The sequence below is a fragment of the Phytophthora infestans genome, genomic scaffold (assembly GCF_000142945.1).
Source record: "Phytophthora infestans T30-4 supercont1.38 genomic scaffold, whole genome shotgun sequence".
Lineage (NCBI taxonomy): Eukaryota > Oomycota > Peronosporomycetes > Peronosporales > Peronosporaceae > Phytophthora > Phytophthora infestans.
In genome coordinates this window covers 1,075,494-1,146,670 of record NW_003303721.1, presented here as the reverse complement: position 1 = coordinate 1,146,670, position 71,177 = coordinate 1,075,494, and the positions used below count along the sequence as shown (strand labels likewise).

The window sequence follows — 71,177 nt, the reverse complement described above, 5'->3', positions numbered from 1 at the left end:
CCAACTTTGGAAAGGCTCATGCTTCCTTGAATGAAGAAGAAAAAAAATGTTTGAGTCTCAGAGTAGGTAGGTCTCCTTCCTCTCGGATAGAGACGATTCTGGTAACAAAATTGTATATAGTGGACGACAGCTTACAGCGCAGCCACGTACCGTTGTGAGCCAAAAAAGCAAAGCACTGCTTGTCACCATCGCTGTCGTTATCAATGGATCAAAGTCAGGGAATGGTCTTGGAGTTGCCCTAGGGCAGTTTACTATTATAATCGAAGAAAATACACAAACTTAAGTACCTGTAAATTTTATGTGTATTTCTCCGATTAGTTTACTGTATAGCATATGTACCGTACACTTATACAAATGAAGAATCTTAGGCTGAAAGAAAATACGTGTCTTACAAAATGCAAATCAAACTCAGCGTGGCCACGAATGTTATTGATTAATTTTATTAGGGGTCAGCCTCCACGCAGTGATCTGATTGGCTAATCGAGTAGTTAAAAAGGGCATGTGGGAAGAGCTGCCCAAACGATCTTCCATTTTACTACCCCGACGCTCGAACTAGCCCTTACAAAAAAACAGGTCGAAATTATTGTAATCACCACCCTCTTTTGTCCTATTCAGGCGCTAATTCGAGCATAGAAATCCCTCCTCTTACCCCTTTTTAGACCGAGCACATCGATCGCTGTATCTCTGTCAACGTCCACCATTGAGTGTATTTAGCTCCGACTACGCGCATATTACGATCGTAGAAGGCGTTGGTTGGTCGATCAGTCTAGAGCTGGTAGATTAATAACTAATGCGACCAGAGTGCCTTGGGATTTAAATGAAGATCGACCGCCATTTAACAATGACAAATCGCGTGAGAGTGAGTAAATCTGCAAGGACAAAGTGGCTGGGGTTCCCGATAAGGCTTGTATGGGTATTACATCAGTCTCTTTTTCATCTTGATGGTTTTAGCTGGCCTTTTGTTTGGTTTCAGGGATAGTTTTGTGCGCTAAGCTACGTCAGTGGGGTTTGCTGTACACTTATATTGTGATGGCGTGCCCTGTTATGACGGGGTTACAGTACTCAACACCGGAAGTCGGCTCCCGAGCGTTTACAAACTTTAAGTGAACTCCCTGAACTCCCTTGTCAAAGGGAGCGAAGTAACCAGTTAAAGATAAGTTGCAAACTGAATGCATTTATGGGTAGGCTAAACTAAAGGTCAGTTAACAGACTATAAGTCATATATAATGAAGCTATGTCATCAACCAATAATTGGCCTCAGGTATCCCGAAGAGTGACACGTCCCACTTTTATGTAATCTGTACACTTGGTCCGTACCTCGTTACACCCTCCCCTACTCAGGTTCGGTTTTCCGACCAATCAGAATGAGGAGGGGTATGACACAAGCTCTCATTCTCAAAGTCGAAAGACATCGACTTGACTGCGAGAACGCGGCTGTGGCTCACTTCACAGTTAGCGTTTCGAGCAGCACGCAAGCGCTCTTCTTATCGGTTCTCACTTCGACCTTTTATCATGCCCCGTATCACTGCTCAGAGCGGTGCGAAAGCACACACCAAGGCTGCTGCCGAAAAGGTGCAAGCCAAGAGCACTAAGCCTCGCAGGTCTGCGCTTCTGGAGGCTACTTAGGTGGCTCGGAAGCGGTCGATCGACCGGTCACACAGCTGCGAGCAAGCGCGCAAGAAAACGACGCGGTCCGTCACCTTCGGTCGTTGTAGACAACCGTCCGAAATCGCGCTTCACATACCGTGAGATCAGACTGGGGAGTGAGGACGAGGCCGAGGCCGGGAGCCTCCACGGTGAGCCTGTGGGATCTGATAAAGGGCACGCTCCGATGACCAGTGAGCACGACGGCGACAGCATACACTTACTCACTAGTGATCACAGCGATCACGATCATAAGACGCCTGAGCGCCCTAAGATCCCTATCATCGAGGCTAAGTGCTCTCTCAAAGCTGACGATGAAGAGGTAGTGAAACCTCTTAAGCATCTCTCGCTTGCCGAGGGCCTTGCACGTGCTCAGGCTGCTAAAGCAGCGGCCAAAGAGGCCACGCGCATGGCTTCGAGGTCCCCACTCCACGAGGAGAAGGAGACTGCTCAACCCAATTAGAATGGCTTCCATTCTTCGGATGAAGAGGAGGAGGAGGAAAGTGCCATTGATGAGCCCCAGGATATCACGAATGACCTCGGCCGGCAGCAGGAGGACTTCCAAGCTGTCTAGCGTATGCGTGGGGGCTCAGTGGCGACACCTATCAGCCAGGGAACTGTCATCTACCAGAAAGGCTTATGAGCCTCTCGAGGAGAGCTCCGGGGCTGACCTCGTTTTGGAGAAACTCGCTTCTCCTCGTGGGTTTTATTGGTTACCACCATTCGAAGGCCGTTTACGAACGTGCCCTGCTCCAGAAGGAGAAGTTGTTAGCTGACAACGTGTAGGCGCGGTGCGGTGCCTCTCGCACCGCACCGAATCCCTCTCAAGGCATTCATGACTTGTCGTAAGACGCCTGAGAGCCGAGGTGGTATCTACACTGTATGGGGCTGCCCTGGAGCCCTTCCCAGGAGCTGTCCGAGCTGGAGCTCATTCGAAGACATGTTCTGTGTGGATTGGATCTCTCAAGTACTCATTCTCTGAGTTACAGGAACTGGATAAGGATTAGCTGCTGTCCCGCATCTTGGACCAGCGCGATTCTCGTGTCCGGTCTACCCACTTGAAAAGCAACCACATGCTGTCAAGGGACATTCTGGAGCGCGGGAACGGAGTGTCGTCAACGTCCGTACCTCGTTCGGGCAAGAAGCCCTCCGGACTAGCTACGAAGCTGCTGCCTCTTCTGTTCCCAGATCACGCCAGCCTTCGGGCAGTCGGCCTGGAGCCGTTCAATCAGCTCCCACGATCTCTCGGAGTGTGCATAACACCGCCACTTCAAAATGATCTGGCGCTTTCAGAGAAGGCGCCGCTCCTGGAGAGCCCGCTTCACGTGGTAGTTAAAGTATCCATTCCGGTCAAGCAGGGGCGGAGGTGCCCCCGTACGAATTCGAGTACCAGGCTACTCTGGGACACTTTTCTCGCTCGAGTCCTCGATCTGCAGCTCCGACGCAGGGCCTTGAGGTTGACCACCTCCGTCAACGCGTCCTCGTGCTTGAAATTGCACTTGGTCTTAGGACTGGCGGCGAGGACCGGGACCGCGAGCGATCCCATGTAGCGGTGCTTCAGCTGGTTACTGCCGACAGAGCTGACAGTGTCTAGCGGTATGTTTCAAGTGTCGAGTACTCACTTTGAGCTCATTTACGTTTTCTCTTCCAGGCTCATCAGAGTACTCCTTCTGTTTGTTCTGGGCCGCTTCCATTGCATCGCGAACCCTGCTGATCACCCTCAGCTTAGTGTTCACAAAGGACTTTATTTGTTTCCGTAGCAAAACCGGTCTCACATCTGAGACCTGGGAGGTAAAGGCGTTCCGATCCTCTCCCCCACTTAAAATAGAGAACGCGGTGTCTCCTCGAAAGTGAGGGGCACTCTAGGGCTGCGGAGGGGAGCTGTGTCGACCACATACGTGGGGCTCCCGCGCAAACACTGAGCAGAGTGTCCTCGAGCACTCCATTGGCGCGCTTCGCATGGCCGTCCGTCATCTGTAGGCAAGTTCCCAGCAAACAGAGCAGCGTCTTCTAAAACGCAGCGGTGAACGGTGGATCTCGGTAAGAGGCGATAGTCTCGAGAAGGCCGAGCGGGACACGCCATCGACAATCTGCTGTGCGGTCTGTTCGCCTGTGAGTACAGCGGTCACCGGAGCAAGATGGTGCACCCTGCTCAGCCGACACACGAAAACCAGAATCCCGGTCTTGCCTTGTCCATCGGCGGGAAGTCCAAAGATGAAATCAAGCCTCGTCAAATTCCAATAGGCCTTCGGAACGGGCAGGCTCTGTAACGGAGCCGAAGCGTGCCGTGGAGGCTTACCCGCTGACATGCTTCGCATGTCTTTACGTACCTCGCGACCCACTTGTACATGTGGGTCCACCAGAAGGCCTGAGAAACCAAAGAAAGGTCTTCTCACGGCCAAATGACCACTTGAGGTCGCATCGTGCGCCTCCGCGAGGATGTCGAAATTCAGATTCTTGTCGTTGGGTACGACCGCCCATGGAGGGCTCCATCCCGAAATAGAGGAGGCCATCCTTCAACTTCAATCGATGGAGCCGGAAAGCTGCCACGGTAAAAGCCAGTCGGCCTCAGAGCTCGTTCCTGCTGACAGGAACCTGCCGATACGCGCGATAGCCTCATCGGCTCGATACGCCATGCGTATCCGATTATAGAAATCCGTTGAAATTCGTGTGATGTGGGCCAACTTGTGATCCCGACGCTGAGATAGGGCGTCATTAACCACGTTGAGATTGCCTGACTTGTATTCGACGCGGAATCTGTACTCCACGAAGAAGGGCAGCCACCTCGCCATCCGTTGGGAAGAGGTGAGGCGCGTTGGTCGCCGTCCACAAAGACGCGTGGTCGGTGTAGATCACAAAGGGCCTTGAGCCGAGTAGATGTACCCGGAACCTCACGAGGGCATACTGCATTGCCAGGGGCTCGTTGTCGAGGACAAGATAGCTTGATCAGCGGCCTTGAGCTGCACGGTTTGATACGAGATGACTCGCTCGTGTCCAACTGCATCGGCTTGCAACGATGTATAACCGATTGCACAGTCGGAGTCGTCGCAGAAGACGTTGAACGGCTTCGTCTCGTCCAGCAGGTCCTGGACAGGAGCCTCTTGGAAACTGGCCTTGATGATGTCAAAGGCATCCTGGTGCTCTGGCTTCCAGCGCCAGTCGGCGTCCGTCTGAAGGAGGCCCGACAAGGGCTTAGCGAGGTCCGCGTACCCTACCTGTGGAGGTAGTTGTTTAAACCCGATCACTTCCGAAGATCCTTCTGAGATCGAGGCGTCGGCCATGCTGCAATGACATTGACTTTGCCTGGGTCAGCCCGAGCGCCGACGTTACTGACGAAGCAACCAAGAACCTTGATATCCAGTGACGCGAAGACGCACTTGTCGATGTTGGCGTAAATCGTGTTCGCTCTCATGACGTTTAACACTCGACGGAGGTGCCCCAAATGACCTCCCTGGCCGTCTGACTTCCCTCGGTATGTAACGGCTATGGACGAAGACGGCGTCGAAGTCTGTACGAGGCACGTAGCGACCTGAACAGCTGCGTAACCAAGCGGTTGAATGTCGCTGGGATGTTAGACGGGCCCTACGGCATGACGATCCACTCCCAAAGCATACCGCTTGAAATGCCACCGCGGTGAGCGGGATGTCGCTCTCTCGCATCAGGATCTGGTAGTATCCGTCTACCAAATCCAGCGCACTGTACAGTACGCTTCCGGCCATGTTGTTCAACAACCCATCCTTTCGTGGGATTGGTGTCTGGGCCGGCACCGTCGCGTTGTTCAGCTTGTTATAAGCATTAACTAGACGCCACTCTCCGCTCGTCTTCCGAACGCAGAAAGTTGGCGTCAAGTGCGGGGACCTTGACTCCATCGGACGAGCTCCCATGGAGCTTGGGTCCGCCGAGCAGTACGACATTTGCTTTTTTGGATGCGGGAAGATAGGCCACTTCAAACGAGACTACCCGGCTGAGATAAGCCGCAGATGGGTTATTCTCAATCCCGTCCTCAGGGGTCGCTGACAGAAGCCAAGAGCCCGAGACCGAGCGCCGAAGACCAGTAGAGGCGAGGCGCTCAACTGGAGAAGGTTTAAGTCCTCTAGAGCGGTACGCGGGCGGCGAGGACCACGGGGACTTAGCCCATGAGAGTCTTCGTACTTTCGAATTCGCGAAGGGCAACGGTGGGCTACTTGTTGTACACGGACGTGAGCGGGGATACGATCGCCCCTTTCTAGTCTTGATCGATTCCGGGGCGTCGAAGAATTTTGCACGCCGCCAGACGGTTGCTCGAAACAGCAAAAAGTTGCTCGGTGCTTTGAGAGTAACAAAAAGAAAATGGGATAGTGTCAGGACGACTAGCCGGTGGGAAGGTTGCCACTGCCCCCAACATCCAGATGTATCTGGCTGTCAAGTTTGAAGACTTCGACAGCCCAGAACAGTTTACGCTTCTCGACATGGATCCCTACGACTTAATCCTAGGCATGCCCTGACTTGAGAAGCACGGTCTTTAGATCGACTGGCGAGGCAAAGAAATTGGTGCCAGCTGCCCTACGATGTCCGCCAGTGCGTTGGTGAGTCATGTTTCCACCTCTGCTAGGACCCGAAGCGCCAGCAAGGCTCGCCAGGCTATCGATGCATCCGGTGGACGCTGGGGAGTCACCGACGTATATGAAGACCTCAAAGAGGATTCGATAATGGCGGTGCTAGGAGTCAAGTGGGTAACTTGGACCCACGAGCGAGTAACATAGCTCCACAGACAGCTGCAGCTGTCATGAATGCTGGTAGTGGCGTGTCCAAGGTGGGGAACACATTTCCACACACGGTCACCCAGATCTTAACTGAAGCGGACGCCGGATATGTTTCCTATGTGGGCAACACAGTTCCACACGAGGTCGCCCAGACCATAACTGAAGAGAAAAACGCGGGATGCGCCTCCTGTGTGGGTAATAGAGTTCCACACGCGGCCTCGAGTGCCTCGCATGTCGACATCATGACAACCCCAGACGTGGGTAACGAAATTCCACGTCGCAGTCGCCGTCGACGACGCGGTCGATGGAAGCGTGTTATTTCTTCTTTAATGGCGAGACGATTTAACTGGTCAAGGCATCTGGTGCACACTTGGATCCGCTGCCAGATATTGCAGAGACACTGAGCCTCGCGGAAATGGCGGCCAGGTCTTTCCTGACCAACCTCAAGGCTATGGGGGGGGTCGAGACCAGAGGCCACGCAAGAAGAGAAATGAGCTCCTGCTATGTTTTGGACGAAGGCATTCTAGAAGGGTTGAACAAGAAGCACCAAGCGCGCTTGGGTTATGCGAGTTTAAAGAACCCCGAATCCGGTGTATCCTTTGGTGACGGAGTATGCGGACATGGTTAACAAGCACCCACCAACCCAACTTCCCCCAAATCGAGGTGCACGGTATAATATTGATTTCGTGTCTGGCACAAAGTACTGTGTCACGAGACAGTGGCTTCTCCCACGCGAACAGTGCGAGGTTATTGATGCCTTCTCCACCGCGAAGGAGAAGACAGGCATGGGTTCGCCAGGCCGGAATTCGACACAAAACTCCCTGGTCACGCTGAGGCCGGCGTACGCGCCTGAAGATGGCTGTTCTCACATGAAGAGCCACATGAATCGCCTCTTCGAGGGTGCTTGGTTTTACCCACTAGAGATGTTGTAGTCTCCCACATCTCTTGAATGTACTCGTGCAGCCTACGCCCTCATTGTTTGCATAAAGGAAGTGCGAGCGCTGGCGATACTCGTAGATCGCCGGGAGGAAGGCGACTCGAAGCGGTTTACACAGCTGAGCTTAGGATGTGAAACATCCAAAAAAGGCCGCCTTCCACGTGTACGCCCAACCCTTGGCACGACCGCTTAGGTTGGCGAGCGCGAAAGCAGTGCGGAGCTGCTCGGTCGAGATTAGAGCCGCGTCCATCGCAACCGCTATCGCTTGGACCCAGAAGTGACTTCCTTTTCTTTGTACGGCTTGGTGTGACATACCGTTGTTGCAATAGTCGCTCCTGTCTGCTGTTACTGTCCACTTGTATTTTCTGGTAATACATCAGCAAATCGAACATGCTTCTTCTATGCTTTGTTTTGCCGCCGTGCATTACCGAGACCCCAGCCTGCTCTAGTCGCACAAAATCCACAAAGGTTCGACGTTTTGCATCTCTTTAGCATCTAGAGCTCCAGCAAAATTGTCGGAGCCTGGCATTATCTCCTCAGAACACGCTCCGGGAGTCTCGTTTAGCATCTCGGGTGTCCTGTTCAGACTAGAAAGCTACCCTTCCCTTTTTGTGCTAAGTACCACCTTTGACACTTTTCCTTCCAGTGCTTCGCTTTCTAGTGAATCAGCAGCGGTATTGCATTTTTTTCCACATGAAGGTGCTTCGTAGATCGAAGTCTCGATGTGAGTTCCTTGTGACGATTCAGCAAAGCCAACAACAACTCCTTCCTGAAAGCGATCACCCCTAGGTATTGCGGGATCGCGAGTCTCGAGTCACCGACAATTATCAGATCTCCAACGCCATACTCTAGATCTGCTGGTACCCATTATTCGCTCCGGTGTATTTGACAAGCTTCACTGTGGTGTCCCGAGATAAGCACTCGCATCGATCAGTATTTTCCGCTCAGGAAGTTGTCATACGATCCACGAGCAGTTACCGTAGCCTCCAAGCGTCCTCGCTTTTTTTCTTTAGTGAATATATCGAAAGATATGACGAATACTTAGTAGTCCTTTGGCAGTCGAGTATATAGCAAGTTCGGATCCAGGCGTATTGTTGGCGATAACGCTTTGGTCGGTGGAGCTATCGGGACTAGCAAGTCCTCGAGGTCAACAAATTTGAAATCGTCGACTGTAGCAGCTGAACAAAAGCACAGGCCTTCCCTTTAACTGGCTTCACTTCAAATGACACGGCGATAAAAGCACAGAGAGCGATACAGCTCGGCTGAAAAGCCATTTAAAACGATATATACATTCAAGCGTCGAAAACCGAGTGTATCCGTGTAATGTCTCGCCAGGCAGCTGTGTGTAGCACACCTACAGCAGAAAAAGTAGCGCAAGCACTTCTTTTTCACCAGAAGGATAGCTAACCTCTGCTTTTTTCAGTTCTCGACCACAAAATCGAACCGAATATAGTCTACCTTCGTGCTCCTGTATGAGTGTGGTTCCGAGTGCCCACTCGTTCGCAAACAGCATAATGTGTAGGTTTTTGCCTGTCGAAGTGTCGCAAAGGGAGCACATCTGCCATCTCTTACTTCAGCGCAGTAAAACTTTGCCGAGCCACCGTAAGATCACCTCTGGGACGAAAATCTTCGTATTGCAACTGATAGAGCGCCGCCCCGTACGCAGCAAAGTATTTAATAAATCTGCTGTAGTAGTTGATCGCATCTAAAAAGTATTGGATTCCCTTTTTGGTAGTCGGAAACGGAAGCTCGGTAAACGCGACCGTCTTCTAAGGAACTGCTCTGATTCCAACCGGGGACACTTCATGTGACAGAAAGTCTACCCACGACTGGACGAATATGCTCTTCGTGAAACCGACCATGCTTCGACACTTTTCAATGCGACTTACCAGTCAGCAAATCATATGCAAGTGGCATGGCGTATTCTAGTATCGCCGTGATTGTATTTACCATCTTGTAGTCAATGCACAGCCGGATATATGGCCGTTCTTTTCCATCACGGCTCTCGTGACTCCGCGTAGGTATTCACTAGCCATTCGACATACTTCTTGATGTTCAGTCTGACGTATCCTGTTTCACCCGGTAAGTCGCCAAAGGGTACCCACTGTACCAAAGACCAGTGAGACGGGTGCCACACGTGTTTGTCGGTGACATTAGTCATCCGAATATAGTCGGGCCGACCATGGCGAGTCTTCGTAACCCCCGCTGGTACCCAGGCTTCGTCGAGTCCAACTCACAATACGTAAGTCTCAGGGGACGGTTGTCGTTTTTGAAGACGGAATTCAGCCCACTCACACGCTGGAATGTATCAAAGCTCAGTAAGTGTGCCATTACGTGAGCGCCGTATTTTCATCATCTTTCATGTTCTTGTTTTGATGAGCGAAATCTTGACCTTGTCCGGAAGCTGTGCCGTCGCATTGAACAAATCCTGCCTGATACCAGCCGGTATCATCAAATTAGTTCCCAGCACTACTCCAATACCCGCGCTATGGTCCATCACCCACACGTCAAATTCGTAAATACGCTCTCATCTAAGCGTAATTTTCACCAGAGCTCGACGGAAGTACCTTGTTCCCCTGGCGTAGATCCTTGCATCTCCACGCATCTGCAATAGTCCAGCACATCGCGAATCCGTGGTTTCTTGACGACCTTTGTTGATATTCCGCTCACATTCGCACCAGTGTCCAATAGTATCGACAGCATAATAAAGCTGCGCGGATTGGTTGGCGATCTACGCGATGGACAAGAAAGCGAGCAAGGAATTTTCAATGGAGGCAGGACAAGAGCACCCGCTGCTGCTATGAGTACAAGCAGTGATCGCAGGGGGCTTGACACGCTGGCACGATGATAGGAGCGCATAACAATGAAAGACAGACGAAATCAAGACTCAGATTAAATGCAGCAGCTGAGGAGGAAAGGAAAGCGACGTAGTAAAGATGATGCGTAAGAAGGAAATGGTAGATGTAAAGACTTTGTAGGATAAAGCGATGCGAAGAATGGTTATTATAGTTCGGTTTCTTCCAGAAAGCAGTAGCACAATTATCCTTAACAATGTAAAAAAAGAAATCATCGTTCCTGCAAAGCGTACTGTGTTTTGTGGGTAAGAATACCTTGTATTTGATTAAATGGGCGTCGCTCTGGGACGATTTCATCCTTACTAAACAACTGCATTCTCTCAATTTTCCGTAGAAAGGAAGCACGCTAAATTGAGTTCTCACGAGTTTTTTTTTTCAAAGTTTCCAGAACAACCGCCACTATACTGCTCGCGGTTATGGCTTTCTCGATACTAGTTAGCGCTGGTACGACAAAAGATGATACGTTTGCGACGAGACCCCAGTCTGGGGTTCTCCAATACAGTATTATACGGAATCGGCGGTGGGTCAGCGCAATAATTAAAATGGAAATTCCTTAATTACCAATAAAAAAACTGCAGTAAGTATTGCAATATTGCCTACAGCTCTGTGTCACTTTCAGCTGAAGCTAACGTCGTCACATCCCATAAATCCCTGTTTGCACGCAAAAACATAATCAGCTCAAAATTGGCAGGCAACATGCATGTCCGCTGAGGTGTAAACACCAGCTTGCACTGCGAGAATAATCGCTTGCATGCATTTGATGTTGGGGGTAGCTGCTTCAACAACTCGCTGTAGGTAATATCAACACTGTCTCAACCATGCTTAGCGCGCTTGCTTGGACCAGCACGAAGAATCAGAACAAGCAGCTTGCGGTGCGCAGAACCCGTCGGTATAAAGTCTTCTACCGCGTCCACAGTCTTGATCTGAGGGCGGATGTGATTGTAGCGCTCCAACATTTTGAAACTTGAACTCCATCTCGTAATATTCCGTGTGATAGGATGTAGACTGGTGGATTTTGCGAGTTCCACAAAATTATTGATTTGAGATAACTGTGACATCAATGTGCTAACTTGCGCTAGTAACGGCTCGTAAAAAATCAGTAAGCTATCGGCTAACCGCAAGGTTAAATCGATGAATGGTGCATCCAGCCAAAGGGACACCGAGTTTAGTAGCAGTAGCCTGGTTTGTGTTGCAGTTGGCACCGATGGTAAATGTCACCATCCGAGTGTCTTGTCGTATACATCCAGAACACCGTCAAACAGCTGGATGTGCGAGTCTGCGTCTTGGGACCCTCTGTCGAGTGGTGACACAGCGAGAAGTTGTAGACGTAGAGTGCCGATCAGATAATATACAGCATATACGTCAGCGTAGTGCATAGAATTATGAGACCATCCGTCAAACATTATTGCGACACGTCTGTTTCAAAAGTCTTGCCGACCTTTTTGGCCACATCGTGCATGCTGTTGAGAAGCGCACGTGACGACACGGATTTCCACTGTGACATTGAGCGTGTCAGCCCGTTGTCGACCTCAGAGAGCGGCATGTTCCAATCCACAACCCAACGCATCCACTGCAAACGATGGGACGCCTCCTCGGATACGAAGCTGTAGTACTGGAGACGTCCCGCGTTGTCGGACAGAGACGCGCCATCTGAGGCCTTGAAGCCTTCGTGCTTGAGCGTCAGGTGGGCCATGAGGTTTGAGTAGCCAGAGTTGAGGAGCTGTTTGCGCTCACTACCGTACTGCTTGCAGCGGAAGTGGCCCTCGCCGAGGGGCTCGTAGAAGTAAGCGCAGGTGTCTTTGGTGGAGGGAATCGTTCTTGAGGGAGGGTGCTTTCGGAAGTCGGAGTAATAGAGTGAGCAGTCCATTGCAAGTTGCTTGTTTGTGGACTCTGAGATAATGATTGGCTATCAGATTCATAATTAAGAGCTAGTATGGCAATACAGACATCAAGATAAGGTGCTGAGGCGGCCAATTGTTTCGTAAGGCATCTAAAGTTTCTATGAGCCTACTTTTGTGAATTGTACTGGAAATATTGGAACAATATCATATTTATACTCTTAAGAAAGTTACAGTAATCCTTTTTACATTTTAAAAAACTGATTTTAGTGATACTGAAATTTTATTCAGACCCCTGACCCCAGAGCACCGAGGAGAGGAGGGTAAATTACGACACGCTCTCTGGGCTTCGGAATATCATAGTGTCTATTAGCTCCATTGCGAAGAAATCAGAGGATGAGCTCTTGTTCGCACACGGCACACCCGCCCACGAGGTAATAAATAGGTGAATTTTATCTCAAACGATAGCAATATGCTGGCAAATCTAAAGTCCCTGGCTTGGCTTCAATACGTCGACGATTTTAATCAAAAGAACTCAAGCGAAGCAGCTTTTGCAACTTCTGTGGTAACAGCATTTTGTGGGAACGAGAAGCTCGGTAATACCCTACTTACAAAATCGATTGTTGTCGCCATGAAGGATGAAAAGATAAAAGAACTTGTGAGCTCACTACAGCGCCAGCGTCTGAGAGATTGGGAGCGGAAGAAAAGTCATCCCTTGGACGGCTTCGACCTACGCCTGCTAAATTAATGAAGATGTTCTCAATAGTCCGGTAGTAACCTCCTGGTTTAAGTAAGTTGAAATATTTAACGCGCGCAACCCAGGTAATAAGCTGGCGATAACCAACCCGTGGTCCGTTGACTTCACCAACAAAGAACGCGCAAAGGTTCTTATGGCCGGGATCTCTGGCTACACTGCGAGACAGTAAAGAAGTCCATTACTGTATCTTGGGCCTCATACGCTACGTCTTTGATATAACTAGCACACCACAGGACGATCTTGAATCTTGAAGAGTAGTAGGGAGAATAACCACGCGCCTTCCGCATCAGATACAGGTACACCGCTCACTCTAATTAGTCATGCTATGACTAATTATGGTGTTAAGGTTGGAGCACAGCATTTTGGAAATTTAACCCGTTAAATAAAAACTACAAGCTCATATTTCAAACCAAGCACACTAAAATAAAGTAATTGCCGAGATCTTGCCAAAGCCATTGCTTTTGTTTAATTTTTATGACTCTTCTAAAATATCCTAGCTTTGTGACGTCACTAAAGCGCAAATGCACGATTAATTTTGAAGCACGACTAATTAGAGTGAACGGTGTAGCACCCTTCGGACGAAGGTATATATTCACACAAAGTAGATTTGCTTGCTGCAGGCAAGCAGGGTAGATGCAAGGTCGCGTGTGCAATCCTTACATCCTCTCACGGCGGACTTGACGCTGGGACTCACGAAAGCTGCGTAGCAGTGCGATCCAGTGCATGGCATGTTTTATTTCGCGTTAGCGCTCCCAAATGTTTTCGTCTTCGTCCGGATCCTTCCACTTGACCAGTAACCCTGATTGGTGGTTCCGAATACGTCGTTTTAGTAGGACTTCAGCAATGTGGAACCCTTCGTCGCCATTTCCAGCCGCAAAATGCACGGGCGACACATTGGGAAGCGGACAATCCGCAAATCGGTCCGGAGACGGCACGTAGTGTCGGAGAACGCCAACGTTGAATGAGTCGTGTAGACGACGCATTCCAGGCGAGCGACATTCTAGTTGATCATTATATTTATGCGAAAAGGACTTTGGAGTGAGCTTGTCTTTGTCGAGTCTGGTCCCAGTAGTGGCATGAGCCCGTGAGAAAAACAATCATTGTAGCCAAATAGACCAAATTACCCTCAGCAAACTCCACCGTGCTACGTTTCCGTTCGTACTGCTGTTGTTGTCGTTCTTGGGTGTCACGGAGGTTCTGTTGTGCCAGGGCCACAATGCGCTTGCGTTCATCGGCAAAATTCTGCACGTAGTTGATTCGACTACTAGCCGTACCGATCGGAGATCGTGCTACACGACGAGTATCGAGTTCAAATGGTAGCCTTTTTGTAGACGCGCTGACCGACGTCGCACGCGCGTACTCCACCATTCCAAGAAAACTAATCAAATTAGTACCTTGTAGTGACATCATGCAACGAAGAGCATCTTTGAGCACGCGATTTTGTCTCTCAACTTGCCTATCCGCCTGGGCCCTGTACGGAGTCGTCATCCGGAGCTTGACGTCAAAACCCTTCATTAGCTCCATCCACAACGAACTCGTGAGCTTGGAGTCTCGCTCACTCACAATAACGGCAGGTAGCCCATGATTGCGAACCATCAAATCGCAAAACAGCTGAGCTGTGTCCGCTGCGGTGGCCGTCGTATAAGTGGGTACATATCGAGCTCGTTTGCTAAGCAAGTCAACAACCACCATAATGGCATCATAACCCTTGGAAACAGTCAAACCGGTCACAAAATCCATTCCGACCACCTCCCAACATTCTGACGGCACAGGGAGTGGCATGATGCGTCCATTCTTGCAAAGACTACTGGACTTGAAGCTCGCGCACGTGGGGCAACTCTGTACGTAGGCTTTTAAATCTTGCTCCAATGATGGCCAAAAATACCATTTCGATAATTTCTGCTGCGTTCGACGAATTCCTGCATGCGCTGTCACTGGTCCGCCGTGCGCTTCTGCGATGAGTGTCGTGCGAAGAGTTTGGTCAGCTGGCACACAGAGACGCGATACGCGTTTCTCAGACGACACTACGAACAGCGATCCGTCCAGTTTGCGCACTGTTCCAATGTTGGAAACGACGTGCAGCGCTGGATCTGACGACCGGATGATGTCCTTATAGAGGGGTCCCGATGATAATCTCTAAGAAACGTTCCCTTGGGAGTAATGTCGACCTGCACTGTGGCCATTGCTAGCTGCGACGTCTCTATCGTGGTCACAGCTTGTGGATCACCGACTCCATGTGCAGCAGCCACTCCTCCCCCCAAATAATCTGCTGTCCCACAAAGCCGACCGAGGTTACGTACTGATAGGTTTCCCAGCGCCATTGCCGGGATCGTGTGAGGTGTGCGCGACGTTATGCACATGTGTACTACCAGACGTGAAGCTAATTCGCTCGGTGTAACGGGCCCAGAGCGTTCAGGCTCGGTCTCAAGCCACGATAGTGCATCCGCCACCACGTTGCTTGGACCTTTGACATGGTGAAGCACAAACGAAAATTGACCGAAGAAGTCCAGCCAACGCACCAACTTTCTAGATACTTTGGGATGAGTGAGAAACCACTTGCACGCTGAATTTTCCGTAAACACATCGAATTCCGTCCCGTAGAGATAGTGACGTCGTTTCACAAGTGCTAATTTGATCGCAAACAGCTCTTTCTCGTGCGTAGGCCATTTTACTTTGTGTCTTGACAACTCTTTTTTTACAAAAAGGCAACTGGGTGGCCAATGTCAGCACAAAAAATCCGAAGGCATCCGTGGTAACCATAAATCGTAGCAAGTAGTTAGGGAGAGCAAGCACTGGTACCTGCAGCAGGGATGCCTTCCAGTGTAGGAAGGCATGCTGCTGAGAGTCTATTCAGGCCCACGCCACCTCGTTCTTCAGTAAGTCGCTGAGAGGAAGAACAATTCGCAAATCGACCAATGAAGCATCGATAATAACCACATAAGCCCAGAAAACGCTTCAGCTCCTCTGCAGACGTAGGAACCGGCCACTGCTCGATAGCGCGCGTCTTGCGTTCGTCAGCCTGCAGACCTGCTGCAGACACCGTGTGTCCTAAGAAGTTCATCATAGTGCAGCCGAACCGGCACTTGGAGAGGCGAGCATACAGCTTCTGCGAGCGCAAGACCTCGAACACGGCTGCTAAATGAGCGATATTCTTCAGCTCCGTCCTCGAGAATATACACAGGTCGTCCAGGTAAACTACCACAAAATCGAAACCCCCAAAGTGCAACCGCAGCAGTCTTGACAATAGGCCTGGCATTCCACTCAATCCCATGGGGCGACGCACTTCTGGTAAGTCTCTGTCTCGATCCTGAACGCCGTATATTTGTGACTCGCAGGCTTCACCCCCATTTTGATGATTGGCCTGAGCTAGATCCAGCGGAGAAAAAATTGACAGCCCTCGATCCGATCAAATAGCCCTTCGACTCTGGGCACTGGGGTTTTGTGATTTTCGGTCTGGGAGTTCACATACCGGTATCCACAACCCAATACACCAGTAGCGGAGCATTTTTCGAACGAAGTTATTCCGAACGCGATGGGGCTTTGCCTGTCGTTGGGCCTTTCTTTGGCACAGCGAAAATTCAGGACACCCACGGCGAGTCTGAGGCCTCGATCCACTGCTTGCGTTGCAGCTCGTCCACTAAGATATTCAGCGCGTCTTGCTCGATTTTGGACAGGAGAAATGGTGCGCGTGAGCTTGGGCGTGCGTCAGATGCCATTGTCAGAGAAAACGCATCCGTACGCGATACGGGCAGCTCATTGGGCAGCTCGTCTGGAAAGCAGTCATTATAGTCTTGCAGCAGCTGACTGATAGCAGATGATGGAGGATTGACAGCCTGACGCACTGTTTTATCTATTAGACTTGACATCACCGCATCGTTGCCACTGTAGTCGTAGTCCCGCTCTGCTACCCTGCGCATATCATCCGCGTTGCATTCCGTGTGGCCGGCGGCTTGACCTTCCTCCATGACTGCAAATAAAAGCTCGTCTTGCTCAATCAGTCATGAGGATTTAATAGGCCAAAATCAAGCGTTACCTTGTGCGTGCACCAGTTGATGACCGGGTTAAATCGCGAGAGCCACGGCTTGTCTAAAATAACATCGTGGGTCGCAGGTAAGTACCACTCCGAAAACAGCATATTGGTCAGAGCGTAACCCTCCAATTACATGTCCATCTTAATAACTTCATTGATTCATTGCAACGTCGTAGTTGTACCATCAAAGCGTTCTGCCACCGCCTTCTTGCGCCGAGCTACTTCCGTTGCAAAGCCTTGGCGAATGGCATTGTGGTCAGCGCCTCTGTCCAACGACACCTTTATAGCCTGACCGTTCACCTTGTCCTGCTTAACCAGCAGCTGGTAAAGCCGACTCTCAGTATCTCCACCAAAGTCTGTCGCCTTGATGGTCAGGTGCTCGAACAACTCAGTCTCAATGTCTGGATCCTTCTTTTCGTAGGCATTTACGCGATGATTGGAGGCCGCAGTTGTTTCTCTGCTGCTCCAGGTCAAACGCCGATGCTGGTAGCTCTGCTGTTGTCGCTGAGGCTGACGAGCAGGTACAAGCTGGCCGATGCGCTTCTGACACTATGCCATGCGATGACCTGTCTCCTTACAGAAGAAGCACATGTTGCGTCTTCGGCACTCATCCCTTGAGATCATTCGACGCAACCCTATATCCATGGGTCGGGCTGTGACTCACGAGTCGAAAACGGATTTGGGTTTCGAGCAAATCCACCAAGTCCACGGTTATTAGTGTCCCGGGTTCGTTGAACAGCCGATCGGTAAAACCCGAGGGGCTCATGCAACTGGATAGGGTGTGTACGCTCGTACTACTTAATAGCTTGGTGCCCAGTGCTGCACCGACGATACACAACATCGACTCGTGTCAGCGACACGAGACCGCGCGTGAAGAGCGTAATCTTGTCAAGTCTTTGACACGACTGATTAGCTGTCAGTACTTAGTGACATATTCGGCAGGGTCACGACACTCACGCTGTTTTAGCTGGTACAGAGAGTCGCGCAGATGCTCTTGCAGATTAGGCGGGATGAACTCGCGGCGCAGATACGCAGCGAGCGCTGTGATGTCCGCGAATTCGCGCTGCAGTGTGACATACCGCGCAGCCGCTTGTCCAGCTAGGTTAGAGACCATGATAGCGAGTACACGCTTGCGGTTATCCTCATGCGTGTAGTCTATGTTCTTAGCTTCACAGAATAACCTGGCTTGATCCAGAAAAGTTCAAGGCTTCCACCGAGCAATCCACTATAGTGCGGCATACTGATGCCTTCCACCCTGTGCTCAGCGGGTGGCTTACTCTCGATCTTTTCCATCCGCTCCTGCTGCTTGTGCAGGACGGAGGACACTTCTGCCAAAAATTGGGCAGCTACATTTGTTTTCATCTTGATTTCAGACGCTCATGGGGCTTCCGGTACAGCTCTGTAGGCGGGCACGGTGGCACAACGCTACTTCCTTCTCCAGGGGCTAGCTTCACAAAGCACTGCGAGCACGGACGCACAGCGCGTCCCTTACTGCAACTTATAATTTCAGTTTGAATCACACCAAGTTCGGTACGAAGTGGTGTTGAAGTAAGCATCTCCGATGTGATGATGACTATCTAGTGGAATATAACTGTGCTATTTCACATAGATAAATCGTATAGAACTGGACTGGTTGGTGGAGAGTAACTCCCCTCCAGAACACCAGACTCTATAATCCATCACTTCTCCCTTTACCTAGTCCAACACAAGTGTCTTCTCCTTTTACCGAGTCCAACACAAGCGTCTTCTCCTTCTACCAAGTCCACCACAAGCGTCTGCTCCTTCTACACTCAAGCCTTCCTCTTCACTATGGCCGCGTAGACCACTCTACTTTTGTCTTCACTTCGTACTGTACTGCCCTAACAACTCTGCGCAAATCATCCCTCCAACAGGTTATGAGCCCAACGCTTCCTACCATTAAGGGCGGCTCAAACGCAAAGCGTTACCTGCCCCCAACAGGCTAAGAACCCAACGATTCGCCAGGGGACAGATGACGGATAGGAGGCGAGCTGGACGCGGCAAGACGATACACCTTCAAGCTGCATGAATGGCCAGGAGCACGCCGAGGTGAATGAGACCTGAGAGAGAAATCGCTCGACGGACACCAACTCGCGTTAGGCCACGCTGCCAGCTTCGCGCCAGCTACTGAGCTGTAGCGCTGCATGCGCAATTAATCGCCATACTGGGAGGCCATGTGCCCTCTACGCCAGCAAACGAGCTACGCGCGGTGAGCAGAACGTCTGCCACGCGGTATTGAGCTAGAGGAGAATCTCCCTGGACTTCGCACCATACGCACTGCGTATTGAACCCGAAAAAGCGGCGCATTTGGGTTGTAATTGCGCCCACTATAATACGCACTGCGTAACGAGCCTGCTATCAGCAGACCATGCGGGCTGTAATATCGCCCACGAAAATGTTGGAATTACCATATTACTATCTCGACTACTACTTCAAACAATAATGGCAGTATACTACCATTGTAGTGTAATGAAAAAGGCAAGCCACCGTGCCTCTGCATATTCAGGCTAAGTGCCATTTATCGTAGTAATTGTATGATCCAACAACCAAACGTTTTGATTCAAAAACTGAAGAAGAGAATCCAAAGATGGCAAGGCAAGCCTTCGAGCCACTGCCATCGACGTTGCTGCATATTGTTCACAAAGAAACATAGAGAAGAGAAATTAAAGTCCAGGCAAGCCACTGAGCCGCTGACATTACCGACAATCCTAAAGAAAAAGGAATAAAGAGTGAAATACACTACACACACGAAAACGTCAAATTGACAATGCAAACACCAATGATGCCTACTGCTCAATGCAACCAAGTAAAAAACCGGGTTGAACTCTGATAGTTAAACAACCTCAAGAAACTGGAAGGCCTTAATCTGAAAAGATAAGCCAAATAAAAAGAGGAGCTGGAAAATAACTTAGTCAAGGTGGAAATGAAAGGCAAGCACAAAACTGTAAAAGCCTCTGTCGTAAAACGTCTCGACAGATAATGAATGGCATACTACCAAGCTTTTGTCAGACATTCAGCTTCCTGATCAGTAAAGATATGTTAACAATGCCTCTATCTACGCTTACCGAGCAATAACACTTTTTTGCCTGAGCAATGTCTCTGTCATTTGACTAAATAGTGTGCATGCTTCTCACTAAAGAGCTGCGGAATATAATAAAATCCGGAATACAATCCGAAAAGCCACTAGGGAGAAAAATGCCCCAAAGATGTGAGCTAGGTAAAATGTGAGTGAAATGTGTTTTATACTGATAATATTGCTTTGGTGCAAGCATTGTTACCTAGCTGCTCAAAACATATTTATGCCACATTCACAAAACAATTTAATGAACAAAATCAAACATGCATTTGCATGATCCAAATACAAAATTGCAAATTTCACAAAAGCTGCCTAGCTTGTACGAAAAAAAATACCCCAAACGTTGAGAGAGAAATACTTAAGGAAAAGTATGAAACTCGGAGGCATCAATGTCAAAAAATATTCATGCATTCGCCAAACTTTAACATATATTGTCACTGGCAAAAGTTTCAAACATTTCCAGCATAACAGTACCAAAAGAATGAAAACAAAATTTATCCAACACTTTATGACTACAAGACAAACCTACAAAAGCCTCCGTCTAGCAAACTATAGTTTTACTGCATCAATTTCATCTACAATGAATTTGATAGCTGCAAATCTATCGCTAGCGCTTGCGAAGATAAAATAAAATTAGAAACTTCCAAACGAGAAACAACTCGATGAGCCTCTAGGGAGAAAAGTAACCCCAACGACGAGAGCCTGCGCACTTACTGCAAATATGATGCGTACGCTACCGATGACACTGTTTGATGATATTTATGCTTTTAAAAGCTGTAGCCTTTCTTCAAATTTTTTTTGAAAAACTATAAACCCTCAATAATACTTCGTCGAAGTAATAGTCAGAACAATTTGATAATGACTGCAACACCACCAACAACAACACCTATATCAACCATTTCATGAAATTGGGAGGCAACTCTATAAGACCTCAGCAGCGAAAAGAAAAACAAAAACGAAACCACACTTTGTGAAGAAATATCCACATATGAGAGAGCATAACAATGGCAGTTTAAGAAATGAACAAAACAAAAACGCTTACACAATATATAAAGATAAATACGGTGAACAAGTGTATCCTCAAAGGTTTCCTGAGTAGCCAACAACAGAGCGAACAGGTTTTGATCCTTAAAATTAAAGGTTTTCCTAAAGTAGCTTCTACAAATTCGTAAAACTAAAACGATAATAGCAACAATAGCTACGGTGAACAGGTTTAATTCTCCAAAGTTTTCCTGAGTAGCCAAAATAACAATGAAAACAAGAAATCAGCACAGTCCCTGCCAAAATAAAAACGGCAACAAGTTGTCAAATCTGACAATGACTGCCAAAGGAGAAAGATCATCAATATCAAAACAAGATCTACTTCTTGTAAATGTTCATGTACGTACAGGACTGTTACAAACAGCCATCTGTGGTACATTAAATACTATCCGACAGGCAGAGCATCATACACATTCCTCGATGTGGGAGGCTGTTGAAGTAAGCATCTCCGATGTGATGATGACTATCTAGTGGAATATAACTGTGCTATTTCATATAGATAAATCGTATATAACTGGACTGGTTGGTGGAGAGTAACTCCCCTCCAGAACACCAGACTCTATAATCCATCACTTCTCCTTTTACCTAGTCCAACACAAGTGTCTTCTCCTTTTACCAAGTCCAACACAAGCGTCTTCTCCTTCTACCAAGTCCACCACAAGCGTCTGCTCCTTCTACACTCAAGACTTCCTCTCCACTGTGGCCGCGTAGATCTCTCTACTTTTGTCCTCATTCCGTACTGTACTGCCCTAACAACTCTGCGCAAATCATCCCTCCAACAAGTGGTGTCCGATGTAGTGTGGTCCACACTTCCTTCAGCTTTTGACCAACAACTGCTACCAAATGTTGGGTTCGGGCACGGTGAGCTGGAAGGAATGGGAGGTTGATGGAGTGTGCAGACGAGTGAATCTTGGTAGAGTGGGGAGAGTAGGAAGTGGGAGTGAGGCCTTCGAGGCAAATTGGGAAGTGGATTCAGTTCAAGACTAAGACTTAGATTCCTGGCTACGCTGCGAGGCAGTAAAGGGGTCCATTACTGTACCTTGGGCCTCATACGCTACTTCTTTGATATAACTAGCACACCACAGGACGATCTTGAATCTTGAAGAGTAGTAAGGAGAATAACCGCGCGTCTTCCCCATCAGTTTCACGGTCATACAGGTAGCACTCAGCAGCTCCGTTTGGACGGCGGTATTCGTTCACACAAAGTAGATTCGCTTGCTGTAGGGAAGCAGGGCAGACGCAAGGTTGCGTGTGCAATCTTTACAATGACAGTGTATACCACACTATGTATTCCTAAGTACATTGTAGTTTCGCATATGGCTAATACGCGTTAGTTTGGTTTTCTCCGTGGGCTGTTGTCTGCCTACACGGGTCCATTGGAACAACCGGCTCGTGTGTGCGTCGATTCTGTTCGCACAGCAAGAGTATTTAAGTATGATTCGTACTTATCTGGCCGATATGTCGGTCGACATACTGTATCAAACAACCTCGTCAGTGCATTGGTATTTACCACTATTCAACTTCGTAATGAAATGCAAAACGATTCCTAAAATCATCCCTTTATAGTTCCACTTGGCAGCATGCTACCGGAAATATCAATCCAATTATGGATACATCTTAATTGCATACGTACATGAGTACACTAGAATTTCATTCTTTCGTTGAGCGACTCTGGATATTATAATTATAGTTGGATATAATTTCTTTTACACTAGGTTTTAATCAGGTGAAATTCTAGCTTGCCGCCTGGTACGCTTAATTGTTAGTGTATTTAGAATCATTTTCGTTTTGCTGACCGCGTGAGAGTTCGCTGAGATAAATTGGTTGGGCTGAGAAGCTATGAGTTTTCAAAATCCATGCGTCAAAGTTTGTGTCGTCGGTGGCAATACTTGTCAACTAATACTAATTATGTTTGGATTTATCGTAATTGTCGCCTTCGGATCGACGTTGATGGTGTCGACCGCCACGAAGAGATGGTCGCGGTGCTAGCTCTAGCTGGCTGACACGAGTAAAATCAAGATGTGTCACGTGCTAAGTCCTTAGCAATATCGTGCAGGACACGTCCCTTGAGTTGACCTCGTTCCGTAACCAATGCGAGCGATTTAATGTTTTAATCAGCGCACCGACATCGAGAGCGAAGTAAATACTACATACTTTAAGTGTATTTTAATGAAACAAAGACCAATCGATTCGCCTAGCAATTTGAAGTGAATGACACTTGTTTATTGTGATCGGGCTCGTGAGGAAAATAGGAGACCAAAATTTAATTTCGGGCTGATCCAATTTGACCGGTACGATACCTATCACGCCAACACGACTACAAATAGAGACTATTACGTGCAGCTTGAGATCTGTCTGCATACCGCTTTATAGATACTGAAGTCCCCCTCAATAAGCGTAGGTGATCGTCTGATAAGTTTTCACAGTAAAATCACAGCAATATCTGATTTGTCAAATGTACCTTCAGTACATGTAGTCCGATATAAAGGGGTATGTGATGTGCAAACCAGGGGTTCTACAATACAGTATTATACGAAATTGACGGTGGGTCAGCGCAAAAATAAATAGGGAAATTCCTTAATTATTAATAAAAAACTGCAGTAAGTATTGCAATATTGCCTACAGCTCTGCGTCACTTTCAGCTGAAGCTAACGTCGTCACATCCCATAAATCCCTGTTTGCACGCAAAAACATAATCAGCTCAAATTGGCAGGCAACATGCATGTCCGCTGAGGTGTAAACACCAGCTTGCACTGCGAGAATAATCGCTTGTATGCATTTGATGCTGGGGGTAACTGCTTCAACAACTCGCTGTGGGTAATATCAACACTGTCTCAACCATGCTTAGCGCGCTTGCTTGGACCAGCACGAAGAATCAGAGCAAGCAGCTTGCGGTGCGCAGAACCCGTCGGTATAAAGTCTTCTACCGCGTCCACAGTCTTGATCTGAGGGCGGATGTGATTGTAGCGCTCCAACATTTTGAAACTTGAACTCCATCTCGTAATATTCCGTGTGATAGGATGTAGACTGGTGGATTTTGCGAGTCCCACAAAATTATTGATTTGAGATAACTGTGACATCAATGTGCTAACTTGCGCTAGTAACGGCTCGTAAAAAATCAGTAAGCTATCGGCTAACCGCAAGGTTAAATCGATGAATGGTGCATCCAGCCAAAGGGACACCGAGTTTAGTAGCAGTAGCCTGGTTTGTGTTGCAGTTGGCACCGATGGTAAATGTCACCATCCAAGTGTCTTGTCGTATACATCCAGAACACCGTCAAACAGCTGGATGTGCGAGTCTGCGTCTTGGGACCCTCTGTCGAGTGGTGACACAGCGAGAAGTTGTAGACGTAGAGTGCCGATCAGATAATATACAGCATATACGTCAGCGTAGTGCATAGAATTATGAGACCATCCGTCAAACATTATTGCGACACTTGTAACTATGTCTGTTTCAAAAGTCTTGCCGACATTTCTGGCTACATCGTGCATGCTGTTGAGAGGCTCACGTGACGACACAGATTTCCACTGTGACATAGAGCGTGTCAGCTCGTTGTCGACCTCAGAGAGTGGCATGTTCCGACCCACAACGCATCCACTGAAAACGATGGGACGTCTACTCGGATACGAAGCCGTAGTCCTGGAGACGTCCCGCGTTGCCGGACAGAGACGCGCCATCTGAGGCCTTGAAGCCTTCGTGCTTGAGCGTCAGGTGGGCCATGAGGTTTGAGTAGCCAGAGTTGAGGAGCTGTTTGCGCTCACTACCGTACTGCTTGCAGCGGAAGTGGCCCTCGCCGAGGGGCTCGTAGAAGTAAGCGCAGGTGTCTTTGGTGGAGGGAATCGTTCTTGAGGGAGGGTGCTTTCGGAAGTCGGAGTAATAGAGTGAGCAGTCCATTGCAAGTTGCTTGTTTGTGGACTCTGAGATAATGATTGGCTATCAGATTCATAACTAAGAGCTAGTATGGCAGACATCAAGATAAGGTGCTGAGGCGGCTGCTGACGTCCAATTGTTTCGTTAGGCATCTAAAGTTTCTATGAGCCTACTTTTGTGAATTGTACTGAAAATATTGGAACAATATCATATTTATATTCTTAAGAAAGTTGCAGTAATCCTTTTTATATTTTAAAAAACTGATTTTAGTGATACTGAAATTTTTATTTAGACCTCTGGTGCAAACTATGCTTATTCAGGGTAGACCTCTGTACTAAGTGTTTTACGGCAAGAAGTTATCACGTGGCTCGCATACGCAAAGTCTATTTATCGAGCAATGCATTGCTCTTTTTCGACAAATTTCATAGAATAGAGACCTCTCGAAGCCTCATGTTTTTTGTTTTACTATTTTTCGAAGCAATACGCTTTACAGGTACTTCTACTCGCGAAATTCATAGAAAAACACCACAAAAGCAAAAAAGTACCACAAAAACGTGTGAGCACCTTGGATTGTGTTTCAGCAACGTGTTTCAGCACCCTAAATTGGGCAGCAGCACTACCAATCGACGACAACCACCCATTTTTGGTGACAAGCACGTTCCCTTATAGTACAGCACTTTCCTCTCAAAGCGCTTTGCAACAACTAGCCGCCTCGAAGCCGCCTTCACTTACGCCACCATGCCTACCCAGCTACCCTGGACCGTGCTCGCGACAAAGTGTCTAAGAAGGACGCGGATCTCCTTCTTATGGACTCCAAAAACTACAAATTTGAAAAGAGTGAGTTGAAGACGTGCCATTGTTCGTCGCAACAGCTCCCCCACAACATGCGTCGACGCATCTTGGAGTGCAAGTCTACGCGTTGTGCTGAAGCGGCACCACTCGGGAAGTGCCCGTGGCGGGGAAAGACGCAGACGTGTCTGCTACTTGGCGAGGTGGCTCTCACGGAGTGCTACGGGCGCCTCACTGAGCTGCGCTCGCCACGCTCGGCCCCCCCCTGACTAACACCATGAAGGAGGCGGTAGAGGGGATGACGGCGCAGGGGCTGAAACCCCAGCGTATCCACAATGAGTTGGTGCGCCAGTTTCGCTTGGATGAAACCAGCGCACCATCGTTGCCAACCGTTCAGCATTTTGCGCAGTATTTCGCGCGCACGCGACTGGGCGGCAGCGACGACTACGACGAGGTGCAAGCTCAAGTAGAGCGAATGGCGTTTACGCCGGGGCAACAAGACGGTGAACCCTTCACGTTTAAGTGGGAAACTAGTGCTGATGGCATTCCTCAAGTCGGCCCCGGTACCGACGACGAGTCATTTATCATTGGCTTGACGTCGGAGCACCTGCTTCGACGAATGGACCGCGACTTCAACAGTTTTGTCCTGCATGGAGATGCAACATTCAAGCTGAATCAAGCAGGATATCCAGTTTTCGTTGCTGGCATTCCGATACTAGCCGGTCATTCCACCTAGTCGCGCTCTTCGATATCTCTCAGCGCAGAAATTTCGATCTTTTACAGGTCTATGCCTCACTGCAAGAAGTGTATCAAAATGTGGTGGGTAGACCGCTGTGTATCCGCTTGGGTCGGCTCAGTCAAGTGGAAGCCGAAAGGACTCGAATGCTGCAAGCCCGCATTTGGTCCCGCTCATGTGCTACTACCACGTTGTTGCCAAGGTTTTTCAGCGCTCTCGATCACTACGCCCTTCGGTTGCTGCCAAAGTACTGGGGGATTCGGGGACATGCACTACAGTGCTAGCAATGAAACGTTTTTGGCTACTAAAGAGAGGGTGCTTGCCGAATGGGAGAGCAACCACGACCTGGAGGGATTTCGATCATACTTTGTGCGGTAATGGCTTACTGAAAGGCTCACGAGGTGGCAAATGTTCCATACGTCACGGGGGTTTGCTACGGCGAACAACCCCGTCGAGCAATTTAACCGCACCCTCAAGCGCGTGTACACGCTGCACGCACGTCTGAAAATGGGCAGCCACCTAATGCAGCTGAGCGCCTGCTGTCGAGCTGAAGGCATGACCCTGAAGCCGTTCAGCACGTCGGTCGCACCATCGCCGTCACTGCAGCGACGAATGCGCGAGTTGAGGCGCGAGCGGAAGCTCTACGTTCCGCTCCCTCCTCGCAACAGCATGGCTTATCTGCTTCAGGATGACTTTGAAGCGGGCGCTGGGGATGTTCTGCGTGCCGTATCCACGCGTTGTGAACGTGTACTTGATCCAGCTACCGGCTGCAGGAGCGAAGCCATTCTCACCACTGCTAAAATGTCTAGCTGCGATGCTCAGAAAGAGCTGGAGGGGATGCCTGCATCTGGCTGAGCGGTCGACGTGCCGGAAAGGACCTGCGAGTACCATTACTTCGAGAAGTTTGCCACATGCGCTCACCTTCTGCTCATACTATCGAACAGAGGGATGAGCGCGTCAGGTCTACGGGAGACCCTCTACTACCGAAGGCCAAACAAGACCCGGCGCCTCGCTGCTAATAGCCAACCTATCGAATGGCCAGCAAAGAACAGTGCTTCTCTGGTAGTACAGTAGATGTCTGCATCGTTAGTTAGTTTCAAGGTTCAGGAAACCATGCAGTGCCATTACCTTGAGGCGCAAAATTGGGCATTGTCAGCAGTAGGCGACTCATGGAGCAGCATCCAGGCGGCCACAACCTTTCTTGCAGTGAGGGGGCAGCGGTTCTCATGTTCTTGGTGATTACAGTGATCGTGTTCACCCTACGGCGGCGATCATGCACACCTTGCCCCCAGGGCTGCTTCTGCTTTGGGAGCGAGCTCCGCCTGGTCTTGGCGGTACTCTTTTCTACTGGTGGCGCTTCCAGCTTCTCGTGTCCTGGCAGAAATGCGCGCCCTGCTGTCCCTGCCCTCAGCGGCGCTTGTGCTCGCTCTGCCGTCGATGACTCCTAGCTTTCTGTGGCGTGCCCTCGGCGCCGCTCCGGTGGCGGCGTCGCCAGCGTCGTTCTAGGGCAGTGACGGTTCTGTGGCGAGGGAGATAAACGGACGTGGAAGGACGAGTGGTGGATGTGGTGCTGGGACTTGCTCGGTTTTGTGGTGCTGACATCAGGAAATCAGGGTGGTTTTCATATTATCTCCTTCTATTCATGAGAAACCTAGTCTTAAACAGTTTGTTATTGGTACTGTATGAGGTGAGTAAGTACTAAGGATACGCGAAGTGTTGGTCCTACTGTAGTATGCTACACAATTGCATGTTTTTGTCATTCACTACGCTTTAGACTACGGAGTCATTGCACCCCAGTTGTGGAATCTATTATATTACTATTATTATTATTGATACATGTACTTATACAAATATTGTTATGAAGATATCATCCTCTTCCATACCAATAAGTACAAGTATCCGGTATCGCTATACATGACAGTGAAGAGAGAGGGAAATTCATCGACGCCATCCCTAGTCTTGTGAATGTCAAAGAGAAGATCAACTCATTTGTGACCACAAAATTTTGGCTCACCCACGGAAGACCAGCGGACGATGTTTTAAACAAAATGAAACTGGTTCCATCACTGGACGGCAACCTGTTGGCAACCCCCAAATTCAAGGATTGGCTTACGTACGTTAATGATTTTAATCGGAAGTACCCACGTGCAGCAAAGTCGGCGGCCTCGGCGTTTACCTCTCATTACGGAGACGATCTATCCGGTAACCGTCGCTTTTCACTGATGCTTAATGCCGCCGTGGGGAATGAAAATACGAATGCACTTGCGCTTCAATTACAGACTGAGAGGTGGAGGGATTGGACGCACAAGAATATTTCCCCGCCGAAAGTCTTCGACTTCTTACTGCTGAATAGCGATGACGCTCTCAAGAATCCACTCTTTACTTTCTGGCTCAAGTATCTGGATGAATTTAATGCACGCAACCCTGACTATAGAATGACGCTTACCGGCGCACTATCTATTGGTCTTGGGAGCAACGAGAAGCTGGCAGAAGTTCTCGAGACCGGACTAAGTGCCCATGGAACGAAAGCCATCTCCACAACATTGAAGAATCGGGTATTTGCAGAGTGGGAAGCGAAAGAGTTTACTCCAGATTTCGTGTTTGAAAATGTTCTGCGCCTTAAAAAAGGTTACTGGGATCCCAACGTTCCAGGTCTTTCGGATCCGATTCTAAAGTTCTGGCTCAGATACACTCATGAATTCAACCATAGACACCCCCGCGACAGCACAACTCTGCTGGATACGCTCAGGAACAATTTTGCCGATGCATCCATAGTAACAATGCTCGTCGATTCCAAAACAAATCCAGCGACGGAAGCCTCAGCACAAGGTTTGGAATCACTATTATTTACTAAATGGCTCGACGAGAACTTGAGCCCGCGGGACATCACCCGTTTGGTGTACGCGGATAAATCGGATGAGATGCTGAACAAGTACACGAGGTTATTCCAGATGAAGAAGCCAAATGTGCCGTAACCGCAAGAAGCAAATAAGTTGCAATGCTGACGCTTTACTATTGTAGTCTTATATTGTCAATTCCAGTGAAAATTGGATACCGAGGGTGATTGACGGATAGTCTGAAAAATCAACACTTAGATATGATTGGTCAAAACTCACCAGCTTCAGCTTAGGCTGAACCACAAGCTGATATTGATGCGAAGTAGCGTCCGCTGGGGATGCTGGTATCTGCTGCTCAGGTTGACCAACAGGAGATGCAGCTCGGGGTGATGTTCGACGTCGTGTGGAACGTGGAGTCCGCGGCTGTCTAGCTGTACCAGGGTCTGGAGAAGGTCGAGCTTGAGCTGATTCACCAGGTGATCTTGCTGCTCCAAGAAGTGACGCTCGTTGGGCTGCAGATGACACTGGACCCGGGGTTGAGTATGCCCTAGTCGTGGTCGCTGGCAGTGCTTCTCGGTCTGGAGGTGTACGCCGTCGTATTGGACCTGGGTGGGGCGGTGTAGTCTCCGTTGGCGTCCGAGTACGCTCAGGATATGGAGATACACGGGCCGAATGTGGCGATACACGTGTTCGACCACCACAGCGTGCACCATCAGCTGATGCAGCACCCGCTGGTGGGGTCCTCTTGCGCTACCAGACGAGACGTTAGATCGGAGATCCATTACCGCTTACTGACACGGGAAACGTTGCCGATGCAGTGTGTGGAAACCTGTCGCATGTAATGTTTCCGTATGATGTATGGTAGGATGAACGATTTCATAGGCCATTCAGCGCGGGTGATTAATAAATCAGGCAGTCAAGTTTTGAGTAGAAAGCACAATACAGAAACACGATTCGACAGGAGACGTGACAATAAACACAATTTGAAGAGTACTCAGAAGAATTGGTGTCGTGGCGCCAATGGACAAGTGTAACCTCCAGAGTTACCGTCACTGTGCGAATGCACGTAGTGATCCGCGAGCTTCGCATAGTAAGATGACCGCATTCTCTGTGTCCAGGTTTTCGTTGTAGCAGTACCAAGCATATCGTTATCAAATGCTCTAGCACAAATGAGAAGCCACATCCTCGAAATGTACCCCCCCCTCACTTGTTCTCTTCCTCCCACTTGAAAGATGCAATGGTTGTCGCCCTCATCATTATATCGTACTTCTCATAGGTCAAAACCGTGTTTTAGTGCGACGACAAAGATGTTTACATGTATTTTAGTTCTCTCTATGGCAACAAAAATGCGTTGACTCTCAAAACGTCTTCTCAATACTACTTGTGCGTGCATGTCAGATCTGTGTCGCGCCTTCACATCCCAACAAGCCGCTGGCCTTTAGCAACTAAAGCCTATCCGCAGTACTTAAGCATTTGATGCTAAGCCGTGGACATGGTCTGAAGTCATTTTTAAGGAAGAGGGTTGGCTACCAATTCATTTCTTTAATGTGCCACCTCACAACAACAAACGAAGGTTCGAACTTTCCATGTGTCGGTTGAATTAGGAATTTCAGCAGACTTGACAAGAAAATGTATGACACACCACCAAACTTAGCCCCTTCACGTTGTTGGAAAGATAACGGTTTCCTCTCTTAAGTACGGTAGTCGAAATCATGCTTGAATATCTGTTCAAATTCGCATGCTACAGTACACTTATTAAAAAGCGAAAAGTGCGTGTCTTTCGAGGCTTTGTTCAGCATCAGATGTTTTGGGACATACAAACGTTAGTATTACAATCAACAATGCCCTTTCTACTGCATATTTCGTCCAAGGAAGAAGGGTTGTCGGCGATGAGTTTAACACGACATGGAGCACTCCTTACACAGCTCCTGTAACTAAAACTAACCTCTGCTGATGTGCTGCCTCCAAGCTGCATTCTGGCGTAAAGCTTGTCACTTTAGGCTTCTTTGTTTATTAAATATAGCGAGAAATGTTCTGTGCATGCATGATCAGCATCAATTCCCCGCATACGTTTGAGCTTCCACCATATTAATAAAAGACGAGAAAGTTAAACAAAATATGTTTGTCTGTGATCTCTTTGCTTTCCTGTTTCCATTGCGGGTCTTTCGGCATTAATCCGATAATAACTTTTGTATTTATGGGCAAAACAAAAAAATGATGGTGCATTTCATCTCGCGTACATGTACAATAGCGCAGCCAAACCTCTGCGCTTCATTTGCAGATAAACACGTGTAACAAGGTAACAATCGATGAGCACGACACCGAATGCGGGGTGGCTCATGCTTTTCGTGGCGTGCGCGTTGCCATCTGGCCTGTCTTCAACGCTCGATGCCTTCAATTTAGCCTTTCTAAATAAATACACTTCATACATTTACCAGCATCCTTTCCACATTAAGGTTAACTGCCCTCTAAATACGAGACACCTTCTACACTTCATAGGTGTCAAAGAACTGAAAAGTATAGGTCTCAGCAAGCGTCGTCCGCCAATCGCAGCACACGTTCAGCGCAAAATGATCGGTTTATGTCCCTCAGCTCAACGGTCAAAAATAGGGGTAGACTAGCCAGTCCAGTGCTGCGCAGTCTATTTTGCGCCGCTCTTCCCGCAGTCTGGTCCCATTTGCACTCCGTCGTCACAAATAGACCGCCGTGGCTTGGCTTGTCGTGGAGCAGCATAGAATAGCTTTATAGCCTCAGGAACAGGACGCGTTCATGGCTGCCAAGCGCAGCACGTCGCGCATCTTTCGCGGCTCGCGGGTGGAGGACCAGGTGGCGCTGTGTTCCAGCGTCGCGCCCGCTCGAGACGATTCCGCGCTCTCGGACCAAAGCGACAACGCTTTAGGCTCAAGTACCAGCGGTTACAACACCTTGGGCAGTCCAGCACTGCTCCAGTCTCCTAGACAGATACGACGTAAGAGCAAACAGACAAAAGAGCAGCTTCTGGACGAGGACGAACTCGTGGACTATGCAGCACAGCACACTCCCGCGTCTACGTCGGGAAGTGGTCAACCAGGAGCAGCAGCAGGAGCGCCAGGCCCGGACGAAACCTTACGAGAAGTCTATTTTAACTATGCCCCGGGCAACGCTGTATTCGACAAGTGCTCGAACGTCGTAGTGACGTCCAAGTACAACGTGGCCACGTTCCTGCCCAAGTTTCTGAAAGAAAGCTTCAGTAAGGTGGCCAACTTCTTCTTCCTAATGGTCTGCGTGCTGCAGAGTATCCCCAGTATCAGTAACACGTACGGCTACCCGACCAACGCGCCGGTCTTGTTCTTCGTTATCTCGATCGACGCCGTGTTCGCTGTGATGGAGGATTTACGACGTCACCAATCGGACAACGAGGCCAACTCCGCGACATGCCACGTGATTCAGGACGGACAGGTCGTGGATAAGAAGTGGGCGGACATTAAAGTCGGGGACTTTTTACAGATCCGCAACCGAGAAGTGATCCCGGCCGACGTGCTGGTGCTCGCCGTCGCGGAGCCCGTGGGCGAGCCGCCCAGCGGGATTTGCTACGTCGAGACCAAAAGTTTGGACGGCGAGACGAACCTCAAGCTGCGTCAGGCGGTGGCCGCGACCATGAGCTCGCTCTCGAACGCCGCGGAACTGGCGCTTCTTCGCGGCGTCATCAAGTGCGAGCAGCCCAACCCGCACATCAACAAGTTCGCAGGCAAAGTGGAAGTCACCGTGGGCGACGGCTGCGGCGTGGAAGTGATGCCGCTATCAGTTAAGAACGTCTTGTTACGAGGCTGTAACTTACGTAACACGGACTGGGTCTTCTGCCTCGTGCTCAATACCGGTAACGATACCAAGATCATGCAGAGTGCCAGCGCCGCGCCGTCCAAGTGGAGCGACTTGATGCTGAATATCAACCGCATGATCGTCATTTTGTGCTTGGGGCTGTTTGTTGCCTGCGCCATGGCGGCAACTTGTTACATCACGTGGCAGTACGACATTGTGCGCAACGCCTGGTACATCCAGCTCTCCGAATCGGAGAGAAACCGCACGCGCCTCGTGGCGTTTATCCAGATGCTGTTCTACTATTTCTTGCTGTTATATCAGGTGATCCCCATCTCGCTCTATGTGTCCATGACAAGTGTCAAGTTCCTGCAGTCGCGCTTCATGTCGTGGGACCTCGAAATGTACCACGCGGAAACGGACACACCAGCTATCGTACGCACGATGGAGCTGAACGAAGAGTTGGGCCAGATCTCGTACGTTTTCAGTGACAAAACCGGCACGTTGACGTGCAACGTCATGGAGTTCCGCAAGTGTTCCATCAACGGCACCTCGTACGGCTCCGGTATCACAGAAATCGGACGCGCTGCACTCGTTCGAGCCGGGAAGCCGATCCCTCCCGAGCCCAAACTGGACCCGAGTGTCAAGAGTATTCCGTTCGTGAATTTCGTGGACAAATCTCTGTTCGACAGCATGAAAGGCAGTGCGGGCGAAGAGCAGAAGGAGAAGATAATGCAGTTCTTTGAGCATCTCGCAGTGTGCCACACGGTCATCCCAGAGAAGCTCGAGTCGGGCGAAGTGCGCCTGTCAGCGTCGTCTCCTGACGAACAGGCTCTCGTGGCTGGAGCTGCCTTTGCAGGGTTCAAGTTCGAGAGTCGCCGTGTGGGGACAGCGCTGGTGGACGTGCTGGGCCAACGCGTGACCTATGAAGTGCTGGATGTGCTCGAGTTTAACAGTACGCGTAAGCGAATGTCTGTCGTGGTGCGTAAACCAAGCGGAGAGCTGCTGCTGTACACGAAAGGGGCCGACATGATGATCTACCAGCGCTTGAAAGACGACCCGGCGATGCTCAAGCTCAAGAACATCACGCGAGACCACATGGAGAAATACGCAGACGACGGCTTGCGGACATTGGCGCTTGCAGTCAAGAAGCTGGACGAGCGCTGGTTCCAGCAGTGGAAGATGCGCTTCGACGACGCTCAGGGCAACGTGGCAGAGATCGACCGACGCAAAGACGGCAAACCGAACGCTATCGACGCTCTGATGGAGGAGATTGAGGAGGGTTTAGAGCTCATCGGCGCCACAGCTATCGAAGACAAGCTCCAAGACGGAGTGCCGCAGTGTCTGGCCAACTTGACGCGAGCAGGGATCAAAGTGTGGATGCTCACAGGCGACAAGGAAGAGACGGCGATCAACATCTCGTACGCCTGTTCTCTGCTCGACAACTCGATCCAGCAGGTCATAGTGAACGCCACAACGTGTCCAGATGAGGCAGCGATCCGTGCCAAGCTGAATGCTGCAGCCAGGGAGTTCCTGGACGGTGCCAAGGGCATGGCAGGCGGCAGTGAGAAGGAAATCTCGCTGGTTATCGACGGCGAAGCGCTGGAGATGGCTCTGCGACCAGGAACGGCACCGCACTTGCTGTCGTTTGCCAAGCTGTGTCGTGCAGTGATCTGCAACCGAGTGTCTCCTGCGCAGAAGGCAGAGATGGTCAAGCTGGTGCGAGATAATATCACGACGGTCCGAACTCTGGCAATTGGTGACGGCGCCAATGACGTGGCGATGATCCAAGCTGCTCATGTGGGCGTAGGCATCTCTGGACAGGAAGGAATGCAGGCTGTGAACTCGAGTGATTACGCTATCGCCCAGTTCCGCTTCTTGGAACGCTTGTTGTTGGTTCACGGACGTTGGAACTACATTCGTATCTCCAAACTGGTGCTCTACATGTTCTACAAGAACATTACACTGGTACTGGCGCAATACTGGTACGGGTATCTCTCGGGAGCGTCAGGCTCGAAAATGTACTGGGAGATCGGCGTCCAGCTATACAACGTCGCCTTCACGGGCCTACCAATCGTGGTGGTGGGTGTTCTGGACAAGGATCTACCTGCCCCGTTCAGTATCGAGTACCCAGACTTGTACCGTCGTGGGCCGGACCGCTTCTTCTTCAACATGTACACGTTCTGCCGCTGGATCGCCGCTGCATTCTACGAGTCTTTGATCATATTTGTGGTCATGTCGTACGGCTTCAACGCATCGGAGAAATCGGCAGGCAGCGAGTCGCGTGTGGAGTTCGGGATGGTCGCGTTCTCGCTGACGGTTCTCATTGTGAACATCAAGATCTGGATGATCGCCGACCGGTGGACGCTGCTGTCGTTCTCGCTCTGGTTCGGCAGTGTTATGTCGTGGTTCGGCTTCGCTGCGATAGGTACAGAGACGCCCTACTTTGCCACATTTAAGATCGGATACGACGAGTTCGGTGCCTTCGCCCCCACAGCTAAGACGTGGGGCTACTTTCTGGTGCTCATCATGGGCTGCTCGCTGGCACTCGGACGACATGTTGCGTACAATTTGTACCAACGGACATTCCATCCGGATCTGGCGCAACTGTTGCAAGAATCGATGGGTGGAGGCTCGCAACGCAAATATCAGCGACGTCTGACAATTAACCACATGGAGGAACAGACCCTGTCCATGTCATTGGACGATGTCCACACCACCGGGTATCTGAGCGACTTTGGCCACTCCGACGCGGAGATTCTCAAGGCGCAACACCCGCAAAGCTTCGCGGCGACACTGTACGAACAGCAGCCGAAGAAGAGCGCGTCAAACGTCGGCACATCGGCGCCTCAGTCGACTAGTTCGGGTGTTACCGATAGCTACTCGGCTAGTGTGTTTAGCGAGTCCATCTCGGAGGACGCGACGTGGGAGCGGGTCCCGACCAAGATGTTTCGCGGGACGACAGGCCGCCGCAACACGGGATTTGCCTTCAGTTGCGACGAGGAAACGACGTTAGCCGAGTCGTATATCGCCTCAAACTCGTTGCCGCGTTCGGACGCCATCTCGACTGCCATGCGCAACTCCACCAGCTCAACAGGAGGCGCCAGTGCGGGTCGCGTCTCCATGGGCCGCGTGCGCTTGCTGTCCTAGACGACGTACTCTATCTAAGAGGCTTTATCACTTCAAGTTTCGACAACCTGACCACGAGCAACTCGTTTTCCAGCTCGACATTGACCCTCAGCACCTTTGAGAGTGCTTGATCGCCGGTAGAGCACCTTGCTTTGCACTGTATTTAAGAGTGTGACCTCGTCGAGATAAGGAACGATTCTTGTCTTTCTACTGATCTGCAGTTTCTAAAGTTTTTTTTTTCACATGTCACAGAAGTCATGAAGTTGCCATTTTCCGAAAACATCTTGTTGGTGACGCTAAATCGTGTTTTCCACACCAATGGTCCACCCTTAAAATGGTACACTGTACCTTCCACATAGCCAGTGCCGTCGTCTTCATTCATAGAATTTCTGCAGGCCCGAACAATGAGCGCGTGGGAACAATGGGGCGGCAAGAAGCCCGCGAGTGGCGGGCTACAGGGCGCTCAAGACGCTTTTAACAGTCTCTTACGCTCATCTCCACTGTCCACGGCGTCTACTGCCAGCACCGACAGCGAGGGGGGCATTGCCAGCTTCTCGCTTCAGAAAATGTGGGACTCGGCGCGAGATCTGACCAAGAACGCGGTAACCACCTCCAATAGCGCGGTGACCAAGGACGCAGTCGACGTCTTGGAAAGCGGACAGATGGATGACAGAGTGGACGATGTGACGGCCGCCAAGTGGCCACTATGGAGGAAGAACTCGAGCAGCCAGGGTGGTCTTATCCCCACAATGAGCTGGTAAGCACAGAGTGAGAAGCATCTTGAGGACTGTACCAGAGATACTAAATTTATGGTACCAATTGCTGGGTACAGGAATACGAGGTTCAAGTACTTTGTGGGCATGGCCATGCTGGGTATGCTGTTCTTCGGCATGGCTTCCATCTTCCTGCCACTGGTACGGTAGAACTTTTGAGGCAGGACAGATATTTGCGCACTATTGTTGATGTTTATTTACATTGCTTTTTAGATCATGGTTCGGCCGTCCAAGTTCGCCCTGAGCTTTACACTTGGCAGCATGTGCTGTATGGGTGCATTTGCCATGCTCAAGGGCCCGGCTGCCTACATTTCAGGTCTGCTGCAGCCGAATCGACTCCTGCTGACTAGCGCATACTTCGTGACACTTGGTGAGAGAGAAGAACGCGGGGTATTTCGAAGTATTTATTATTTGACTAATGAGGATTTCGATGTATGAGGCTGCACGCTGTACAGCTGTCTCATTCTGGGGAACTACGTGTTCGTGGTGCTGAGCTCCGTGATGCAGTTGATGACGCTCGGATCCTTCGCGCTGTCGGCATTTCCTGGTGGCAACTCTAGTTTGAAAGGTGAAAGACTGGCAGGTGAGATAACGAGGCGAGTACTTGTCGCTAACATTTATGTATTTTGTGTTGGCTGTGGCTGGAATGCAGCTTTCGGTGCGCTGTTCGTGAAATCGGCTCGTGGCATGCTCCAAGCGCTCGCTCGTCTCTTTCGGTAAATGGTGTATAGCAGACATCTCGCGGCCACAGAAATTGGGTCATCTGGTTGGCAAGGGAATATTTTTTTATAACAGCAGACTCGATCCACCAATAGTTTTTTACTTCAAGTGCAAAGTATAATACTACAGTTCTCCACGAATATCATAACAGGCAAGCGCATGTACGAGAGCTCAAGCAGAGTGCATGTTTGACGGGTAGTTCCTCTCGCGACTACTTAAGTACCGAGTTGACCTCTGGTAAATGGCGTGGAGCGATGCTTGCCATTTGTCTCTTGGTCCTCCGTCGCCTTCGGTGGTAAGTTGCCACCGAAGGCAACGGAGGACCAAGAGACAAATCAGATCATGATCAGAGCAAGAGAAAAGAGACATGCAGGCACGTACAAGTGTATTTTGGCTTTCGTGTCCTCTACAAACCAAGCTTAGCGCTCTATTAAAAGGCTCACAGCAAACCGATCGAGCTTACAGCAAGCCGCCCTCGGAGGCCGCAGTTGAAGAGGCGGCAAACAAACATCGCAATGTCCACACAGCAACGACCCACCACTCTCTAAGGCAGCTCACGAGATTGGCGATTAGCTCCTCCTCTTCGTGGCATCTGGCTGCTTGTCCAAATCGCTCCAGGCCTGCAGCATCGAATGGGTCAACTTGATTTATTCCTGGAAGTGTTCTGCTCAGATGTACTCACCAGTCCGTCGCCCTGCGCCTTGGTCAGGTCTCGTTGGGGCATGTGGTCGTCCATGTACTTGATGCCGAGCCCCAGCGCCACGCACACCACGGCGTATCCGGCGCTGAATAAAGTGACGATCAAGAGTGAGCAACCGATTCAAATGAGCAGCGCTGGAGGACGAACGGACCTTTGCCGTGTCGAGAGGTTCTTGAACGCCAGGAACATGACGCGCACTCGCAAATGATCAGATATTTTTTGATACCTTTTTCTGCGTTCTTTCCAGCGTTGATTTTGCGCTTTTTTAAATGGCCATTTCAAATCATCTGGATATAGAAATGATAAGATTTTATAATGCACAGCTTTTGCATCGAAAAGCACAATTCACAAAGGAATTGATAATACCGTATCAGAAAATAATATTATAAGAGATCTCATTTGCTCAAAAGTTACAATGTAAAAATAAAGCTTATTTTATTTTATTAAAATAAAAGCTGTTATCCTTAAAACGACGATAGGAGAAATCTTTAAGTTGCTTCTTCAATTTAATCCCTTTCTGTTACGATTCCAGCTTTTCGAGTCGTTCAGCTAATGTCACCCTCTTCTTTGTCTCGATCTCTCGAACCTTTTTTCGTTTCTCAATCCATCTTGCTCTACGACGTTTAGCTGCGGACCTGACTTTTCTCCTTCTCCTTTTCTTGGATACAAACGGATCGACCATATTGAAATGCGTGGCGTTACCCTCGAAACCTCTAAGAAACCCATATTCTCCCAAAACATCATTCGATCTGCCGAAATTAATCTGGTTATTTCTTGGCCCAACCCCACTCTAACCTAGTCGATATAATCATAGTCCTCACAGTCTTCGCCGTCCCCGACCTCTATGGTAAGGTCAATAAATCCTTCGGGCGAGGTAATCCATGCGATACGTTGCATCTAAGAAGTCATTTTGCAGTGTGTTACATTTAATGTAGTGTGGATTGGTCACTATGAAATCCACAGAAACCCAGATCTTCAGCCAAGACAAGACGTCATTTGCACGGCTTTTAAAAGGCACTACACAAGTCTGTTAGGCTGCAAACGAATGACAGCATTAGTAGCACTTACAATCAAAACTTCCTTCCCACTTGTGGATCTCAGGAAATAGAATCGTAAGCAACTTGCCGATATCAATTAGATCGAGGTACTGATTTTAGTGCTTGGACAGGGAAATCGGTCATTCTAAATAGAGTCCGCATTCGCTGAAACCAACGGGATAATCGCTGTCTAGATGGGACGAAGCAGCATCCGAAACTGGAACGCATCAAGCGGGATTCATCTTCCATTTTTTCATCCACTTTTGCTACCCTGTTTGTCCTAATCTTCGCCATTGCCCTTCTTAGCTCAACAACATAGACAACATATTATATGTATTTATTCTTTTCACATCAGGCGGAAATCATATGGGGAGGCATGATAAAAGGATGTATGATTGTGCACCTTTAACTTAGTTTAAAACTTTGAATTAAAACGCAAATGCTATGCAATAGAAAAGCCAAATTGAAGCAGATGCAAGATTATTTGCAAGACATTCTCGCTTGCACATATCCCAAAGAACAGATTCTGATGAGGGTCTGAGCTCTACGCAGTAGAACGATGCTTTCCGTTTGCATACTCCGTAGTTGCGTCTAGCTCGATAAACATTAGACCTAATTGAGGCGTACTGAGGTAAATCGATGAATTCGTCAATGCGATACGGCGTGTCTACCTCACTCTGCTCTACCGTACTTCCTACAAGTGTGCGAGTTTGTCTGGAGGAAAGGAAGCTACTGAAAATGAGCTGGTGGGCAAGTTGCTATACGATTCCTTGAAATTTGATGACCGGATTGTCTTGGTGGCTACTGTCTGCAGTCTCATGGCAGTAAGCCTTGTACGCGTCAACTACGGTTATCCCTAGCAGTGTGCTGAGCCGTCTGTGGCTCCAATGTAGTGTTAGCCATTCTCTTTCTAGCGCAAGGCTGCCTTGGTGTAAATGACCATGCTCACGAAGTTTGAAAAGAACAATCCAATCATTTGCAATCGCTCAATTTGGTTTTCGTAGCGTAGTGTTTTAACGATGTCATCACGTTCCACAAGCCGATGGCGAGGGCGTATTGAATTGGTACTTGACAATGCGTTACCACAATTGAATATTATCGTGTTGGCCTTGCCCAGCACGCATCGTGCATTGGTGTTCCCATGTTCGTAGTACTCGATAGCACCTTAGAGCGCTGTCCAAATAGAAAAGTGATCTATTTTTCTCACCTATTTTTTTGTGAAGTAGCGCTAAGAAAAACGAGGTGCCACAGACGCTTCATTTTAAAGCGGTAAAAAGAAAGAGGCTCGCCACCTATTTCTTTCGAGTCGCGTTTAGTTTTTTAGTGTTGAAGTGGCGAGTCGAGTGCGGAATGGAGGAAGCTTTCTGCGCGGAGCAAAGCGTGCATTTACACACAAGCGTCGCGGAGGGCGTCACGGAGAGCGTCGCGAAGGGTGTGATGCCGATGGCCATTGACTCTGGTGCGTCTAATCGTCATGATCCTACTTGATGCTTGCTTTAACTGGGATGATGCCGTCATTGTGTTAGAAAACAGCAATTATGAAGCAAATACGACGCTGGCAAGGGAACTAGGGGCTGTCCAGGGGTGTACGGATTCCGACAAGGAAGACAGACCACTTTCGATCAGCATAGAAGGTGGTGGCGAGAGAAGATTGTCGAGTAGCTCATCAACACGGAGCCAACTCGCAGACTACAGTGCCTCTCGCTACGCTGGAATGACACATCTTGATGAAGCTGCTGATGGCATGGACGACGAGGAAGGAGACCATTTCGTTGACCTAAAATGTGTGGACCGTGGCTTCCCACTTTGCACGCATCATCTTCGTGTCTGCTGTCGACACTGCAAGTTTCTTCAGCACACGCGGGTTTTTGTAGCGAGTCTCGATTGCTAGCGCTGTCAGCGCGACCGTCCAGCGCATCGGTGGGGCTGAGGTCTTAGATTTCTTCGGAGCAGATGTCTTCTTAGCAGGAGCGCTCTTCTTGGGATCTGCCTTCTTCGTCTTCTTGTGGGCGGTCTTCTTCTTGGAAACAGCCTTCTTCTTGGTCGGGATGCTCGTACGTGATGCTCTCACGTTAACTTGATCGGAGGCCAGTCGAGCTTTCTTTGTCGGTGGGGCTTCAGTAGCTTCGCTTGACGATTGCTGAGAGTCTTCCCCGGAGGCTTCAGACCACAGCACTGGATCCATTTCCTTTTTACGGATCACCACGAGTCTTTCAGATAAGCCTGTAATTGGAGGGGTCTCTTCACTTGCCAAAGCGTTGCTGCACTCCTGCGTAGACATAGCGTGCTCCAGCTGGCCCAGCAATGCGCGTGCGGAATTGAAGTGCAAGGGAAATAACCTATCAAAATGATTGTATGAATTTAAATAGGTTTGGTGGAATAAATTTGGCGGAGCCAATTTCTCACTTGGACATGCGACGATTTATTTGGCCTCATTTTTTTCTTCGCAGAAAAAAAGTTGTCGGGGAAAAATTAATCACTTTTTCTATTCGGACAACGCTCTTACATGACCCTCTAGCTGGTTTTGTTGCTAACCAATATTGTATGTACTTCATAGAATATTCAGCGGTGGCGGTCTTTACAATGCCCATAATAAAAAAACAATTCTCAATTCGAGCTGCTCCAATGTATTCACTGATGAAAGCGCACTATTGGCAACAACTGTGCGACCGCTACCACGATATGGCTCCGATAGTCTCAGTATTATCGCTGTCCCTTCGCCGTACTCTGCAGTTAATTGCTTGGCCCTCTGTCGGGATGCTCCATCCATTATTGCTAGCCTTAACACAATACTAGTATCACCATCCACTAAAGCTTTGACGTAAGCCTTTGGGCTTGCGAATAATTCTTGTCTTGTGGGAAACAGCATCGTGGCTATATTTTCCCTCTCTCGCTTTCCAGGCAATCACACTCTCGCTAACACACAGCTCTCTACCAGGATATATATATAACTTGCAGGCGGCGGATTTGAAGCCATCCACAATGGGGCGAATTGGGCTCCAAAGGATCATCTACAGCATCTGCATTATCGAATGCCATGCAGCCAGGTATCTGCTCAACCAATGCCGAGACATTCCAAACCGCTCTCCTTAGCTAGCAAGTGTTCCGACACTTTCGTCTTTTACATCGCTATGGCAAGTGAGCTCAAAAAGGTAAATTGTGAAGTTTCATTCAGAGTTAGTCGGTCGGTTCATTTGCATCGCTATCACTACAACACCCCTCGCCAAACTCGACGCCCTTGAGTCGCTGCCTCTTCCCTTCCAGCACGTGCCTCTGTCCATTGTTGTCCTGTCGGCGCGTGCCTCTCGGCCTCTGCTGTCTTGTTGCTCGGCTGTTGCTTGGCCGTGTGGGCCGAGCACGCGCGCTAGCACGAGCCCAACTCGAGGCTCACGTTCCTTCCCGCCGCTGTCGATTGGAGACTGGGATTTGCGCTGCAGGGGCGGCTGGGATGGATGTCGCTGTTGGGACGGGGTGACAGGTGTGACTTGTGACACGGTGACTTGTGACTTGCTTTTGCCGCTGTGTCATCTGGTACAGGTGCTGCATGCACTACACTGCCCCCAAGATGACCGCGGTAAATGAAAAAACTGGAAAACTTGAAAAAATGTCAGAAAACTGGAAAATCTGGAAAACGTAAAGTAGCCATATCGCCATGACTTGTGAAAAATGTGACATGTGACAGGGCCAGGTTGAAATTGATGGTTACAGCATCGCTGTCAACTCAGGAGTGTTCACCGATTCAACATACGTTGTCACCAGGACTGGAATGTCTGCATACATTGCCAAAAATGGCTCCCACGAATTCTCTGAGTCCTTAAGGCCGCGCCAGGCAACGTGAAGCTGCCATTCCTTCGCAGTCGTGTCATAACGGTGGCCAATGATGTCCCGCACGCCTAGCACAATGCCCTGCACGGCAACGTGCTCGCGAATTTCAGCGATACTGCCTAGTTCCGGGTCGCAGTAATGCTTGAGGCGTGAGCCATGTACCTCGTACTCATCACCCGTGAGCAGGTGGGCGATCATGAATGAATGCGAGAGAGCACGGACAACGCGGAACGGGCCTACCCAACGAACTAACACTTTACCACCCCGCATGCGAGTGTCCACCCTGGACCACAACACGAAATCGCCCTCGTTGAAGTTGCACTCTTGGCCTTTCCCTCGCGCGATCTCGCGCAACCGACGACGCTCCTTACGGTCAACGACGTCACCATGAAGCTCGTAGAGGTGCTCTCTCAGCTTGGCAAGTTGTGGAGCAACCTTAGTTAAATCGACTGGTAGCATCCTGTAGGACCCACTCGAAGGAATTGCAACAGTATCCAGCAGAGAAGGTGCTGGCAGGCCCGTGAACAGCTCAACGGGAGCATGTCCGCCCAATGAAGCCACCGCCGAGTGATTAAGATTTGCCTGGATCACCGGCAAAAGATGGACCCAATTGCGCGTGTCTAGATGTAGCTCCAGAAGCATGACGCGTAAAACCTGAAGAATGTCGCGGTTTACACGCTCAACGGTACCGTTGATCCACGGCGTGTAGACCGGAACAAACTTCTGTATGGCCTTCAAACGACCAGCAAGTTCTTCCATCACTGACGCCTTGAAGTGCGATCCATTATCAGATACCCAGGCCTCAGGTAACCCGAATCGCTTGTACCAGTCCAACACAGCCTGGACTGCTGTAGCACTGTTTGCCGCATCAGCAGCGATCAACTCGCAATAGTGCGTAAGCTCATCCTTGAGTACGAGTACGTATCGGCTTGCACCGTAGGATTCGCCTAGCTGTAGATAGTCCATGTGAAGACACTTGTTGCGCTTACTTGCCGTAGATGTAGGCCCCCAACGGCGCATCAGAAGTTTCCCGCCTTTCACATGCTTGCACAACAGACACTCTCTCAGGAAACGGTCAATCAACGCCCCCGCATTAGCAATTTCAAAGCGTTCGGCAAGTGCGGCTTGCATAACGTCGCTACCCCTGTGGCCCTGAGGTCCACAGTGAGCCACAACCAACAAACGTTGTAACAGCTCGCGGGCCTGCTTGGGGACCCAGAGTTTTTCGTCGACTCGAATGAGACCGTCTTCATCTGCAGCCGCCGGTGCACTGGAACGGTGGCGTCGCTGTTGATCCCGAATTGCACCTTCGGATGGCCACACAAATCTACCGTCCTGCAACGACCGCAGCAGCGAAATCGGCTGTGTGCGTCTAGCTGTCACTCTCTTGGCCAAACCAACAGCACCGTCTTGCATAGGGACATGCCAGTAAGCAGCTGAGAGATCGAAGGGCTTAATCATACACGGCTTGTCCTTAACCGTCTCCCTGGTCTCGCCATCAGTGACGTCATCCGCGGTTGCATTAGCATAGTCCTCCTCGTTCTTCCCAACCACGCAGGCCACCACACGTTTAACAGCATGCGGTAGGTTCCCTGGAACTGCACTAGCTTGGCCCCATCTCGATATCAGATCGGCCCAAACATTATCTTCGCCTTTGATATGTTCGATAGTGTAGCGGACTCCCACAATGTGGAGTGCCCACCGCTGCAGCTTGCCACGAAGATGTGGCTTGACCGTCTTATCCGGGGAAAATATGTGAATCAAGTTTGCATGGTCGCAATAAATCTGCACACCTTTCTCACGCTCAAGAAGATACGCGAGATCACCACAGGCCCGAACAATAGGGTATGCTTCCTTCTCCACGATGTGCATTTGGATTCCTCGTCAGACTGTAGTGCGTCTGAATCAAGTTCAAGTAGCTCGGAAGGGCGAAGCAGATAGACCAATTACCTTGAGCCCCAGTAAAAAGCCCACCCCGGCAAGCGAGTAGATCGTGTGCTTGCTCCGTCACCGGTAGCCCTGCGATCCAATTGCGGACCTGGCTAACGATGACGGCCAAACCGCCCAGGGAAGCATCGCTGAACATGCACACAACTGCATCTGGGTCCGGGAAAAACAACTTGGCCGAAGTCGTCAACAAATCGATCACCGCACGAAAAGCTGCCTTATCATCCGCTGGCCAGGTGAGCTCGACACCAGTAAGCTGCGCCTTGCGCCGACCCCGTTGAGCCATCAATGCTTCTAGCTTCGACTGAAGCGGACCAACAACTCGGGCATAATCCACCATTGATTCCCGCAGCCAATTCGCTGCACATAGGAACTGCTGGAGCGCTGCAGCAGTCGGCGGTAGCGCCATGCTCGTCAGTGCTGCGAGGCGATCGAGTGAGTGCTTGACGCCTGTACCGTCAATCACCTTGCCACACCATACCACCTTGGTGTCGAACAACGCACATTTCTTGGCGTTCAGCTTCAGCCGCCTTTCGTGAACCACCTTAAAGAAAGATCGCAGGTTAGTTAGATATTCCTCGGCACCACGAGCGAATAATAGCAGATCATCAATCCATACGAGAATGCTGCGATACATCATGGCTTGAAAGCAGAGCTGCATTTGCAGCTGGAAATGCATTGCGGAATCGCTTGCACCTTGCGGTACCCGCGTCGGTGTGAACACCCCATCTTCAGTAACAAAACTGAAAAGTTCTTGGCTGTCACGGTGAAGTGGGAGTTGCCAGAAGCCTTTAAAGATATCAAAGAGGCCGAAACCGTACGCCCCCATCACACTCTGTGTCGCTGAGGTTAGATTCGGCGTTGCTCCGGCTAACGGCACGGTGCATTTGTTCGTCGGTCGACAGTCTACAGTGCAGCGAAACTCATCGGTTTGTGGCTTCTTGACCGGCAATGCTGAGCACCTGGTGTTGTTACGCCGAACCAATCCATGACGCTCCAATTCCGACACAATCTCCCGTAGGAACTTTTGCTGCGCCGGTGGATACTTCCTTGTCCCGCTGCGATACGGCTGAGCCCTCTCTCGGAGCCTCACTTTCAATGGCTCTACGTCTGCAGGTGGATCACCCCCTATACGAATACGCAATACATCGGCATACTCAAACACCAGCTTGCGTAGGTCCTCCAACAACTCTGGCGCAAAACCAGCAGCTCCGGCAGCATCAACCATCTTGTTCAAGTAGCCATAGACTTCATCACCATCCACCAAAAAACCACTTGAAGGCTATCGCTGGTAACATCGTCTTCATCTGCGTCACCGACATGACCACTTGCAAGTTGGTCAAATAGCCTGTCGATGTCGAAGCCAATGTCTTGCATAGTTTTGCGTCCCAGTAAAAACTCGATTTCATGGCCCTCCATGACAAGACACGGTACATCAGCGAGGTGCAAGGCCCGGCTGCTGTTTCGATACGCAGATCCAAAATGACAGCATCGCGACAACACATGCGAGCGCCACCAGCTACTTGCACCTGCACTACAGGCTTCAATGCCTGCAGCTTTAGCGTGCTTCCGACACCCTGAAGCTCGTCGAAATGATGTTGCTGTCCGCTCCAGTATCGGGACAGAACGGCACATCCAAAACACCGTTAATGCACGCACATCGGCCTTCTCCAGCCCGTACTACCCGTACAGCCTTGACGCGTTCATCTCTTAGCGCCTTACGAGCCTGCACCTCGCGCTGGATATCTCGCTTCTGTTCGTCAGAACCAGTCGGGCAGTACTTTGCCCCATGGGGCCCCTTACAGATCAAACATCCCATTCGAGGCGGGTTGGGAGGTGCCTTCAATTCCACTTTCGTACGTACGGCCTTACCAACAGCCCTACTGGGTTGCTTCCCTCCTCCAGTCTTACCGCCAGTAGATTTTCCCCTGGGGGCATCATCACGCTTCAACTCGGTTTGCATGGTGTGGAAATGTTGCTGGCTCTTGGCTCGGACGACGATCAGCTCGTACAACGCCACATCATCTTGCTTAGCGTGCTGGTGCGTCACGGCAATGAGGCGCTCGATATCCACCCGCAACACCGTCGGGAACAAGTTCGAGACCAGTAACTTGCAGCGAGCCTTCATGCGTTGACGGCCTGCAGCATCTGTCGCTGGTCCCCGACCAACCCATGTCCCTAGTCCATGTTTATCCACTAGCCGGTCAAAATCCATGAATTATTGTGCAATGCGTGCATGGATATCCGACACCTTCATGTCCATTTTCAGGTTATCACTGAAAAGCTTGGTCACATCAGGGACATGATCATTCATCAGAGTGCCCGCACGGCGCTTGATGTCCTCCTGTAGACACCTGTCCGTCACTTCCTCCACGGTTGTACGAAATTCGTAGTGCGCCAGGTGTTCGAGGATCCTTGGTTCCATGGAGTTCTTGATACTAACGAGCACGTTCTCGTGCACTTCACCCGTCGCTAGGCATCGCTCCCAGACCCTCTCTTCATACTGTCGACGATCGCGCATAGATTTGACCAGTGCTGGTTGTCCCAGGTCTGTCAATCGCGGAGGCTTGATGTACTCGAAGACCGGCTGTGTACACCGCATCGCGACGTCTCCATCTTGGTCAACCTCCCTGTTGAACGCCATCGTCAGTCCTTGAAAGCCAAAGTATACTTTATGGCAAGTGAGCTCAAAAAGGTAAATTGTGAAGTTTTATTCAGAGTTAGTCGGTCGGTCCATTTGCATCGCTATCACTACAACACCCCTCGCCAAACTCGACGCCCTTGAGTCGCTGCCTCTTCCCTTTCAGCACGTGCCTCTGTCCATTGTTGTCCTGTCGGCGCGTGCCTCTCGGCCTCTGCTGTCTTGTTGCTCGGCTGTTGCTTGGCCGCGTGGGCCGAGAGCACGCGCGCTAGCACGAGACCAGCTCGAGGCTCACGTTCCTTCCCGCCGCTGTCGATTGGAGACTGGGACTTGCGCTGCAGGGGCGGCTGGGATGGATGTCGCTGTTGGGACGGGGTGACAGGTGTGACTTGTGACGCGGTGACTTGTGACTTGCTTTTGCCGCTGTGTCATCTGGTACAGGTGCTGCATGCATTCCAATCGCCCTCCAATATTATGGTAAGAGCCTTTTGCGGACTCATAGGCCATTGCAAGTCGGATGTTGGTCCATCTAAACCAATCTCCCTGTTTGATGGGCCGATAGCTTTCATTTGCAGGTTGAAGTTTGTGCGCAAAAGTGCATCTCTCAGTGTAGCCATCGGATGCATTAGATAAACGTTGTCGATCAACTACTTACCAACTAGCGATAGGGATTGGGGCCAAAGCAATAATGGTCGCAGAAGTGGAGCGTGCGAGCCAGGGTTGACCGACACGGAGGGACAGGGTACACAAAAGCGCTCATGCATGGTCATACTACCGTTGGTGTTTGAACACACCCTAGGTTCTTCATGTTGGAGGGATGATACCTCGTCAGATGACGACAAATCGATTGTTAAAGATGAGCATACCGTACGCTTTTGAGTATATAAGTATGCTCTGTGGAGAGGGAAGGTTAAGCTCCTGCTTAGTTGCTTGACCTTGATCGTAATGATCTGGTGCAAGCGCTTAATCTTACGCTAGATTTTGTTCTTGTTCTTGGTCTTGGTTTCAATCTTATTTTTCTGTATTTTTCGTCGCTGGTACATGGGGGCTCGTGCATCACTGGCGGACACGGTGCTGTGGGGGGCTCGCTCGTCAGGACGGGAGGGGGTTACGATAGTTCCCTTCAATATGTACGCCTTCGCTAAAATTACCTTTAAGTCGCCACAACGATGGTACTGACTTGGCACGCAACGCCAGCTACTTTACTGGACAGGTACGCGATATCGTTGCCAGATTAGGTGGCGGGACCCCTATATTCCCCGAAATAGATCATTTTGGGTTGCTCTCGACTGCACCGCGCGATTTTGCTGTCGCTAGCAGTACGCAACGCGAAACCATTCAGATGGTTTGGCTGCAGACGCAGGGCGCGCGTGGGCTCGTCGTAGTCAGCTGCGGGTTCAGCTGAAACGGGTCAACTTTCGCCTTGCATTGCTTGCACGTCAAGCCTTCCCCCTCGCCAAGCTGTAAGCGCAGCTTACAGCATTTACTAAACTATGAACAAACAATTTAATGTCGCTTCAACATCCAATGTGCGTCAAAATATTTGAGAATGACGAGATCAAAGAACGATCTATGTACATCAAATTCGCCGCTTTTGAAAGAACTGAGCAAATATCTCGGATGATCCCACCACTACTACACAAAAAGGATTCAAAGGAGGCGCAGATCAAACGGCCAGTCCTTTATTTTTTCTTTGTATTTTTTGGTAAAAAAAACACTTTTTGCAAGTAATAAAAATAGTGCTCTTGTATTATAATACTTAGTATAATAGCTGCAAATCTATTACAGCATGCTGATATTACTCTTATTTCAATACAGGTAGCTTTGCAGCGATTTTGTTAAAACGAGATTAGATTTGCTGGATTTAAAAGTAGCAGGTGGTAGATTTACGATAATACGAATCGTGACCCACGATGATTTACGGTAAAGTGGCCAAAATTGCACTTTTGAGAGTGCATTTCTGTCACAGATGCTGTATTTCGTTCCACTGCACCAGTAGCTGGACAACGTATCAAATCTAACCAAAATCTACGAATTGCATACAAACAATACCAACAGCACCGTAGCTTGTAGATTTGCACTTAAACTAGTGACAGCTTCACCTAAATTTTCACGTGCCCACAGCCAATCATTCTAGAACCACGATTGGATTCACCACATCTAACCACGTGGCTTTCGACTCAGTTCTCATAAAGCTTACGAACCCCCCAACCAAGCCCCCACGCGTCTGCTCACCAACAATGCCTCGCCGACTAAATTGGATGCTCCTTGCCCAAAGCCTGTCCCTCAACGACGCCAACCTACTGCTTGACACGTTTAAAGCTACTGCTGTCATGAAGAGCGATGAGCTCCATGCATTTTGTGTGCGGTTTTTCCAGAAAAACCGCTCCCAACCCCCACACATGAGGGTGCGGCTGCTACGCAGCTCCTGCGAGCCGTGCGCCAACGATGTCCCGTACACTCGCTGCACATGGAGAGGGAAAACGCAGTAGTGTTGTGTGCTGGACATCGTGACTGTGTGGGAGGCTGGAACTCATGCAAGTCGCCGCCGGCCTGAGAGGCGTATTCGGCTAACATAGCCAATGAAGGTGGTTGCCAGGGAAATGGCGGCTCACCAGCACCGCCCTACCCGGCTTCAAAACGCGCTTCTCCGCCGTTTCAACCTTAGCCAGAACAGCTTGCCATCTCTTGCAGTGGTGCAGCGATTTCTTCACCATTATCGCGCTGCCCACCTAGGCGACAGCGACTTCTGGGATGATGTCTCGAGCTTCGTGCGCGAGAGGGGCTTCACGGGGCCAGGAAAAATTGAATGTAGGCTTCACTTTTACATGGAAAACGGATGGTGATGGCCGTCCGGTTGTAGGTACTGGCACCGATATGGATTCGTTTGTTGTGGGGCTGTCGTCTAAAAAATTGCTGCAGCGATAAGATCAAGATCCGGCAGCTTATGTGCTACACGCTGATGCTACATTCAAGCTCAATCAGGTCAGCTACCCTGTCATCGTTGTCGAAATATCTGACGGCATGAGAACGTTTCATCTCCTGGCCGTGTTCATCTCGTCGCAGCGGACAAAGGTTCAATACGTTGAAGCTTTGTCGGCGCTGAAGCGAGTATTTCGAACCATGACAGGGCATGATCTAGCCCCTCGTTCCGTCATGGTCGATGTAGACGAAGCTCAACTGAACGGCGTCGAAGAAGTTTTTGCCTCCTCTATCGATGGAGCCAAGCCTGTTGGCTTGATGTGTTACTTCCACGTGTTGGCAAAGGCTCGCGAAAAGACTCGTGCACTTGAGCCTTTGCTTGCTGCCCGTGTAATGCGCGACATCGCTGACCTGCACTTCACTGCTACTGCGGGCGCGTATACTGAGAAGAAGACGAAGCTTTTGTCAGACTGGGAGGGAGACACCAGGCTCACGGCGTTTACTGCTTACTTCAAAAAGCAGTGGCTGGACAGCAGGTTCATCGCTGGCAAGTGTTCCACCCCCGACCAGGCATCGCCACGACTAATAATCCCGTCGAGCAGTACAACCGGGCCTTGAAGAGAGACTATACACTGCACTTACGCCTCAAGATGGGCGCGCTGATAGAGCAGCTGCTGCAGTGCTGTCGCACTGAGAGTTTGAAGGAGAAAGCATTCGCTTTGGAAGTCACCCCCTCACCGTCCTCGTACGACGTGCACGTGACCTTGAGCGAGCGCACAAGATAGGTGAGCTTGTATCGGGTCGATCCCGTGTGTCTTTCTTGTTGAATGACGCACCTTGTGAAGAAGATCATGTGTACGTGGCCTCAGTGCTTTGCGATCGAGTGTACGACCCGCAAGCTCGACGCACTAACGAGTCATTACCTGTCACGTCCCGCCTCAGCGTTCAGGCAGCACGTGCTGAAGCGCGCGGCATGCCAGGTGAAGGCTGGCGTGTCAACGTGCTGTGCCGTCATTGTCCTTGCGACTATTACCCGAAGTTCGGCGTGTGCACACACCTTGTGTTCGCTCTGCATGTGCGTGGTTTGCTGGATCTATCAAAGCGCAAGAAGCTAGCCTATCGTGGCTCGAACAAGGCTCTTCGTGCTCAAAACTAGCAGGAAGGCCTATTGGCATCATCACAGCAGTGAACAGAGAATAATGTCAGGAATCTCAAGGAAACAAATAGAACGAGAGCCTCTTCACCTTTCCTAAATGCTCCTACCGCCCCTTGTGGATTTTGCCTTTCGCATCGTGCTGGTCCCCCCCCCATCCGTCCTGGCACCAGGTAGCAGCGCGTGCACCAGCTCGCCCCGCGCAATTTCCTCACTGCTGCTTCACCACGACGCGCCACATCCTGCACACTTCCCCTGCACTGCTCGGTCGCTCCCTCGAGCTGGTTGCCCCGCGCAACAAACCCTCCGTGGCGCCGTCGTGGCGAGCAGCGTCCCGCACAACGTCCCCTCCTGGTGCAGCGCAGCCTGGTGCCAAATCTTTTGTGGAGCCGGAGCGACCTCCCCGACCTCGACACCTAGCCCTGTCGCTCTGTCAGCCAACGCTCTGCGTGTGCGCCGCGGCGTCCATGTCCACGCCCATCTCAGTGGCATTGTACATCGTTGGGTAGCGCACGACTTCACTTTCGGTGTTTTCGTATTTTGTCCCAGTAGCTGTACAATCAAAATAGGAAGCATTAACCAACGCAAACCTAAGGCATTGCTTGCTGGTGTGACCAGATTTAGATAAGCATTTAGCTAATTATTATGGTCATGAATCTTTTTTCACACACATTTACGATGACGGGCTCATTTTTAGATTTCGTCAAAGTCACTGTATAAGTAAAATATAAGTTTTAAATAAACCGGTTTTTACTGACTATCTATGCAGTTAATTGAAAGTTGACTGTTTATGTGTTTTCGCCAGAAGCTCAATTTGAACTCAGCATCGTATTCGCATGTCAATGCTTGGGCGCGGTTCCGCAAGGATAGGGACATAGTACCCACAATTGGTTGATATCTCTCCGTATCTATTTACAGACTGGAAGATGGAGCCCCCAGTTCTGGCATAATAGTGGCTGGTGCTCCTTCTTTTTATTCTCGCTGCTTGGCTCGTCCGCGCCACTTGAATCTTGAAAGCCAAAGGGCAAGAGACGACTGATGGCGAGTCGCCATTGGCGACGGTACTGTACCATCGCCGGCACGAACTGTGGCACTGCCGGCAGCAGGCCTATCCCTCGCCACTCGCTCAATCATGATCTTGCTACGCTCGGAGACGCAATTCCAAACTTGCCTTCATGTGGCCGAACGCTCGGCTCAGCTCCAACCAAGCAGCGGACACCATGACCAACTGGGCGATTTATACCACAGTGCCGGTGTCTACGGGCAAAACCCCATCTCCGTACACCGGCAGCACCAGTCCCAGTAGTGGAGAGGACACCCCCAGCACATCGGACAACCGTGCCGAAACAGTCCCCACCGGCACTTCCGGCAACAAGCCCGGCATCAACTCAATGTGGCTCAACTGGAAGAATCCAAACACGGTGCTGGACCTATGCGCCGAGACCGAGAGCGGCTCAGCGCTCGAGATGCGCCGCCAAAAGAACCGCGAGTCCATGCGGCGTTCACGACAGCGCCAACGTGACCAACTGCAGCTACTACGCGATGCTGTGGCCGGCCTGGAAGAGCAGTACAAGTCGCTCCGACTACGTTCCGACTCGTCGGAACATCTCCCGGACGCCAATTCCGACAGCAATCGGAAATTTGCCCAAGCAGTCGAACTGTCCAAGCAGTTAGGCGCCGAGAACCTGTACCTAAAGGCGTCCATCCAGTACCAAGCGTCCTGGAAGCTAGAGCTCCGACGAGTCATGGAGACGACTGTGGCACTGGACGAGTTCACCGCTTCAGCGTCGACGCCGCCCTCGCCGTTCCCGTTCAAGTTGGAAATGATGACCGAACAGGAGGCCGAGTCGGTCTTCGGCTTCCATCCGCTCTCGGAACGGGACGTAAAGGACATTATCCTGCAGAATACAAGGACTGTCAAGCGGGTGCAGCATCAGCTGCTGACCACGAACAGCAAGGAGAGCGCGGATAACAACAGCGACCACGAGATCGCCGACGAAGAGGTGGCCGGCAAGATCGACCGTTCGGAACTCTTCGGATGGGATCTGCGACGACGTGTCCGAGGCAGCGACATGGAGTTCGTCTTCACCAAGCGGTTCAAGAAATTGTCCGTGTCGGAGCTCATGCAAAAGGCCTGGGTGAACGAAATGTGCTTGAAAGGCGCCCAGGTGGTCAAGTACGACGTCCAGCGGCTGGAAATGCTGCAAGAAGTCAACACGAACGCCTACGTGCTCGGTCGCGACGTCCGCTCGCCTGACGAGACCCCTGTATTCCGCACAACTCTGCTGCGATACCGCATGGAGACGACGGGCGACGTGCCGTCAAACAACTCGTCGCTCTTAAGTGAAGACGAACGCGAGTTGGACTCGGATCTGAGCGCGACCGGCTTTGTGATCGGCACGCAGAGTCTGAATCCGGCAGACACTTCCGGCGCCAAGCTGCTGCCGGAACGTGACGGCATTGAACCGTCGGCACGTCTAGTGTGGGCGGAGCTGGCGCATTCCATCGAAATGCTGCAAGTAACCGACCGCGTAACTGGAGAAGACAAGTACGTGCAAGTGCGGTGGGCCGGCAGGAACAACTACGGCACGCCATTCGACGCGCACCGGAACGCCGCCGACATGGTCACGACACTCATGCGCTGGGAGCTCGGTACGATCGCGCCTGCCCTCCAACTGATCCCGAACTCCGACACCGAACCGATGAACTCGAACTAGACGCCGTAGTGGCCGTTTTTCCAGGATAATTTATGCGTAACAGAGTTGTAAGTGGAAGGCGCTCTTTTGGATAATGAAAGTGAAAACTGAAGGTTTTATATACAGAAACACCGATAAATCTGTGGTCACTCAGGCTTTCTTCAACCACAGGCCCAACACTACCGGTATCAGTGGCTCGCGTGGCTTCAGCCTCGATGTTGCCGACCCACGCAGCCACACATGAGCTTCCGAAGCCACGTACGTAATCAGACGGAAGTGATCTTTCGTGCAATTGAGGCCTAGGCGCAACCACAACCAAAAGTGCACGAGGCTCGAAGGCTCAAACTGCCCTCGATACAGCAGTTTGCTTTGGTCGAGAAGACTTTGGCGTCCATTTTCAGACGAAAGCTCTTCGTCATGCACTCCAAGGAAACGCCCGATGCGAAAACGAGAACTTAAGCAAGTTCAAGGACATCAATCAAGTGGCGCCCACTGTCGCGAAGCACCAAGTTGCACACATTGCTTGAAGTTCTTTTTTCCTTGAATACGCTCGCGCATCGACAAACTGAAGCAAGGATGGTCCACGTGGTGTGGACATGGTGTGGACCTGCTTTGTGACAAGCAGCGGGAAAAACTATGGAGCTCGAGATACCCAAATTTAGAAATAGTGCTATTTGATGTACCCAAATGCATTTTGTGTTTTAAACATAATTGTCAGGTTGGACTTTAATTGAGCTGCCACAATATCAGCACAGCCGTCCGAGATGACAGTGATTATTACAAGAAGCTCTCCATTGGGGAAGCTTCGGGATTAAAAAATATACTTATCACTTCTCTTTTTCAAAGTCAGGTTTAATTACAGTCATTTAGCTGTCCTAACGACCACATTAATACTAGTCACTACTCCAAAGCAGGACATTTTTTTAAACTTTTTTTGGCTGCATGAATTCCATTCATTTATTTAATGAGCTTGGGAGGTAGACTGTAACGGGGTACGTAGCACTAAGTGTACCCTGGTTACATGAAGTGTGACACTTCACACTTCAGGAGTATGACATGTCATACTCCGGGATATTTGGTACAAGGTACCAAGGTCATTCAAAACCAACCATTGGTTAAATGACATTGCATTTCTATAGGTAACTGATAGTTTGTATTAACCACAAACTTAACCTACCTATAAATATACTCAGTTTACAATCTACCTTATTTAGGTCACTTCGCTCTCTTTAATTAAAGAGGGGACCTGTGAACTGCCGTTCACTGAGAGTTTGTATACTCTCGGAAGATAACTTCCTCTAGCGCAAGGTGCTGTGTGACCCCGTCACACTTGGTAGCACTTGTAGTCAATCCACGCCATCGCGGGTAGACTACCTGAACCTCCGAAGTTCGTTGCCATGGATAGGAACGACTTCTCCCATATGAACGACTCTCACTTCGAGTCGGTTCGGAAGATGGCAGGCATCTTCGGGATGGAGGCCCTGCAGAGCCTGGTGGTATCAACACCGGCTGAGCAGCTCGAGCGCGTCAATGCATTCGACGCGTACGAGCAGGGCCTCATCGCGCATGTGCGGGAGAACCTGCAGGCTCCGGCGGCGGGAGCAAACCCGCCTCACCCGAAGCCAATACGGCTGAAGGTAAAGCCGTATGAAGGGAAGGAAGGCGAGAACCTTCACTTCTGGGTCCGAGAAGTAGAGCTCGCGATGGACGCGGCTCTGATCTCGACCGAGCAACTGCGTGTTGCTTTTGCACTCTCCAACCTTAGCGGTCGTGCTAAGAGTTGGGTGTACACTCGGGAAGCGACATCCCCTGGATGTTTCACATCCTGGGCTCAGCTGTGCGAACAGCTCCGAGCCGCGTTCCTCCCGGCGAACTACGAGTACCGCCAGCGTTCGCGCTTCCTCGCGTGTAAACAAGGAAGACGCGAACTGCACGAGTATGTGCAAGAGATACGGGAGCTCACGGCGTCCCTAGTGGGAAACCCACTCAATGAACACATCAAGATGACTGTGTTCATGGACGGCCTTCGAGTGGGCCCCGCACGCACTCAGCTGTTCCGGGTGCAGGCAAGCACCCTTGAAGAGGCGATTCAAGTGGCTCTTCAAGAAGAGTACAGCCATCGCCAGGCGCGTACGCCGGCCTCAGCGTGGCCTGGGAGTTCCTTGTCGGCTCCCGGTCGAACAAGCCCCAACGGACCAGTTCCCATGGAACTCGGGTCCGCCGAACAGCGTGACATCCGCTGCTTCGGCTGTGGGAAGATGGGCCACTTCAAGCGCGACTGTCCCGCGGAAAGACTCCGCAGACGGTCCTTCCCCAAGCCCGTCCTCAAGGGTCGCTGGCAGAAGCCAGGATCCCGGGACAGGGGAACGCAGGGAACCAGTAGGGGCGGGGCGCCCTACTGGGGAAGAACTAAGTCTTCGTGATGGGTGCGCGGGTGGCGTGTACCACGGGGACTTAGCCCCTGAGAGTCTTCGCACTCTCGAATCGGCGAAGAGCAGCGGCGGGTTGCTCGTAGTACACGGATGTGTACGGGGGTACGATCACCCCTTTAGAATCTTGATTGACTCTGGGGCGTCGAAGAATTTCGCACGCCGCCAGACGGTTGCTCGGAACAGCAACAAGTTGTCCGAAGCTTTGCGAGAAAGCAAGGGCAACGGGACGGTGTCAGTGCGACTGGCCGACGGGAAGGTCGTCACTGTCCCCAACGTCCAAGTGGATCTGGCTGTCAAGTTTGAAGACTTTGACAGCCTCGAACAGTTCACTGTTCTCGATATGGATCCATATGATATGATCCTGGGCATGCCCTGGCTTGAGAAGCACGAGCCCTGGATCGACTGGCGAGGCAAGGCAATCGGTGCCAGCCGCCCTGCGCAGTCCGACAGAGCATTGGTGAGTCATGTTCCCACCTCTGTCAGGACCCGGGGCGCCCGCGAGGGCTGCCAGGGTACCAAAGCATCCGGCAGATGCTTGGGAGTCGTCGACGTATATGACGACTCCGAGGATGTTTTGATGGTGGCCGCGCCCAGAAGAGGCGCCGGCCAAGTGGGTAACTTAGGTCCACAGGCGGGTAACTTAGTTCCGCAGACAGCTGCAGCTGTCATGAACACTGAGAACAGCGTGTTCAGAGTGGGTAACAGAGTTCCACTCACGGTCGCCCAGACCATAACTGAAGAGGAAGACGTCGGATACGCTTCCTGTGTGAGTAACACAGTGCCACACGCGGTCGCCCAGACCTTAACTGAAGAGGAAGGCGTTGAACACGCTTCCTGTGTGGGTAACACAGTGCCACACGCGGTCGCCCAGACCTTAACTGAAGAGGAAGGCGTTGAACACGCTTCCTGTGTGGGTACAACAGTACCACACGAGGCCCACGAGTGCCTCGGATGTCGTAGCGACGACATCCCTAGACGTGGGCAGCAAAGCTCCCCGTCACAGAAGCCGTCGGCAAAGACGCCGACGCCGCCTCAAGTCGGATCCGAACTTCGTTCCGATCGACGTCGCTTCAAGCGACTCGGAGTCCAGGGCCCGGGCTCCTCCGACAAGGCCGGTGGAAGAGTGCTATCACATCTTCGATAGCGAGACGGGTTTACCCGTCAAGGCATCTGGTGTCCACTTGGAACAGTTGCCAGAGGTTGCAGAGATACTGAACCTCGAGGAAATGACGGCTGAGTCTTTCCTGGCCAACCTCAAGGCTGGAGAGATCGCTGAGATGGTACTCATAAGACCTGAGACCACTCAGGAGGAGCTGAACTCCTCCTCTGTCTTGGACGAGAACGTCCTGGAAGACATGAACAAGCAGCGTCAGGCGCGCTTGGGTTCTGAGATTCTCAAGAACCCCAAGGATCCGGTGTATCCTTTGGTGACGGAGTATGCGGACGTGGTGAATAAACACCCACCGACCCAACTCCCACCGGATCGAGGCGTACGGCACGAGATTGATCTCGTGCCCGGCACAAAGTATTGTGTCACGAGGCAATGGCCTCTCCCGCGCGAACAGTGCGAGGTCATTGATGCCTTCTTCGCCGCGAAAGCGAAGGCAGGCATGGTGCGGGAGTCGAAATCCCCGCACTCGACGCCGACTTTCTGCGTTCGTAAGCCGAACGGAAAGTGGCGTCTGGTTCACGCTTATAACAAGCTGAACAACGCAACGGTGCCGGCCCAAACACCGATCCCACGAAAGGATGTGTTGTTGAACAACATGGCCGGGAGCGTACTGTACAGTGCGCTGGATTTGGTAGACGGATACTACCAAATCCTGATGCGAGAGAGTGACATCCCGCTCACCGCGGTAAGCACTCCAAGCGGCATGCTTTGGGAGTGGCTCGTCATGCCGCAGGGCTTGTCTAACGCCCCGGCGACGTTCAATCGCCTGGTGACGCAATTGTTCCGCCCTTTGCGTACCTTCGTACAGACGTACTTCGACGACATTTTCGTCCATAGCCGTGCCGAGGGAGGCAAGACGGCCATGGAGGTGCATCTAGGACACCTCCGTCGAGTGTTGGACGTGATGCGAGCGAACAAGCTCTACGCCAACATCGACAAGTGCGTTTTCGCGTCACCAGAGATCAAAGTTCTCGGTTGCTTCGTAAGCAACGTGGGCGTTCGGGCTGACCCAGACAAGGTCAAGGCCATAGCAGCATGGCCGACGCCCCGATCCCAGAAGGATCTTCGAAAGTGGTTGGGTTTGGCCAACTACCTTCACAAGTACAGCGCTGGGTACGCGGGCTTCGCTAAGCCTTTGTCGAGCCTCCTTCAGAAGGACGTCGACTGGCGCTGGGAGCAAGAGCACCAGGATGCTTTTGACAGCATCAAGGCCAGTCTCCAAGAGACCCCTGTCCTGGCTCTGCCGGACGAGACGAAGCCGTTTAGCGTCGTCTGCGATGCCTCCGATTACGCCATCGGGTGTGCATTGCTGCAGGACGACACGGCTGGACAGGAACGAGTCATCTCATTCCAGTCCAGGCAGCTCAAAGCCGCCGAGCGGAACTACCCTGTCCATGACAAGGAGCTCCTGGCAATGAAATATGCCCTTGTGAAGTTCCGTGTTCACCTTCTGGGCTCTACGCCCTTTGTGATCTACACAGACCACGCGTCCTTGAGGACGGCGACTAACTCGCCTCACCTCTCCCAACGGATGGCGAGGTGGCTGTCCTTCTTCGCGGAATATAACTTCCGCGTCGAGTACAAGCCGGGCAAGCTCAACGTGCTTGCGGACGCCCTCTCTAGGCGTCCCGACTATGAGTTGGCCCACATCACGCGGGTGACAACGGATCTATATGATCGGATACGCATGGCGTATCGGGACGATGAGGCTGTCGCGCCTATCGTCAAGTTCCTTAAGGCCGGAACGAGCGCGAAGTCCGACTGGCTCTCGTCGCGACAGCGCTCACGGCTCCACCGATATGAGTTGAAGGAGGGCCTCCTCTATTATCGGGTAGAGCCCACTGATCCTCCACGGGTGGTTGTACCCAACGACGAGGATCTGAAGTTCGACATCCTCGCGGAGGCGCATGACGCGCCCTCCAGCGGCCACTTGGGCCGCGAGAAGACCTTTCTGTCGGTCTCTCAGTCCTTCTGGTGGACCCACATGTACAAGTGGGTCGCCCGGTACGTCAAGACATGTGAAACATGTCAGCGGGTTAAACCCGCAGGGCACTCTTCGGCTCCACTACAGAGCCTGCCCGTACCGGCTGATTGTTGGAAGTCGATGAGTCTTGACTTCATCTTTGGGCTTCCCGCCGACGGACACGGCAACACCGGAATTTTGGTGTTCGTGTGTCGGCTGAGCAAGATGGTACATCTTGCTCCAGTTCCCGTCACTGTGACGGGCGAACAAACCGCAAGGTTGCTCGTCGATGGCGTGTTCCGCTATCACGGTCTCCCGGAGACGATTGTCTCGGACCGAGACCCGCGGTTCACTGCTGCGTTTTGGAAAACGCTGTTCCCTTTACTGGGAACTCGTCTGCAGATGTCCACTGCGGATCATCCGCAGACAGACGGCCAAACAGAGCGCGTCAATCGAGTGCTCGAGGACACTCTGCGCAGTGTGTGCGCGGCAGCGCCACGTACGTGGTCGACGCAGCTTCCAGTTGTTGAGTTTGCGCTCAACAACGCGGTGCACGCGTCCACGGGGTTCACGCCGTTCTACTTGAACGGCTTCCGCCACCCCAGAGTGCCTCTCACTCTTCGAGGAAACACTGACTCCTCTATTCTAAGTGGGGGAGAGGCTCGGAAAGCCCTTTCCTCCCAGGTCTCGGATGTGAGGCCAGTTTCGCTGCGGAAACAGGTGGAATCCTTTATGGATACCAAGCTGAACATTGTCAGCAGGGTCCGCGATGCCATGGCAGCGGCCCAGGATAGACAAAAGGAGTACTCAGACAAACATGGAAGAGGAAACTTAAGTATATTTGAGATTGGTGACTTAGTGTTACTAGACACGAGGAACCTACCTCTAGACACTGTTAGCTCTGTCGGCAGCAACAAGCTGAAGCACCGCTTCATCGGACATTTTTCAGTCCTGGGCAGACATGGTGCGTCGTACACAATCGACCTTCCAAAGTCAATGACGACGCACCCGACGTTCTATGTCGGACGTCTTAAGCGGTACTTTGACCCGCAGGGGGTTGCTGACTCGCAGACCCCCCTTGACCCAGCTCCTCGAAGCGAGGGCCGGTCACAGTCGTCGACGAGGGCGTCGGAGCAGGCACCCAAGCCTCGGTCGGGACGGCAAGGCTGCGGTCAAGACCGTACGCCGGAGGGGCTCCATACGAACGGACCCCGGCGCCAGACGCCGAGTACGCTGAGTACGCCGGGTACGCACCATACGCGTACGTCTGGGAGTGTGCCGCAGGCGGCTCCGGACGTGGCAACAAAGCCTCGATCCGTCGGATCATGCGAAAGGCCTCGTCCAGATCGGACGAAGAGGCCCGGCGGTCCACCCGCAGGTGCAGGCTCGCGACCTCTCGCTCCACCAGGTCCAGGCGACCCGCAAGACGAGCGAGCTCGCCCTGATTCCCGGCCTGGGCGGCAGCATTACCGCCAGTCCCAAGGCCAAGTGCAATCTCAAGCACGAGGAGACGTTGACGGAGGCGGTCAACCTCAGGGTCCCGTGTCGGACCCGCAGTCGGAGCACTCGAACGAGAGTGGCTCTCGGGAGGCGCCGAGTACTCGTACTCGTACGAGGGCACCTCCGCCCCTGCTTGACCGGAATGGAGAAGTCCACTTCCACGTGGAGCGGATCCTCCAGGAGCAACGGTGTCGCGGGAAGCGACAGCTCCTCGTGAAGTGGAGGGGTTATGCCCACTCCGAGAACTCGTGGGAGCCGATTGAACGGCTCCTGATTGACTGCCCGAAGGCTGTCGCAATCTGGGAACAGAAGCGGCGGCAGCTTCATAAGTAGTCCGGGGCTTCTTGCCCGAACGGGGTACGGATGATGAATACATACCGTACCCGCGCTCATCGTGAGCGCTAGAAGCCGCGCGCTTCAGGATGTCCCTTGGCAGCATACGCTTGCTGATCAAGTGGGCAAACCTCACACGAAGATCACGCTGGTCCAGGATGTGGGACAGCTGCTGATCTTCATGGAGTTCCCATAACTCCGTGGGCGAGTACTTGAGAGTCTCCACCCACGCCCAGAACATGTCCTCACAAGAACTCCATGTGGGACAGTTCTCGGGCATAACCCAGGGGTATCCCCAAACAGGATAGAGACCACCCCGGGTCTCGGGCTTCTTACGACAAGTCGTGAAGTCCTTAAGGGGAATGCGGTGTGGCGCGAGAAGCACACACCGAGCAGCCTCCACGTTGTCGACGAACAACTGTTCTTTCTGAACAAGGCTCGTTCATAGATGCCCCTAGAAGTGTGGCCGCCCACAAGGCCACGAGGAGCGACGAGAAGCTCTAAGAAGAGGTCAGCCCCAGAGCTCTCCTCGGGAGGCCAATACCCTCTTGAGTTGATGGCAGCTCCCTGGCTGACGGGTGCCGCCGCCGAACCCCCACGCACACGCTGGGCAGCTTGGAAATCCTCCTGCTGCTGGTCGAGGTCATTCGAGACCTCCCGGGGCTCAACAATGGCACCCTCCTCTTCCTCTTCGTCCTCCTTCTCCTCCTCTTCATCCGAGGAGCCGAAGAGACTCTGATAGGAGCGTCGAGTCTCCTTCTCCTCGCGGAGTGGAGACTTAGAGGCGGTACGCTTCTTTGAGGGCTTGGCGCCTTCGGCTTTAGAGGCCTTAGCGCGCGCAAGACCCTCGGCAAGCGAGAGACGTTTGCGAGGACTCCCTTCCTCATCGCCACCGGCTTTGGGAGTGCCCTTAGCCTTAACGGCCGGACTCTCAGAGCGCACAGAGGTCCTGGGACTGTGATCACCGTGATCACTAGCGGACGACTGCACGCTGCCTTCTTTGTGCTCACTGGGCACTGGGCTGTGCCCTCCCACAGAGCCCGCAGGAGCATCGTGAGTGCTCTCGGACTCGGCATCGTCCTCACTGCCCGAGTTGAACTCACGTTCTACGAACCGAGGGTTCGGACGATTGTCTGAAGACGAGGGCGACGGACTGCGGCGCCTGCTTGCGCGCTTGTCCGCAGCCGCGTCACCCGAGGATCCGATCGCCTCGGAGGCCACCTGAGTAGCCTCCTTGAGTGCAGAGCCTTTGCCGTGAGGCTTAGTGCTCTTGGCCTGCGCCTTACCGGCTGCAGCCTTGGAGCGTGTCTTAGCACCGCTCTTAGCAGTGCCACGAGGCATGTTAACGGTCGAAGTGGAGACCTTGACGAAGAGCGCACAGGTTGCTGCTCGAGACTCTAACTGTAAAGTGAGCCTCCGCCGCGCTCGCGCGGCCGAGTCGATGGTTTTCGACTTTGAGAATGAGAGTTTGTGACGAACATCTCTTCATTCTGATTGGTCGGTAAACCGAACCTAAGTGGGGGAGGATGTAACGGGGTACGTAGCACTAAGTGTACCCTGGTTACATGAAGTGTGACACTTTACACTTCATGAGTATGACATGTCATACTCCGGGATATTTGGTACAAGGTACCAAGGTCATTCAAAACCAACCATTGGTTAAATGACATTGCATTTCTATAGGTAACTGATAGTTTGTATTAACCTCAAACTTAACCTACCTATAAATATACTCAGTTTACAATCTACCTTATTTAGGTCACTTCGCTCTCTTTAATTAAAGAGGGGACCTGTGAACTGCCGTTCACTGAGAGTTTGTATACTCTCGGAAGATAACTTCCTCTAGCGCAAGGTGCTGTGTGACCCCGTCACATAGACTATTCTATAAAATGCAATACGCTTCGACTCGATGCTGCGGCATTGCTGTATACCAGACCTGCTCTCCGCATAAGTGCCCCTCCTCGTCCACGGACCACTTCGTAGGTTTAGATGGTAGGAGAGAATGCGTCCTACTAGAAGTCCTAAAGTGTCCTATTGTCCTAAAACCTGGGATAAAAAACTAGCAATTCGGCTCATAAACAAACCCATATTTAGGACAACACAATGAGTTTTAGGACGAAACAAGCCAGGGTCCGCGTGTCCTAATAGGACACTCGACAACTGGACACTCAGTCTGTCCTATTAGGACAGACTGCAACTCAGACCACTGTCCTATTAGGACAACACCAAGCCCAACATGCACTGTCCTCAAGCCATATCCTCAACTGGCCTAGCTAGAAGCAATAAACATCTTAAAGCCCCTCTCCAAGAGCAGCCGATTCTTTGCTGTGCGCGAAAAGCACCTCAACAAAACTTCTCTACTACAAAGTGTGTGACAATATTTTTAAAGTGTTTCAAAGGATGATAGTCATTGAAGGTAATAATAGCCGCTAATAACGGTTAAGCGACTTCAACATGCACATAGCAAACGACGGTTAATAATCAGAACGTGACGACATAGGGGGGGGCTCAAAAAGCAGCAAAGTACTCGCAAGGGCTACTTGGCTGCAAGTCGATCCGAAGACGCGGTTCGCAAGCGATGGGGGTCTTGGTTAGCGCGGCGGTGTGCTCGGCCTGGTTCGTCGAGTTGTCTGGCGTCGTCGGGGTGTCGACAACAGGTGCGTTTGTGGCAGGCGAGTCCGGGCTGGGAGCCGACGTCGATGGGCAGTTGGACGGCACGTAGACTACCAGGTCGGCCTTCAGGTTGGAACCGACACCGACCGGCAGTTGGCACTCCTCCAGGTTCATGGCCTTCACGTCAGCGAGCAGGGTGTTGCAGGCAGTCGAGGCGCACATCTTGTCAATGGTGGCCTGGTCCGGGATCTCAGTGGTCCGTGCCGCACTGTTGAATGTTCGCGCTCGTGAGCAGAGCGGACAAGACACTGCTTCCGCAGGTGGCAGCAGAGGCCAGATAGGCAAGCGCCCTAGCTGCAGAAGGAGTAGCCGCAATGGTCCATGATGCTTGGCTGCAGTAGTGGAGATTCAGAAATGGTTGGTGTGCCCCAGGACAATAAGTAAAGCCAATGTGAGTTTTAGGTAACTCTTACGTAAATTTACGTTGATAGTCCGGAAAAAGTTTATATTTGAGGTTTAGGACAATCTGGAGGACACAAATTATAATATTCTGTAGCGAAGGATTAGTCGCTTTTTAGGACACATCTCCAAAATCTCCCTGTAAAATTTAGGACAAATAGGACAGTTTAGGACGTGTCTTAGGACGCATTATCCTACACCGTTTAGATAGCTAGAGTAGTCTATTATTCTTTCTTGTGGTATTTTGTGTATCTTAGCAGTCTATGAGGGTATGCAGCATTTGTTACGTAGTCGATGAGCACTTTGCGTCATTGGAGAGGTCAGACCATTCTTTTATAGAGGTTAGTGGATGAACGGGAAAATACTACTTCTACCAGTGCTGCTGTGGCTGATGAAGGAATAACCCTGACAAACACCATTAACTCTAAGACAAACACCATTTACAAAAGAAAATCAAGGAAAGCTCCAGATTTCCTACAGAGCTATAGGTATACAAGAGCGAAGCGCTTTATAAATGCTTGCTACGGTGCAGGATATTCTAAGGCGCTCCGCCGAAAAATCTAGGAAGCGCACTATTAAAGGCCCATGGCTACTTGTAAGTCAGCGAAACTCAACACTACACGATTAAGTTTTCATGTGTCAGCGTACGATTTTTTGGTCTAGCTCGCATTCAAAAACGCCTACGCTTGCTCTAGAATGGGCAATTGTCGCCTCATTTAGGGTGATCGATGTATCACTCTTATTAAGCCACCGCCTAGCAAAGCTGAGGCGTAATATGGCTTCGTGATATATAACAATACATCTCCGCTGTAACTACCTGAGCGAGGCATACCGTATTCTCTTGGTCCAGCTCACGACATTGCAATTCTATGAGGGTCTACAGGCTGTAGTACATCGAGACCTTTGGATCATTTTTGAGTACATAAAAAAACACTATTTCTAAATTTGGGTACCTCGAGCTCCCTAAGCTCGAGCACAGCCGCATTATCACGCTGATTACCAGAACCATCCCCCATCACTTTCGCATTTGCTTACGGTGTGTCAATACCGGTAATCCGGCACGACCTTTGCCGGCGGATGTGAGACTTCATAGTCGCCAGGCACACGTCGCCTCCTCTTCACTATCAATAAACCCGTTGCGATCATGAAGCGCGACGTGGTGGACTCCCCGGCGTCGTCGTGGCAGTCGGAGGCAGATGACGACGCCATCCTCGACAGCATCGACGACGTCATGTGGGACGAGTTGCGAAGCTTGTCGACGCGTCACACGCCAAGTTATTCGCTAAGTGGTACCGGTATGGATGAATATCATCACTTATCGGACCTCACTAAGGTTTATTATCAGTTTTAATGGCCAATCATATATTTATTTGCTTTGGATAACCAATCATATCCAAAAATTATGTCAGTCTTGGCCAATCAATCCGTCAAGGGTTAGGTTGGTCATCTAAACTCCACATCGGACGTATTAGGTCCGAGGGGCACGGAAAATATGTGTATCTCTTTACAAATATTAAGATGTCGGCGTATCACACGCATATTTTCATTTTATCCGACCGGCGTAATCATTTCGGTACAAACGACTCAATTTGCGCTTTTAAAATTTGTTGTATTGATACCGTAGCAATTTCTCGAAAGCGCTTAAATGGCGACATGATGCATGGAAGTAAGAGCCTCTGTGCTGACGAGATGCAGTAGCTACACTTGTAACTTCTAATAGCTTCCGTGAGGTGGTGCATTGCGAATTGTTATTATTGTACCCGTTTTTAAATAGACATTGACAATTTGCATCAATTACTTGGACATGTTTTACATTATTTAGTGCTCGCTAGCTACACGCAACTACTGAGAGCATCGAGCTCTTCATCGACACGACCAGCAGCTGGGACAAGCATCTGGACTTGGTGCGTCGCCAGCGGACTATCGGCCGGCAGCATGCTTCCCGCCCTGCCGGGTGGGGAAATAGATCTTGCGGGGTCTGCACGGGGCCTGGCGGCGGCATCCTCGCTGCTGATAGCTGGATGACTCGACGATACCATCGAAGTCCGCCCTTCGGAGTGCCACCTGCAGGCACGCACCCAACGGGCAGCCTACCGCCCGCCCTGCCGGGCAAGCCACCACAGCCCTTGAGGATCCGCCCGCTGTTGTTGTCCCCTTCGCTCCTTCCGTCTTTGTTGTCCTTCCTGTCCTTGGTGTTGCCCCTCTTGTCGCCGCCGCCACCCTCCTGCTGCATGCCGTCAACGCCACCCTCCTGTCACACGTGCCGCCGCCGTCATCGCGCCATCTCCCTCCCCGCCTTCTGTAAAATAATAATGTTTAGTGTGTGGGTCACAATATCTAATCCATAAACTAATAAATTGATTTTGCGGGGGTTTATTTAGCGTACCCTAGTTTTGGTACAGGTCCGATAAGGTCATCCGGTCCGATAAATTTTGGTATGGACGCGCCAGTCCTGCTCACAGTCCTGCCGTTCAGGTCCATACTCTCCAGTCAGATAACAACCCCATCCACGGAGAAGACGGGAACCAGCTGGCGACCACTCTCCAATTCGGAATGAACCCGGCGCAATTCGACGCGTTATGGGCTGCTTCCCACGCAGCTCCAGCGATGGCCATGCCCACGTCTCCGCCGTTAACGTGGACGAGCGTTAAGACCGAGCAGATGCAGTGCGACCCACCGAATCCCAGCGCCATGGAGCGACGACGACAGAAGAACAGACTGCATGCGACGAGCAAGACAGCGACAGCGAGATGAGCTCAACAACATGAAGGCCACAGTGGCCAGACTGGAGAAACAGTACGCGGAATTGAGCTTGCAGTCCACGCAGAGTGCAACAGTCGAACGTGAGGGAACTTTAGTCACGAGGATGACTTCGGATTATTCCAAAGCGGTGGATTTGTCGAGGAGACTTGGAGCTGAGAATTTGTTTCTTAAGAACGAAATTCAGCAGAAAGCGGAGTGGAAAATAAATTTATCTAGAATTTTACAGTCCACCATGGAGGTGGATGGACCTCGATGGGCCCAGCAGTTCCAGCAGCCGTCGTTAGGAGGAGAAGCTGTCTTGAGGATGCGATTAGACGAGCGAGACCCCTTCGACGCGAGGGAGGAGTTCGGGTTCCATCCACTGACAGACTTGGGGCTAACTCGAGTGATCTTGGACAACACTCGCACAATCTCTCGCGTGCAGAGTCGTCTGCTGGTCCCGTCGTCGTTTGATACCGACGATGGCGCGAGAACGAGTCGAATGCAGATCTTTGGGTGGGATATGGTGCAACGAGTGCATGGGAATATTTTGGAATGCGTCTCTACGAAGAAATTTTACAGATTAAATGTTGCGGAGTTAATGCAAAAGACGTGGGCAAATGATATGCGCCTGGGCGAATTCAAAAAGGTTAAAGGCGAAACGAGTCGCTTAGAGGTGTTGCAGCAGGTGAATCCGAACGCCTATGTGCTGGCTAGAGACGTCATGTCTCCTGCCAAAGATATCTCGACATTTCGGTCGGTTTTCGTACGTTTCTTGATCGAAACAAGGAAGAAGATCCCACTGTCGAGAGCTACATCCGTGCCTACCTGTATCGATGCGAGCGCTCCGTCAACACCGCCGCAGTATGCTGATTTCGGATTCGGATTCCGAAGAGCTTATGCTGGATGCTACAGGATACGTCCTTGGGACGCAGAGCTTTGACACAGGTTATTCCAGAAATCCACGAGAAGAGGATGTTCGGAACAAAGTGGCGTGGGCCCATTTGTCGCTTTCGATCGAGTTTCTGAACGTGGTGAATCCCGTCACGGGCGAAGAATACCAGCAACTGCGGTGGAGCGGACGCACCGATTATTGTGGACCAGATCACGCACATCGCAACGCAAGCGACATGATGCAGGGCATGTTGCGCTGGGAAATGTTGGTGATCGCCCCAGCGGTGAACCTGGTGTCACTGCCAATAGAATGATTTTTCTTATTTATCAGGCTCCGCTTTTTGGCAATTATGGATAATTTTGACCCACTTTTAAACCAATTCTTTGACTCAGAAACTAACGTTTTTCAAGAGAACGTGTGACTTTTGCCATACGTTATGTTTTGGCACCTTAAATCTGTGTCAGCACATTAAAGTCTGGGCAGCACATTACTTTACGGCACCAGCACAAATAACTGTGCTGTTTTTGGCGGAGCCTCGTCTCTGGTGCTGTGCACGGATTGAAGATGGAGCAGCCAATCAGAGGAGCTTATGCGGACAGGTCATTGCGGACCAAATCGCAATTTGCATTTTGTTCTATTCAATTAACTGTCACTAAATTTGTAGTCCACACCCTGTAACTGCCACTCAGTTGCGCAAAAATGCCGAAGCGAATCCTGTGGACCGAGCTGGCGCTCGTCTCCGAGGCGGCCGAAGGCAAATCGATCCTCGAGCGCCTGAAGGCGTTCGACATATGCAAGAGTAATACTCTGGTGTGCACCGTGTGCACATTGGCTGTGGACCCACACAAGATGCGTTATCGTCTTCTGAAGTGCAAGTCCGAAACGTGCAGCGAGGCCTCGGAAGTGGCGTGTTCGTGGCGCGGCAAGCTGCTCACGTGTCTCTCTACATCTCGTATGTCTATCTACGAATCGGGTGTCCACACAACTCTGCTAGCTTCCCCGCAGAGAAAGAAGAAGCTCACGACTGCGCAGAAGACGTTCTGCCGGGAGATGGCAGCTCATCACCTCAGGCCGCAACGCATCCGACATGCGCTGGCGCGCAAGTTTGACACGTCTTTGGAGAATTTGCCTGGACTTCAAGTTGTCGAGAACTTCGTGAACCACTACAGCCGATCGTCCTTGCAGAACCACGACCGAGTGGATGAAATGCGGGATTGGGTCCACGCGAGGGTTTTCACGGGCGCTGAGGCCTTGGATCAACCTTTTACTTTTGCGTGAAGACTGGATTGTGATGGGAGGCCGGTAGTTGGCAATGGATCGAACGAAAGTCCTTTTGTACTAGGGATATCAGCGAAGACTATGACTATGCGGCTACATTTACCAGAGGACAGCTTCATTCTACACATTGACGCTACTTATAAAATGAACCACTGTGGCTACCCAGTCGTCGTTGTTGGAGTGCCCGACCGGTCCCGGGGTTTTCATTTGGTGGCTCTATACATTGTGTCACAAGAAACGCACTGTATTTTTGAGGAGGTGTTGCTATCTTTACGTCGTCAGTACTACTATCTCAGTGGAAGGGAGCTATCGGTCCGCAACGTTATGGCGGACGCTGACAGGGCACAGTACGTCGCGATCTGTACGGTGTTTTCTGACTGCGCGGGTTTCCAGTTTCTGATGTGTTTTTTTCATGTGATTAAAAACATCCAGAAGGCTATCAAGGGATTTCCCTCGGTTGTGTCGGCTTCCTTGATAAGAGACGTGTATGATTTACACTTTGCCCGGAGCGAAATGGAGTTCAACGGACTTCGGGACCGCTTTTTATTGGTGTGGATGCAGAATCCGTTTTTAGTGGGTTTCGCTCACTATATGAGAGACCAGTGGCTCTATGGACCTTTTTCAAAGTGGCAGCGGTACCTGACCCCGTCGGGCTTTGCTGCAACGAATAACCCGTCGGAGACATTTAATGCTCTACTGAAGCGGGACTACACACTGAGAAGACGACTGAAGATGGGCACTCTAGTACAAGAACTGGCAGCTTGTACCCACGATCTATCCTCCGCCACGAGGAAAATCAGTTTTGTCATAGCAGTGCCAGCAAACCTCACGCAAAGGGTCTCCGAATTGATGAAGGAAAGGTTGATTGGGGTGTGGAACAGGGTAGAATGCCAGCCTGCGTATGCTGGAGGGCACACTCTGGTGTCCGTGGGGTGGCTGGCCAGTGGATATCACGAGTCGTTGGTGTCCTTGTAGCTATTGCTATGCGTTTGGCGTTTGTGTCCATGTCTTATACGCCCTGAAGGCCACCCAGCATGTCGACAGCAGCGGAAGGAACGTCTTCGTAAACCGCAACAAGCGGAAGCGAGGTGGCGACTCTTCAGATGGCAGACCGCTGTAAGTTGGGCCTGCGCTTACTTTCTAGAGGCTCCAGCACAAGCTTTACGTGGACTCCGGACGTGCGGAGCGTTGTATAAGGCTAACAAGGGTCACGGGCAAAGGATATACCCGAGGGTTTGCTAGAAATGCTCCAGAAAAATCACAATCGAGATTTACGTAGCAGT

General features: G+C 50.9%; 6 protein-coding genes and 1 pseudogene across 6 annotated transcripts; 4 read left to right on the top strand and 3 right to left on the bottom strand.

Annotated features, from left to right (window-relative positions):
* Positions 1-31,939: 31,939 nt before the first annotated feature.
* PITG_15139 (phospholipid-transporting ATPase, putative) lies at positions 31,940-36,115 on the top strand (the record flags this gene model as incomplete). The annotated part of the gene is made up of 1 exon (XM_002898254.1): positions 31,940-36,115. The coding sequence occupies one exon, from the start codon at positions 31,940-31,942 to the stop codon at positions 36,113-36,115; it is 4,176 nt and encodes a 1,391-aa protein (XP_002898300.1).
* Positions 36,116-36,496: 381 nt separating this feature from the next.
* On the top strand, positions 36,497-37,727 carry PITG_15138 (uncharacterized protein; the record flags this gene model as incomplete). Its single annotated transcript, XM_002898253.1, has 5 exons — positions 36,497-36,851; positions 36,927-37,008; positions 37,081-37,237; positions 37,307-37,435; positions 37,520-37,727. The coding sequence occupies 5 exons, from the start codon at positions 36,499-36,501 to the stop codon at positions 37,585-37,587; spliced, it is 789 nt and encodes a 262-aa protein (XP_002898299.1).
* Positions 37,728-37,952: 225 nt separating this feature from the next.
* PITG_15137 (uncharacterized protein) lies at positions 37,953-38,482 on the bottom strand (the record flags this gene model as incomplete). The annotated part of the gene is made up of 4 exons (XM_002898252.1): positions 37,953-37,993; positions 38,051-38,207; positions 38,270-38,372; positions 38,439-38,482. 3 exons carry the CDS (start codon positions 38,474-38,476, stop codon positions 38,157-38,159), a joined length of 192 nt encoding a protein of 63 aa, XP_002898298.1.
* Positions 38,483-52,987: 14,505 nt separating this feature from the next.
* PITG_15136 (uncharacterized protein) lies at positions 52,988-54,529 on the top strand (the record flags this gene model as incomplete). The annotated part of the gene is made up of 1 exon (XM_002898251.1): positions 52,988-54,529. One exon carries the CDS (start codon positions 52,988-52,990, stop codon positions 54,527-54,529), a length of 1,542 nt encoding a protein of 513 aa, XP_002898297.1.
* A 9,952-nt stretch (positions 54,530-64,481) lies between these two features.
* On the bottom strand, positions 64,482-64,839 carry PITG_15135 (annotated as a pseudogene; the record flags this gene model as incomplete).
* Positions 64,840-66,807: 1,968 nt separating this feature from the next.
* PITG_15134 (uncharacterized protein) lies at positions 66,808-67,672 on the bottom strand (the record flags this gene model as incomplete). The annotated part of the gene is made up of 3 exons (XM_002898249.1): positions 66,808-67,230; positions 67,380-67,431; positions 67,575-67,672. The coding sequence occupies 3 exons, from the start codon at positions 67,670-67,672 to the stop codon at positions 66,808-66,810; spliced, it is 573 nt and encodes a 190-aa protein (XP_002898295.1).
* On the top strand, positions 67,537-68,929 carry PITG_15133 (uncharacterized protein; the record flags this gene model as incomplete). Its single annotated transcript, XM_002898250.1, has 2 exons — positions 67,537-68,477; positions 68,680-68,929. The coding sequence occupies 2 exons, from the start codon at positions 67,975-67,977 to the stop codon at positions 68,927-68,929; spliced, it is 753 nt and encodes a 250-aa protein (XP_002898296.1).
* Between the last annotated feature and the right edge of the window lie 2,248 nt (positions 68,930-71,177).